Genomic DNA, 72,089 nt, shown 5'->3' with positions numbered 1-72,089 from the left:
CCTCAACCTGCCAATAATCACTCTGTAAATCCAAAGTTGAAAACCCAGAAAAACCTGCGACAGCATCTAAAATGTTATCAATTCGAAGTAAAGGGTAAGAATCTTTCTTAGTTATATTATTAAGTTGACGATAATCAACACAGAATCTTGTCGAACCATCCTTATTTTTTACAAGAACAACGGGTGAAGTCAAAGTACTACATGATCTTTCAATAACTCCCTGATCTTTCATTTCCGTAATTAATTTTCGTACCTCGTCTTTTCGATATATGTATAGGAATTTCGAGGAGTCTGTTTAATAGGGGTATGATCCCCAGTATCAATTTTATGTTTAACGACTTTACAACTCTCTATTTTAGTCTTATCTCTGGCAAAAACATCTTGGGATGAAATTAAAAATTGTTTAAATTCTTTTTCAGCCTAATCTAAATTTGTCGAATTATTTTCAAACATCAATTCTAAAAATTTAGGCAACTCGGACTTTTTACAAGTAATAGCTGTATCATATTCCGTGAGAAAATTATTTCTAATATTTAGGACATTATTTTTGTCGACTTTAATTCCTATATTCTCATCTTTATGAATTTCTATTCCTTCACTTACGTTTTTATCAATTTTAGTTCCTATATTCACGTCTTCATCTCCGGTACTAACGTCAGTTCTCATATACATACTGTATACTATATCTACATTCGCGTCATTACCGACGTTACTAATTTAATTTTCTTCATTGACACTATTATCTTTAATCCCATTCATGTCTATATCCATACCAGGTTAGGTCTCACATTATAAATGTTACCGCTTTTTGAGATACTAATTTTACGAGTTCACTATATCTTGTCTACGAAGTATACATGACTTGATTTTAAATTTCTTTAATATCTGCTACAAAATTGTATAAAAATTATATTCATGAATATTAATGTTATATTACACTGCTCAAAACAATTAGGGAATCGCTATGATAGACAACCCTGTTGCGTCAATTGAGCGAAAGAAATTTTTGAAAAATGCTACAGGTTTGGTAAATTAACATTATTTCTGTGGAATACTACGATCTAGTTTTTTTTTTATAAAAAATCACCCAGGAGTTATACACCTCATTGACAGTTGCGGCGACTGCTGTATATGATCCTCTAACTTCTTTAGCAGTGTATATCTCTTAACTAGACGAACCAAGCAACACACCATTGGTTTCATTTTACGTAAATAATAGGTATGTGTATTGTATACATTAGACTTAACGGATGTGTACGTATAAAAGTACTATTTTCAAAGGTCAAGATGAGACAACAAACAATGAATAGGGCTAACATGTTAACTGCAGATCCACATGTCCCCGTTTTGATTAATAAATAGGTATTGTGTCAACGAACGGTCGTCAAGCGGGGTGGTTTTTGTCAGTTTCATTGAGGAAATAAACTAACGTGTCTATTAGAGAATTGCATAAGAATCTGTAAAATTGGTGCAGCTGGGAACCGAAGAAACGTATCCTCCAATTAGTCAACAGTGCTAAAACTTTGTTTCAATAAGAAGCCGAGCACCACCCTCAGGACTAATAAACCTGAAAAGTTACTGAACATTCTCCACCTTCTCGGAGTTTTCCTTGCCAACGTACGCTCGCCAGTTTCATAAAATCTGTGGCGGAAAAACAGGACGCGATACAATATTATACGTTGTACCAAGTGCAAACGAGATAAACTTCTTTAGCGCAAAATAAGCTTAAATGGAATACTGAAAAATTATTTTACTTTCCTCTACCCTGTTCCTTTTGATAACTTATCTCGTATGTAACTGAACTACCGTACACGTATATGCAATACACATACTGGGTGTTAATAAAAACACTTTCACAGTATGGATTCTAGACGCCAAACTAAGACGGAAATCAAAAATGACAAAATTGCGCTCGAGACTTCGTTTCCGAGTTATTAATTATTGAAAATACGGACGAAATACCTACGTGCAAAACACGTCTGACACAGTGGCTTATTCTACTTAAGTGGTGTGCTCTTCAATTGTTTCACGAGTTGGTTTCATTCAGATGATTGTAGTTTATTCGGATATTTAAATAGGCCATCGATCAATACCGTCTATCAGCTGAGAATTGACTTTTCTAAGTAGCATTACCCGGTGTGTCAGACGTATTTTACGCGTATTTCGCCGGTATTTTCAACAATTAATAACTCGGAAATAAAACCTCAAACGCAATTTCGTCATTCTTAAATAATGTTACCGTAATATACATGTCCCAATAAACACGGGCAACAAGAAATAATCTGAAGAAAATCATGATTGTATAAAAAAACTATCTCGATTATTCACATACACTATACACCAATCGACACACACAAGCGTCGAGAGAGCGGCTTTTCCAAAGTTAGCTTTATTTATGACTGTTATTATTTCAACAATCAGTTTCATTCATTGTGGTACTGATAAAGAATAAGGTAAAATTTTTACTCTGTTGTCCTTAGAATTATTGTAGTTATTGTGTCTATATTTTACTTATATAGCTTAAAAAAGTGATTGTTTTACGATTTTTTTCAAGAAAAGCGCGCGTTAAGAAGTTAATTTTCATCTAACAAGTTCAGCATATAGAATCTACCTTGTGAAAGTATCCCATACTTTTATTAACACCATGTATATATGCTGACCTTAATTTTTATCACAAATGAGACCCGGAAGGTTTCTGGTATACGGTCTTCTGTCCCGACGGACCTTGGTATCAAGGTAATGAAACTCGGGGATTTCTTCTCAATGTCGAGAACACATATTTGACTTTCACGCTAGACTCGGTAACATGTATTTTGAAAAATTTAGAAACAGGTCTGTCATAGTTCACGAGTTTTTAGAAATGAAAAATTGTGTGATTATTATTGAAATAGCGAAAATTATACAAAGACGATCTTCTAAATGGATATTTTTAAAATAGCTTATATAACTTGTCTTTTAACTCGAAACATGTTATTCATTCAATTTGTTAGAGTTGTGTCAGAGTATTGATATATGGTAATTGTTTTAACGATAAGCCAACATACAGGACACGAAAAAGAAACAAAGTATTTGTTACTTTGTAGTTTTTTAAACGGCAATTTATATTTCATACGATGAATAACGTCCCACATAGCACATGACGCCTTGAAGACGGCTTAAAGGCGCCTTAGACCTAAAATAGCCGTAAAATGAATGTCTTCAAGGCGTCATGTGCAATCTGTGGTGTTTCTATACATATATATTATGTAAATATGCGCGTATGATAGTAAATAAGAACTTAAATTCTTTCTCTCTCTCTCTCTCTCTCTCTCTCTCTCTCTCTCTCCCTCTCTCCCTCTGCTATAAATTATTTATCTGATTATAATGAAAGTGCATTTATAGGAAACAATCAATCATTGTTTTAGGATTGAAATAATACCGTTATTACACGTGACGTGACATTTACATTTCTACAGAATCTTGACTTTCATTGTAGTATATTGTTATTGTAACTTCGAATAAATGCAATTCTTATACAAATATTTACACAGAAAGGAATAGCCTAAATAACACAGCAACGCGATATCTACGTCCGGAGAACGTACGTTCCAGACCTTCGATGCATTCTAGGGATGTCCAAAGTGGACGTAGGACATTCGGATATAAACTGGACATGAAACGGACGCCCGTTGTATGTCCGGTGCAATCTGGGTCATTGATTGATTTCTTCGGAAAAATGATCTATACTAAATAAGAAATTAATTCCTTTCCTTTGTCCCTTTTAATTTATCTTCATCGATAATAAATCAATTTTACCGTCAATACAAATTGTTCGTGTGTAGAATAATCTTTACTGGCAATTTGCATTAATAATCTTCCTTCGATAGACCAATTTGCAGAATTCTTCACTTAATTAGCCAGGATCTAATCATTTGTCAAAATATCCAGTATGCTCCATCCTAACTCGTCTACTGTTTGTATTTAACTGTTTAGCAAAGATATATTACCGGTAACACATACAAGTCGTTGGACGCATATGTTGATGAATAAATAACATCAGTTACGTGTGATAAATACTAACAGTGACTGGAATGCATCCACTTGATAATATATTAGTTATTTCGATCCATTGCGTGTGTATGTAAATTTTGTTTAACGATACCATCAAAAACATCGTGTAAACAGTCATATATTAACAAAACGAAAGTGTCGACTTAAAGTAGATTGTACATCATATGGAAAACACTTAGCGCTTTGAAATTATTACAAATACACCTCACTTTAATTATATTCGATTTAGTTTAGCACAGAATCAACTAAACGTAAATGTACTTGATTTAATCTTCGTATTCATTCAAATAAATGACATGCTCTTCTAATATTCTGACTGTCACTCGTTTATAGTCTGAATAATTGCAAACATTTAAGCTATTATTATCACTATAACCATTTCATGGTAGCGTGCATATAAAAGAAGCCTGCAATAAAGCAACAGAACTTTGAAATAGTATTAGCGAAAATTAAGTGTATAGGATAATGTGTCCTTTATCGTCATCTTCCAACGAAAAAACTTTTCTAATGTATCGTAGAAAAAAACGAGTGCCATTTATTCAAGTGATAAGGAATGAGAGACGTAGATATAATGTATCATTCAAAAAAACACATTACGGAGATATTAATTAAAGTGATCTATGTTTTACTTAACGTAGTAGTCTCAGATCCGTTTCTACTTTAAAGGAGCAGTAGATTCTCATATATCACAATCATATGTAACAAAACCAATGCTGCACTTTGTCTACGTTCTACGTGTGTGCCACAAAATTGATAAAATTATAAGACATTCAAAAAGGAAAGATTTCTTCGTACACAACCAGTAGGTATGTAATTTTGAAGTGATACAACAGTAATAACAATTGACAATGCATTTTTGCTGGTTAAATAGCATGATGACATTATCAGATAAATAATAACAATTAAATACATATTTTATAATTTCCTGACAATGTAAGTACAATAAAATTCCATAATCTAGTTATAGTAAATATATAGTATAATAGAAAAAATATTTGATAATAGAAGTTATCTTCTAAGTAGGACAACAGATAATGCATCTTACGTGAACAAACATAAAACTGCATTTCGTTCCCGTCGCTTCACTAGGATTACTATCAGTTGCCGCGTTAAGGCGACAAACAGTTGTATAGCATTTAAGCCTCGTCTTTAAGGGTTTCCAGGTGACTGATTATCGACCTGTGAGTAAACGAGATGTATTTCAGTGAAGTCGCTCTGTCTTAATATGCGCAGCTACCTTTCGTTACTTTGTAAGATGGGTTTGGAAGGGGTTTTACTTCAGAAAAGCTTCGAATACTGCAAATAACTACCTTCAACGACACATACGAGCCGTTTTTTCGAAAGTTGCGTAATATCAATTTTGAAAAAAGTGAGTTACAGCGAGTTTTAACTACAGGTGAATGTCTTTTTTTTTATTTATAACAACAAAGTCAATACGGTACTATATTCTCCTGAATTATGTAGTCAACTTTTGCAGGTTTTCTCCATTTCTAACAATGACTCAATTTATTTATCACTTTTTCAGTCAAATTAATAAAACATAAGTAAGAGTTATTAATATTATCTATTTGTACAATTATACTTTTATTTTATCCGATTGTCCTTTTGTTAAAATTATTACAATAAAATTCGTGAAATTGTACATTAAATGATTATATGTTTACATTCAATATGTACACCTGTATTGTTTTTATTATAATTATTATTATGTACATTTTCGAATTACATTTTAGAAAAATCTACTTCAATTGAAATATAAATTTAAATTACGTATTTATCAGGCTTTTGACAGTAGGTACAGTAATTCCTCGATGAATGCGACACAAACGAGGGGCTGAACACCTTTTTGCCACGAATGCTCCGAAGCGCGCCCGAGTTGGTTGCACTCATGGAGACAGTACTGTATTTATTTTTTAAAAGTGGTATTAGTCCATGCCAGGTTAATAAAGACACTGTTCCAGTTAGAGAATATTTATAAAAATGATCACATAATAAAATTACATATGACTAAGAAGACAATACATTTCTAGTCCTTTATGACCTAGCAGACGATGTGACTTAAACAATTAAATTTACTTGTTCGAACTTTCTAAATTCAAATTTATAGGTACAATTTTCTGTAACGCAGTGAGTATAAAAGTAGCAAATGTCGATGGTTGCTATTATGAAAAATCACACTCCGATGCAATGCCAATTATGAAATCTGTAAAATTGGAAGCATAGTGTTGCCATTTCTAATAGAATATATTAAAATAATAAAATTGGTACCTAAACACAGCTGCTCTACTGCATTAAAAGTAATGTTGATTAGTATATTGACGAGTATATAGACGTTCGGGACCAAAATCATAACTTCTGAACTAATTTATTTTCGACCTAAAAAATTTAGGTGACCTTGATTCAACATTGACTGTTGAAATTTGTTGTGAACTGAATATTGACTAACTTTTGTTAGGAACATTTTTTTATCAAATAACTATAACTACAATAAATATAATACATCATTATCTGATTCAGAATAAGAATCAGCGTTTGTAGCTGACGATTGAATGTATAATTTATCCATTATTATATAATATTTTTTAATCTTTCTATATTTGCTTTTATGATATGGTATGGTTATTGTTTGTATTATAAGTTCATTTAATAAGTAAGCCTATAGAACGTGTTAATAACGATTTTGGCTATATTTTCCATTTTGGGCAAATTTGTGCAATTGTGCTTGATTTTAATGTAAAATTTATTGAGCCCTATATTGTTTTGTACTTTTAATTACACTTAGATCTCTTCAATGTTGATAAACATTTTACATAAAAAATTATTGAATCACTCACTAATATCAAATAGTGTGTAGTAAATAGTACGTGGTTGAAAAGATGCACAGATTTTAGCAGTAAAATTTATGTTTCAGTTTTAACAACCAGTTAGTATATTGAACACCAATTTTAAATAATATTACAAATTACATTTCATTACTAACATTTTGAGATAGAAAAAGTTGTTGATTTTCTTATTTTTGTCCATTAATCGACGCACTGTACGACGTTGTGGAAATAGTGATGGGTAATCGATACGGCTGGAGCCGAGCCGAGTTTTAGAGGGGGAAGCTCGACTCGGCTGGAGCCGTATCGATACCGGTTGACATCATCGTTCCACCCTAAGAAACGCTGGCCACGGGCCTCGGCGAGGTGAGATGTTATTATAAGATAACTCTACGCGCCGAGGCTTCACGTGCCAGAGCCTCGTGTCTTCGCTGTCACCTCATAAAACTGTCATTTCGGCCCGCTTGACCAGCCGAGCCGAGCCGGTGAATTGAAAGCTTCCGATACAGCTCAAGCTGCTCGGCTCGCCTACTACGTGGAAACCATGTAAATTGAAGAATTTCTCTTGATTCTGATAACCGAGAATATTTCCCGACTCTCGTGTCGAAGTCCGAAAAGTTTCGAGAAGATACTTGTGCCGCAACAACCGACGATTAAACCGAAAAGAACAACGAAACAGAAATTAACATTGTCACTCGGAGGGTCATTAAATTTGCCACTGCGTTCTGTCGGCGACAGTTTGCTGCTGCTTCCTCTAAAGTTAGGCCCTCGGCGCTTCAAGGATTAACGCGGCACCGGTTTCGAAAAGTTCCTGCTGGTGTTACTCAAATGTACCGGTGAATCCCCTATAGAACGTAGACGCCAGTACTTTTCAACGAGAATGAGTTCTCGCTATAATTTATTCCTTTCGCATCGATGCGTACTTTTATATGCGTATTCAAACGAACACAGTTTTGCAATGCAATTTCATGTACGTGGGTAATATTATTGATATTCATACTGTAATTAAATTTCGGCCCATTCTGTAACGATGATAATGAAACTAATTGATACTGGCATTCTGATGTAAATCGATGGTCTCAGAGTGAAAGAATACCACGTATTCATTTCTATTTCCCACAGTATTTGTTATCACGTTGGCTATAAGACGAATAGATATAACAATTCTAACGAAATTAACACAGTGTTTTTTTAAATGAATCCAGAACTTTAAGAAATAGATTTGTCACGGTAGATAATTTTTGTTACATTCTTCAATTTCATAGACTTTAATTAAGAGGTTGGGCCACCCCTGAGGCATTAAAATCATTCGTAACTTTGACTATTTATTGTGGGTAAAGAAACGCCTTTATGCAAAATCTCTCTAGAGGATCTTATTGAGGGGGAGACAAATATTTTTGTTTTCTTTTTTATATGTGAAGTGGCGGTATTCTGACCTAATTGTCAAACCATCTTTTTTGCAAATGGTATACAAAATTTTAACCACACGATTTATTCTAGGGCAAAATAAAAAGAACGTCATTACCTACAGACATGTGGCAGATTGTTGAAGTACATAGGGATGTTTTTAAATATTGATTTCTTTCAAAATGGTGAATACTTTTGCAAAACCTAGCATTTTTGCGGTAAAATTTAATTATTAACATGTTAGCTGCAAAAAGAGTTTTCAATATTTTGCAAAAATCCTACGTGGGTCACATCAGAATATATTAAAAAGTACTCTGTGAAAATTTCAAATGAATCGAATAAAAAGTGTAAGAGTTATGTTCCACGCGGATTTTAAGTGGCAAGGCGAGATATTTCACTAAACCAGCTCTAATAGCATAGTAGCGTTGAAATTTTGCTGTAAAACTATTTATATCATACTTCTATGATTAACAACTGATAATTTAAGTAAAAAAATAAACCGAATTTTTCAATCCTCAGGGGTGACCTACCCTTAAATTGGTTTTATTTAGTGTTTTACCATAAAGTTCGGTATTAGTAGTAATTATTGGTAAAATTTTCATTAGAAACTAGTGTCACATCTATTTTTATATACAATAAATTTAATATCTAGAGAATATATGAATAATTATTTTAAAAAATGTTATATACAAATATTAATACGGATGCATTAAGCTTCAACCTGCACAGACATATTACATTTCATGGACATTATTGAATTGCGCCTCTTGTTACATTGTTACGTCGATTATTGTTACTATTGATCACGAGAGACCCATTAGGTCATTCTTAACAAAAGACATATGTAGGATCTTGAAAGCATGGAATTCTCTGAATGCAACACTGTACTAGACCGATATGTATATTGAGTAGGGATACTGTATGAACTGCATAAAGTGAAGACAATAATGCATTGTTCCACTGCATTCCCGAAACAGTCAATATATTAAATGTGTATTGATTTAATATATTATATTAAACGTACCGAACGCGTATCAATTTAATAATGCTAATGGGCCTGATTACTATGTAATGGGTATTGAGTTACATATTTCTTTAATCGTGCCAATCAATTAAAAATATTTAAAAGTCTATCGAATAATTTTGAAGGCATAAGTCTAACACGAAATATTGCTACAAAATTCTTTCCTTGATGTAAAATATGACGTAAATGTAACCAGATATGTATATAATAATAAGTTTTTCCTGCATTTTTACAATATATAATAAAATTGTCATAGTTTTTATAGAATAAAGTATACATATATGAAAAGTCCCTTCGTACCTAAAATTGAACAATATAAAATTAAATAAGCACTTTCTCAATTAACAATTGTTACTTTAATTAATTGATTAATACATTTTATCGAAGAAGGTACGCAAACATGAGGACTTACTGTGATGTTATCACAAGATACTGTATTAACATTGTTCTATTCAACCATGAGTTATGTTTATAAAGTATGGCCCAATAATTATCTGCTTTCTCTGGAAGCCATTATCTATTGTTCCCCACATATGTGCATAAAAATTAAAAGACTTGAAAACACAAAATTTCTATTTACGTACGATTAAATACCCTTAAACAACAGTCTCAGAAAGGTTTACTTTATTCACTGTTACAATTTCATACAAATTCATTATAAAATATATAATATATGTGACAACAAATGGTACGATTCAATCTGGTTTTTCTTCTTTCTGCATTTTTCTATCCTTTTTTTTATACATTTCTGCATCTAATATATTTCATATTACATTTATAGATTTTATATGTGTACAGTCGATTTCTGTACAGTACAGACATTAATTTTATGAAAATGCTTATGATCAAATGTCACTGCCTGTGTCAAAGCTTCTTCGATTATTCGAATCAATTGAGGTGACAGTTGGTTCGTCCAAATAACTCGGAACGATATCAAGTGTAGGCAGCTCGGATTTAAATCAAATAGCTCGAATGTTTCCAGTTATGCAATCATTGCAGTCTACCTCACGTGTGTAATGTCACCAATGTTTATTTCAACGTATTGTTACGTTGTAACGATATTGTTGACGCTGAATCAATGGCAAGTACGCGTACAATCGACATGTCTCTTTCTTTATTATTGTGGTTATTTTCACATAGTAGCTGCAGCATTAAACAATAAATCTTAAATAGTTGTTGCTGCTATAGGAAAACATATTAAAATGCCTTCTAGGTCAAGGAATATTTTCAGCTTAGGTTGTTAAAGAAAAGAGCTTCAGACTTCGCGTCTTACTGATTAAGTTGGACAAAAAATGCTTAATTGATGTAAGCCCTACAATCAATCTTGTCAGTATAAAACTGAAAAACGTAGATCTGTTCGGTAGAGCATTAGTTGAAGACTGCATGACAATAGCAGATTATCATGGATATCAACAAAGATTACTTAATAGAGGAAAATTCAAGTGTATATTTAATGATTTATATGTATTTGTATCATGACTAGTCCAATCACAACTGAATGAATGAATGAGCATTTCTGCATGAAATTTCTCAAAAATTTTCTTGCGTAGCCATTTATAAATAAGAACAACGGAACTTAGCCCATTCAGATTACACTCGAAGCAGAAACGATACAATCTTAAAATTGTAATCACTCCAGGAAACGATAACTTATTCTCGAAATCTTCCTAAGCTCGTCCGTCCCTTCAAATTATTATCTTCCTTCCGCTAATCCCTATTTCACTTGCCTGATAATAAGTTTCTAAACTATCTTCATCTTTTCGCTTTCCAGGTCAGCCAAGGGACGTGAAGAACCTTAAGCGACAAAGAAGGAGTGGGGAGGGTGAGAAAGAAGGTGAAAACTGTTCCAGTGATCCTTCCGAATAGAGGTCAATGGAGCCATCCTGATGCAGGCTGCAAAACTACGTGGGGATTACCCGTCGTGGTCGTTCGGCTGATTTCAACGGTGAGCAGTGGCGATTCCACCCACGGGTGGAAGCGCCGTTTTCTTCACCGCCAACGGCGAAGACTACAGCCACTTCCGCTTCCTCCACCCCACGTGGCCGAACCATTACCTGATAAGGTTAGTCCAATAATTTAATCACATTTCTGGGAGATTTTTAAAAAAATACTTATTTGACCGCAAAATAGACTCAGTGAGACGTATATTTTGGAAATATTATAGATGCACCCTTTCACCACGAACGTGTCCCTTATTAGATGAATAATTCTGTATGAAAAGTTACTTAATGTTGACATGGAATTGTAGTATATTTCTTATCATTCAGTAACAGGATAAAATATAAAGCTAGAAATGTTTTAAAATACACCTTAAGGATAGATTAAGAAGTTACGGTTTTAATTACATTTAATGAGCTTTTTATTTACAACACATCGATTCTGTATTGGCGCACTTGTATTTTTAATATGTTTCCCCTTTCTACGGCAACAGATTAAAATAGGTTGCTGCGAATTCAATTATAAATATGCATCCTGTGATTAATTTTCACTGCGTTATTGAATTACTAAATCTTCAATAACATTCATTTATTTGAATACAAGATACGTAACGTTAAAAGAATTTTATTTTTCACATATTATTCTATTACAGAATTGAACTTTTCGAGACGGATTTGTCTTAATGATGAACTTAATAAAGTAATAGTACGGGGTATAATACACTCAAATGTGAAGAAAACAACAGGTTAAGTATAGTGTTCAAAAGAGGATATGTAGTCTCATGGGTCCGAATAGGTCTCAATGGTCTCAATGAAAAAAGTTTAACTGCGAAATCAGTGTATTCATCGAAATGTTTTACAAAATGGTGATAAAGTATAAAACATTTAATGCACAGTCCAACTTCCATTTCTTCACGCTGGCTGTTGAATATCTAAAGGTGTGTCTCCACAAGGACCTTAATACAACTTTTTCTATGTAAATTTCGTTTGTAGAAATAAACCTTAAATTTCGGGTGCATGTATCCCTACACATATTGTAAAAGTCACCTTTGGACGTATTATCCTGTCAGTCTCGAAATGGTTAAGATGCCTGTTATCATTTATTACTTTTACAAACCTTGATTTACATTAAACATTTTAAGTTACAACTTATCAACTACTTTCTTCATAATGTCTTGTCATTACCCTTTTATATTAACAAAGCGATATTACTTTGTTTTACTAAAAACTGCAGAAATGTTTATGTAATTCATAGACATATACGAGCAGACTATTTATATGTTCACGAGAATATCAACATGTTCTTTATCGCATGTGCACATACATAATTAACGTAAAAACGAGTTCTATTTCTTTGACCACTATTTTTTGTACAATATTTTCTTCCCTTTCATCTACTTTTACACTACAATGTTATTTTTATTATTTTCCTTTTAACTACAGCTTTCGAAGGAAGAACCGTTTCTTTCAACTGTAATAATTGAACGGAGAACAGGTCTTACACCGCCGCTTGTCATAATTTCATTCAGTCGATGCGCATTCGTTCACGGGGACGTAAAAGTAAACGAAATTCATTTCATTCCCAACCAGGCAGCATTTCGATTGAAAAAGTTTGCTTTCCTTCCCCATATCTTGTTTGTGTGACGTCCGCAAAATTCCATCAGGGTGGAAGTTTTCCCGACGCGCGAGCTCGCGATTTCAACTCCACAATACGCCAGATTACCGGATGTTAATCAAGTTTACTCCTATCGATTCAGTTACACTCAATATTTCACCGTTCCACGGACGATGGCGTTGATGTTTTAATGCCGAGTGCATACATATGTAAAGCTACAGGACCCAAAGCCAATTGGATTTAACCATTTTTTTTGCACGATGCACGAGGAATTATAGGTACAAGAATTGGCTTCAGAATCGAGGGGCTCATTGTCAGTGGAAAAGGGACACATGCCGCAATACTTATAAATTTACACGATAACTACTTTTAGGAAAAATAATTTTCCCACGAAATTCGGTATTAACTCATAGTTATTTTAGTTCGTAATGGAAGTAGATAGTAAATGGCAAGTACTATTAAATCTTGACTCGAAAATTCATATTATATGAAATGTTTCTTAATAATCTAAAAAAAAGGTTGCACAATCATTATAATGTATTATTCATGTCTCTTTTATTATTAGTCCTAAAGAAATTAATTAAAACAGGTATTTATTGCAAAAATCTGTACCTCCCTTTCTTGGGCAAAGTACGTTGGATACGAATCATTCTATCAATCATATTGCTACGAAAATTGTGTGCGATACGTAAATTTAAAAACAATTCAATAAATATTTCCAATACTGTATCTATAAAAAAAATATAGTACAAACCAAACATATTAATGCAAGACACTTGGATACCGAAATGAAATGATACAATCTAAAACAACACAACAATGTAACATATTCAGATAATACGTTAGAAACGATTAATATCGAAATGCAGAATAGTCTTAGCAACTTTGTAACTGGACAATGAATATTATTATGTATTGCAATTTCATATGACAAGTTTTACAGATTCTACTGACTTAACTCAATTAGAAAAATAAGTTTCTATTTGATGCTCGACGTTCAAAATGTCTTTGAACATGTACAATTGCATCAACATAGAGTTTGGTTGTAAGCAATATTTTCCGAGCCACTTTGATTTTAAGGATATGTAAAAAACACTGATTATACATGTGAGCACGAATATCATGTGTAAATAAAGAAACTTCATTTCCATCATATAAACGATAAATTATTTTAACATTGAGGGTTTACTTATCGTACTAGCTTAATTTATAAGTACAAGTCATTTACTTATAATACAAGATCAGATCATTAAAGCGACTCGCATAAATTAACGACTTAGCGATTTTGAATGTATGTTTTATAATTGCACAAGCTAAGTTTAATTTTTGTTCTGTATTTTTAATAGAGAATTGTTAATTAAAAACTATCCAGTGTAAAATCTTGATGTTGCGATTTTATTTCTACACAAACACAAAATACATATCTTTCGTACTTTGGCCCTAATAATTTGATCATCGAAGTCAGAATTCTCAGATTAGATTGGTGGTATTATATTCAAGTGTCGACAGCGCGACAATACGAATTGCTTAAATAACAATTCCGGATACGTTGAATTACTCGGAGACTCCTTGTCACCGCACATGGATCCTACTCGCATAATTCCCAAGGTCTCCATGTACAGTATTATGCCCGTCCACGCCTGGTTTAACGAGTCGCGCCAGGCTTAATTATGTTTTATGGAAGTAGGTCAGATTTAAAATTATCGGTGTGCTTCGAGCAACGTGTTAATAAGCACAGTTCCATTCTTTCCCGTAACTGTAATCCCCGAAAGATGGAGTGCAATTATTTTTGCAATTTCAACCATTCCATTTATAATAACCTTAGATGCTTGATAAAGCTGACGATCAAAATTTTTCCTCAATTTCGCACATATAATGTGCTATAATTCTTAACCTTTTGGCTACGAAAGGCGTACATATACGTCCTCACAGCTTTATCAATACACGGGGTGTAACAAAAATGTTGCTCGACCCGGAAATGGGACACTCGGGGGGTGAATTAAAACAACCTTTTCCTTAGCAAAAATGTAATCTGAGGCTTCGTTACCGAGATATTAACGAAAAACCGCGACCAATCAGAGCTCAAGTTTGCCAGCAGAGTTCCCGCGCTAGCGGTGGCTACGCGCTGCGCTTGTACTATGGAGTTCCGAACAAGCAAGTCGGAATGTATCGCAGGAAACTGCGTGTAATAGCAAATAAAAAAAACGTAACAAATAAAATCATACCTTTTATCCTCTGTCGTTTGTTATTTAAAGAGATTAATAAATAAAGCATAAATGTAGGAAAATTATGTGTAATATAAAAAGACGAATGCACATTTACTTTTTTAAACGGAATGGAAACTTATAATTATTTGTAGAGAGGGGATAAGGAATTTGTAAATTTCCTTTTCAAATAACGTATTAACGAAAAGGTAATTTAACAGAGAATGAACGAGAAATGATCGTAGTTCGGTATTGGCATAAAAATTCGTAGTTTAATAACGGGCAACAATGTTACTGATAATGAATAAGTTTCTTCAAAAAAACCCGAAGAAAAATTTAGGTACAGAAACTTGCAGAATTATTGCCGGAAATAAGTCATAGCTTGCGTTAAATAAAAAAAATAATAATCAGCAATAAATTGATTAGAATTCACCCTTTCGGAAATTCACCTGCAGTTTGCAAACCTATGTCACTAGGTCACTGGACCGATCCTGGTCATCGACGGCCGAAACGGTTTATGGCAGGGTATCGCCCAGTTCGCAGGTGATCGCAGGTATACCTCACCAGCCGAAGTTAAGGGTTGTAACGACAAGTGCGTCCGGGTTATTCCACCGAATATGTATTCACTTCACTGCCCGAGCACGAACACTGATCACCGGACACAATCACTTAATGTATTTTTAATCCAACGTGTTGTTCCTACGTTAGGAAAACTCGTGGCCCCGAAAAGGGCCGATTATTTTTCAATTTATCAGATGTTCTACGTATCCAAACACTTGCACAGCAGCAGCCGCATATCCGTTATTCTGTACGTACCACCAGAACATTGCGTAATACTCCCGTGAACTGAACATCTCACTCACCCCATTGCTAATCGACTGACAGATTTTTTCTGTATGGGTACCTCTACCCCTGAGTAGTATCTCATCGTTACATTGTGAGTTCACTCCCACCGCGGCAACAAGATTTAGGTAAAAAGAAACCAACGGTTTTGGAAATACGCGTTTTGCAGAAGTACAATGAACGAACTGTACAACATAATGGGGAATTTGACCCTTTTGACTGTACCCAACATAATGGAGAATTTGACCAGAAAAGCTGGCCAAAACCCCAAATTTTATCTATGTTCAAAATGAATGAAACTTTGTCCCTATGTTCCTAAGAATGTATAAAATTAAACTGCTGTATTGGTTTTTCGAAAACTACAGTATTTAACAACAAATTGAGGCTTAAAAGTCAATTTTTGTGCTCGAAAGAAATGCTAAGAAACCTATATTAAGAAAGTGATTTATTACAACCGTAGTGTTAAGGAAGTGCAATAACAACATATGTATGGTATAGAGGAAGGTATGTAGAATAATTTAGCACCTTGTTTCCTTCACTTTTTTGTGTGGTTATGATAAAATAACATTTTGAAGACAGTATTTTTTTTCGTAAAGTCAAGTATAAAACATTGAATTACTTTTTTGCAACCCAAAGCACCCCTTTACTTTTAATATATTTTTATCCTTGGACATTGCTTTATATATTTCTTGAAAAATTAGGTGCTAAGAGGTGCTAAAACTACAGTTCTGTTCAAAAGTATCTCCTCACTTGTGCACTAGTGAAAAATTATTGAGATTCAATGTTCCATAACTTTGTTAATATTCGTCAGAATTTGTTTAAACGAAAGGAAAATTAAAGCTTAAACCTTCTACTTTTTTATTCTTTCATTCGATTTTATTTGACTCGGTGCCCAAGAGGTAAAATCTGCCCTTATAAAGAGGGCCTTCAAATTGTAAAATTTTGTTCATATTTGAGAACGGATGTTCCTCATAGACAACAGTGTTCGGAATTTTGCATATATTTTAGAAATAATGATTCCTTGCCTTCAAAACAAGCCAAACTGCATCCAAAACGGTTGTTTTTTAACGAAGTTATAGCCATTTACAGAAACGCAAACCATTGAACGGTGCCATGCACGAAAGACATGAAACCATAAAGAGGCAGGCGTTTCTGTAAATGGCCATAACTTCGTTAAAAAACATCCGTTTTGCATGCAGTTTAGCTTGTTATGAAGGCGAAGGATCACACGATAGGCGTATATTGTATGGTTGATCTGATGGTGGGGTAACTGAGGTGTGGATGATAGATCGATGAAGGACAGATGTATCATAAGCAAGAAATACTGTCTGATGAAGAATCTTGCACAGCATTTTCTGACGAAAATTAATTCTATTATATATTGCAAATAAAAAATATTCTTAAAATATATATTATTTTATATATTATATATCTTAAATCAGAATGTATGTGTTCGTAGATACAATCGACCCGCGTGCATCCATCGCTGTCAGTTGATTGTTAACCTATTAAGTAAATTTCGTCTGTCAATTCCTGACGATTGAAGTTTTTAGTATGTTATTAACTTCATTAGGACTAGGGTTCGTTGATAACCTTCTATATATGTATGTACTATTACCATATATATGGATGTATACATATCTTACCGTACACAAACATTTAAAAAATATAGGTTTCCTTTAAAAGGCTGCATCTTCGTTAAACAACATAGTTCTTCGTTGAGGTTCAGTGTATTTTAAAGACAAACAATCATACTTTCCGGTGGTATATATCAAAATTGCAAGAAAATATTGTTTGCACTCCGTACACTTGACGAACATCAAGGAAAAGTACAGTTTGGCACACTCCTATTAAAGGGTAAATTTTACCCTCTTCACAAACATTTTGATAAAATATACTTAAAGAGCCAAGAAACAGAAAGTTCAATCTTTAAAATTGTTTTTGTTTCATCAACTTTGGATGAATAGTAACAAAGTTATGAGATTTTGAAGATTGAGTAAATTTTAAAATAGTTTTGGCTACCTTTTCGGATCAAATACCTCACTGTGCGTCGTGCAGTTTCACCGAAGCGCAGATTTCGTTAATTACTGCTAGGATATCCATTGCTTCGAGACAGAAAGCAGAAACTACGTTTTCCTCAAAGAGCAGGGAAAAAAATTGCACGGACACATGTTGCGTTGACGCTGCTTAGCCTTGTCCGAGCACCTTAGCAGAGGCCGGAGCGGACGTTTCGATTATTTACGATCTAATTGCTTTGGCCTCGTAGCAGACGTGGACTCACAAGGGAACAACATCCCGAATTTTGACAATCGCCGATTTTTATACAACTCAGTGAGATTGTAGTTCTCATCAAAATATTTGATACGTATTTCTTTTTAGCTGCTCTTATCCACGTTGAAGGGGTAATAGCGGAGCGCCCAGTTCTTCTACCTGAATCGGAGCGCACTGCTGTCTTTAACCCCTTGCCGTACTTTGACGAGTCTGACTCATGATGAGAATTTCGGGCCAAATGTAAACATTGGGAGGCAGGCTCGTAGTCGTAATGTCATGTCAAACATAAATATCACGAGTCTGATTCGTATTCAAAAGCTCTAACCATACATGAATGTCACGAGTCGACTTCGTGACTTCGCAGGTAGTCGCAAGATATCATTTGTTTCAAGCCCCAACAACACGTCTCCGCCGCTTCAGCTCCTTTCGCGAACATTTGTGGGCACCGCTTGGACCCGCATTCTTCCGAGTTAAAAGGTACGGCAAGGGGTTAATAGCTTACTGCGACATTAATATGAACCGCGTCACCCTACCGATCGGCTTATTTTATGAAAAACACTTCATCGAATATGGTACTATTTATTTCGGACTTTAAAAATCGCAACCTCGGGGTAAAATGTGCACAATAAGAATTTTGTTAATAATTTTTAGTATTGGAAAAATGATTTTTCGACCTCGAAGAAATTTATTCAGGAAGGCTAATCCTTCTCGATTAAAACAGAAACAGGAGTCAACCGCATATGACAGATAATTTCCGAGATATAAATTCATAAGTACAATATGTACGATAAGTACATTATGTTTTATGTTTCCTTGTATTTTGTATTAGATGGAATACTTCAACGCGTATAATTAAACACATAGAGCACTTTAACGATTCCCAGATATTTCTGTTACGGTATGCGATCCTGGTTGATCCTCAAATGGTTGAAACTCATTCTGCATGTATAAAAGTTGCCTGCATCCTGTAGCGAAACGTCCGCTCCGACATCTGCTAAGGTGCTTGGACAAGGCTAAGGAGCGTCAACTTAACATGTGTCAACAAATTTTTTTTCTTGCTCCTCGAGAAAAACGTAGTTTCTGTGCAATGGGTATCCTGGCAGTAAATTAACGGAGCCCACGCTTCAGTGAAACTGCACGACGGTTCGTTCGTTGCGCTTCTACAAAGCACGTGTTTTCCTAGAGCGCTGGTTTCTTTTTACCTAAATCTTGTTGCCGCGGTGGGAGTGAACTCACAATGTAACGATGGGAAACTGCTTGGGGGTAGAGGAAGCCCTTTCGGAAAAAGTCTGTCAGTCGGTTAGCAATCGGGTGACAGAGATGTTCAGTTCAACGGAGTATTACGCAATGTTGTGGTGGTACGCACAGAATAACGGATATGCACCTGCTGCTGTGCAAGCGTTTGGCTACGTGAAACATTTGATAAATCGACAACAATCGAGGCCACCAATTTTCCTAACGTCGGAACAACACGTTGGATTAAAAATACATTAAGTGATTGTGTCGGATGATCAGTGTTCGTGGTCGTGCAGTCACGTGAATACATATTCGGTGGAATAACCCGCACGCACTTAACGTTACAACCTTTAACTTCGTCTGGTGAGGTATACCTATGATCACCTGCGGACTGGGCGATACCCTGCCATAAACCGTTTCGGCCGTCGATGACCAGGATCGATCCAGTGACCTAGTGCCACAGGTTTGCAAATTGCAGGTGAATTTCCGAAAGGGTGAATTCTAATCGATTTATTGCTGATTATTATTTTTTTTATTTAACGCAAGCTATGACTTGTTTCCGGCGATAATTTGCAAGTTTCTATACCTAAATTTTTCTTCGGGTTTTTTGAAGAAACTTATTCATTATCAGTAACATTGTTGCCCGTTATTAAACTACGAATTTTTATGCCAATACCGAACTACGATTACTTCTCGTTCATTCTCTGTTACATTACCTTTTCGTTAATACGTTATTTGAAAAGGAAATTTACAAATTCCTTAGCCGCTCTCTACAAATAATTATAAGTTTCCATTCCGTTTAAAAAAGTAAATGTGCATTCGTCTTTTTATATTACACATAATTTTCCTACATTTATGCTTTATTTATTAATCTCTTTAAATAACAAACGACAGAGGATAAAAGGTATGATTTTATTTGTTACGTTTTTTTTATTTGCTATTACACGTAGTTTCCTGCGATACATTCCGACTTGCTTGTTCGGAGCTCCATAGTACAAGCGCAGCGCATGGCCACCGCTAGCGCGGGAACTCGGCTGGCAAACGTGGGCTCTGATTGGTCGCGGTTTTTCGTTAATATCTCGGTAACGAAGCCTCAGATTACATTTTTGCTAAGGAAAAGGTTGTTTCAATTCACCCCCGAGTGTCCCTTTCCGGGTCTAGCAAGATTTTTGTTACACCCTGTATACGGAAGACGTACTCTAAATTTTTGTTATTACAACACATTTATTATTTTACTAAACTAATCTATCATAGAATTAACAATTCAACGAACTAACCTGTAAGTGAAGTTCGATCGTGATTATACCAGCTGTCTCGTCCTCTAGAGCCATAAAGTAGTAACGCTAGTTGCACGATCCTATCACAGTATTTTTAAATTTGGCACATAAAAAACAAAGGATGCTCCCAATCGGTACTACTTCATGGCAGGTTGCGCAGCGCTTTGTTTACCATGCTGCGTTGCGTTCCCGCGGTTCTCCATTTATTTTTAAATGTACCAGGAGAAAGACAGGGAAGGGACCAAAAATTAGAAGGGGTCTACAACATACAATAATTTTTAGAGATATATAATGTTTCGAGCTTATACAAGGGATGCGAGGGTTTGATCTATTCGGACGAGACAGCTGGTATAATCACGATCTTCATTCAATGAAATTTACTTACAGGTAAGTTCGTTTAATCGTTAATTATACTTCGCCGTCTCGTCCTCTAGATCAATAGGTAGTTTTTTAAAGTATGTTGTAGTTTTCAATTATGGTCTGTTTTTCTAAAGAAGATGCTTGGGAGGTTGGTCTGCCTCGGCGCGTGGCCTGGTGGGGATCCAACGCGAGCTACGTATTTCGTACGACGTTGTGACTCAATGCCACTATATGTCTCTTTCCATCCTCCGGCACTTCGGCACAAGAGCCTCTCGCTCAGACGCTCGGTAACCAACTTCCTTCTTTACCCTGCGATTTCCACGTGTAGCGTTTAGTAACCTACGTATTAATTTAATCCCCTTATAATATGTTGATCAATATTTGGGTACAATACATTCTTTCAAAAGAAGTAAATTTTTTCTAATTCATGTATTTTAACTCTTGACGTGTGAAAACGTTCAGTGTCTCGTCAACATTCTCCGCCATTTCCAGACAATGGATGATTGACGGGCACGTGCCGAACGCAGTCCCCACTCCTTGAGATTGTAGGTAGGTCCTTCTCGAGAGGTTTGTAATACGTGCGATGGAGACAGACGACCGTAGACGAGGACGCACGTCGACGGTCGAACGTCATTGGCCAAGACGCGAAGAGAGAGAGACACAAGTGCCGTGGATGTCTCGCGATCGCGGCAACACCGCGAAAATTCGAAGCTACCTCCCAGGCACATTCTTTAGAAAAACAGACCATAGTATTTATTTTATAACTGTTAGTCATGAGTCATGACTCATAAACGTGTTGCAGCAAACGTTGCTTCTTCTGTTAAGGGTCTGTTATAGAAACAAACAAATAGCCTCGACCTGTCTGACCACTCCGGCGCTTTGTGTATTGCCTCTATGCTTAGTCCCTTCCGCTGAGCTGCTGATGACGCAGCATGTCGCGTACTATGGGCTGAAAAAATATCGGTAACCACGCTGCTTAGTTTTAGCATATTCTTAATCCATCGGCTAATAGACTGAGCAGTTGCTGCCTTATGCGGGTTCCTATACGTACTTAATAACCTATTCTCATTATCGCGTATATGCTTTGGTCTGTTAACATATTTGTGTAATAATGAGGCTACGCAAATCCTTGGTCTGTCGCGCAAGTAAGCTAAAACTAGGTTTGGTTGCTTATATTTAACTCTGGTCGTTTTTAAATGGTCTGTCATGCGGATTCTTATTTAGGTCTCTACCTTAATGTTACTTAAACGTATTCAGGAGATGGTTTGCACTCGTCCTCCAGTGGCTAACGCAAGTAGAATTGCCAGTTCCTTTGACAATCTCTCCAGGGTTAGTTTCTCACTGGTTTCATCCCTATCTAGATATTCTAGGACTTTTTCTGGATCCCATACCGTTTTGTACTTTATAGTTTGTGGCTTTAATCTAACTAGTCCCTCAAAAAATCTTTTCATGCGTGGGTCTTCCCCAATCTCCTTCTGAGAGACAAAGGATATTGCGGACCTATAGCTATTAAGCATTCCATATGTTTTGACTACGTCTGACAGTGACGACAAAAATTCGAAAACATTCTCAGTGAACGGGTTATAAAATGCTACCTTGATCTTTTGGCAGTATAACCACCATAATCTCAATGGTTTGTCGTACTGCTTTACGGTGGCTTCTGACAATAAGTGCAACATCACTGGGATCGCTGTTTCAGGGACGCCTGTCATTTTAAACGCTTCTCGGATAACTTGCCTACTGTCAGTGTTAGGGTCGCTGGCAGTGGATGGTCTTCCTTGCAAGCGTATTTTAACAAATTACTTTGCGGTTTAAAATACATTGGCTCTGTTATCATTGCCTCTACAAACAACGGATACCACGGCTGAGTCGGCGAATATGGAACCACTACGAGTCCCTCTGCTTTATTATCTATTATCTTTTGTAAAGTTCTTAATACTAGCGAAAAAGGTGGAAACGCATAAAAGTAGAATTCGTCCCATTTTAGTGTACGCGTCAATTTTTAATGCATGGGGATCTCTACGCCAGGATATAAATTGCTTGCACTTATTATTGGCACTTGACGCGAATAAGTCAATGTCAAATTTTCCGAATTTTTCTTCTATCTTATCAAACGCCCAGTCTGCTAATTCCCATTCAGTCTCCTTTGGGAGCACCTCTGACTCTGCGTCCGCTATCGAGTTATCGCTAGAGGCGATATAGGACGCAAAGATCCACAAATCACAGTCCTCACACCACTGCCATATTTGTCTACTTAACTTATTTAATTTAGGGAACTGAATACTACCTCTTCGATTTATATAGAATATAGCAATTGTGTTATCGATTCTCATAAAGATCTCACAACTCCTGAGCTCCATGCAATAACATTTCAGCGCATAATACGCAGCCGTAAGCCGTAGATAGGAATGCATCTGAGTGTAATTCAACTTGGAAATTGCCTTGTCGTATTGAATTTTTTGCCGTCCCTATATTTCTCAACCACCAATTGAGGTCCGGGGTCAGATGCTTTGATACACTCATAAATTTGTTATAATTTCCCTCATTATCGCGTAACGCTAAAAACTTTTCTCTATCCAATGCCTTCGCATATATCGAAGCATACTTTACAGCTGGGCAAGCCGATACCAGTAAACCTACCAAATGTGCCATTTCTCTAATCCTGCACTTCGATTGGTTGTTGAATTTCATCACGAGTCCTTCAATCTTTTGTCTCTTGTCGTTGAGTAGAGAAAGGCAAAACTTCTCTGAGTTAAATAAAAACCCTAGAAATTTACATTCTGTTGACGGTATTAACTGACATTTGTCCGTATTTAGAATAAAGCCTAGTGACTTGAATAATTCTCTCGTTAGATTTACATTTGTTTCACATTCGGTAATACTTCTTCCCATTAGTAATACATCATCTAGGTAGAAGACAAATTTTAATCCCTTCGCCCGTAGAATTTCTGCTACCGATTTTAACAATTTAGTAAATAAGAAGGAAACGGTACATTGCCCGAAAGGTGAGCAATTAAATTAATATAATTTCCCCTTAAATAAAATTCTCAAATATTGTCTATCGTTACTATTAATTGGTATAAGAAAGTCTGCATCTTTCAAATCAATTGACGCCATATAAGAAGTTTTTGTCAGTAACCTGATAACCGGTCTTCTGTCTTGAATATAAAATGTGGTGACTTTATGAATTTATTTAAACTTTTTAGATTCAGAATGAACCTTTTACTGTCAGTTCTAACTAGGAATAAGTAGGTTCTTTTAGTACATTTAGTTGGTAGATTTTTCCTTCAAACGGTAATTTATATCCTTTAATAGTTTGCAAGATATTTTTGTCAGTCTTAATCAATTCCCACTATTTTAGAAAGTGTTCTAGTCTGTCAGCTAATTTACTTATTTCTATTTCCGGCGCCCTACCGTATTCCACGGTTGATAGCCTTTCCGCCCCCCCCCCTGTTGTGGCGCTCAGCATACTCTTACAGGGGGACTCTCGAGTTTAAACGGTTGGTGATATTTTTCACTCGTTCGCCATAGTCCTTCCTACTCGTCGCAGATGATGCCGACTGCCTCGGTACACTCATTTGCTTCTGAATGCCGTCGTGGATTTCTCTATTGCCTTGGCGGAGTTTACTCTTTCAGAAAAGTCCTCACCAAACAATAACGACTGCACCGGACACCCGTCTGCAATCGTTTTTACTACCGGGCTCAATCCGGGTAAAATAAATGCCATTCTCGTCACCGACTTTCTATAGTGGAGATCCGTGAGAATTCTCCCCGCTTCGCTGATCATTGTAATGAGCCTGTTCACCTCTATCCTTTTCCTGGCTTATCACATATCAGGAGCTCTGTCAAGGCCCCACTGACAGCGCTTATAGCTTTGCCTAGATGGTCTTGCTCTAGTCTTTGGTACTCATCCCTCTTGAGCACAGTGCTCGACATTACAGATTTTACCTCGGGATTAAGTATAGGTGCTTTTAATGTTAATCAGTTTGCTGCCGGTGAATACTTTTTTCACAGTTCCTGCTTGGAGTCCTTGGCCAACCCTGATTTTAACATTTTTACCCACCTTTCAGAAACAGTATTATGGAATTCCGGCCCGACAGCCGAATCTTCTATTAAATCATCTCCTAACAGTCGAGAGTTTCTGCAGAAAGACTCTCCTTTTCTCCCACGTCCGCTTCCTCCTGGGGCGTTGGATTCCTTTTTATAACCTCCTCCATTGACCTATTGCGAGAATGGCGTGATATTGTTAATCTTTCTATGTCGCTGCCAGGAGGCGTCATGTTACCGTCTTCCTGTATATCTGAAAACATGGGGAAATTGGCTCGCCAGAATATTAAGAACTGAATTCACGGTCCTTGGTACCTGTCGGGCAAGCTGAACATTCCCTATGTCATATCGCGGTTGCCAACATAAACTCTGGTTTGGTGTATCCCTCGGACGACGCTCGCTGCCATTTTTGTTATGTCGCGATTGACAGTGTATATGGCTTGACATGCCTCTCGGGCGAGAATCGACGTCGTCTTTGTTGGGTTGCAATTGGAATTGCAAATAGCTGACCGTACAGGGTCTTCGCGGTTATTGTCCTGAACTCGGGTCCGCGCCCGGACAATAATCGTGGACTACGCGAAACACTTTTGATCCTCGAGAATACGTTTTTTCCCCGAAGCTCAAGCCTCGGCAACTCGCCTTTGTAGTATTTAAAGGACAAGCGATTGAAAAACAGAGTGAAAGCAGATGAGCACTCGACTGCGTGACCCGCCTGCGACGTTCTCGCCGACCAATGGTTACATTATAGCCGACCACACGTCGGATTCTGTGTGTACCGTTTCGGCCAATAATAAAAATACGTGTGACTGGAGTTGAACCAGCTACATTTAATTCGTTGGCAGTTCTCTGGGCAGTCGCTGATGATTGAACGCTTCGACTAATCGTCATACATTACCCCGCTTCGTCCGTCGAGTCCATCGAGCGCATACATTGTTGCCCGGCGCGCCGAGACGGCTACCCATTCACGAGCCAAAAAAAGATTACATTTTTGGGTATCGGTGAGACAACACTAACGTAACGATGAAACTTTTACTAGTATATTGGAGAAATATTTCTGGTTAAAATGATACCAAATACGACATAATTTGGAACATATCTACTCATGTAGCAAGTGCCAACAGTTCATTTTCGATCATTATCGCTTCTGATAAATCATAAGTAAATATGATCCAAATTGTATCGTGTTTGGTGTCATTTTAATCAGAAAAATCTCACCAATATGTTCATATAAGATTCATCAATAAAGATCCAAAAATAAGAAAGTTTTATCGTTGCATTAGTATTGTCACACCGACACCCGGGAATGGAACCTTTTTGTGTGCTCGTAACGTTCAGTCGTTGGCTCGTGAGTTGAAAGCCGCCTCGGCGCGCCGGGACAGCAAAATATTTGCGTTTGCCGGGTTCCACCCCCTCCCCCCCCCCCCCCCCCCCCCAGTGGTGGGGATAACGCCTAGACAATAATCGTGAATCAACAATCAGTCACTAAACACGAGGTCCCTGTACGTCTCGAGCGACGCTCGACGCCATCTTTGTCGTGTCCCAATTGACATTGCACATGGCTGGACGTGCCTGGTGAGCAACGCTCGACGCCATCTTTATCGTTTCGTGGACTCGAGGATAGACTACGATAAGACGCACCTCGTGGGCTACGCTCTTCATCGTCTTGATCAAACTCGTTACCATATCTTTCTCTTGTAATATCTTCCACAACGGCTTCTCGACCATCCTTGATGCGCAGAAGACCCCGAACGATCTCGAGATCTACTCCGCGATCTTGATAATATAGAATCATATTTACGAATTTTCCTCGCCAGTCGCCTTCTTTTTACCCACAATCGATCTCTTTTTTCTTCTCCAGATCGGTTCTTCCTAATTTCCTCGTTACTCATGGTAGGTTAATCAACACGTGTTATGCGGATCGCACAGTAGAACGTAATGGAGCACCGCAGGAACGCAGCGCAGTATGGTAAACAAAGCGCTGCGCCACCTGCTATGAAGTAGGACCCATGGGGGGCATCATTTATTTTTTATGTGCCAAATGTGAGAATACTGTGATTGGATCGTGCAACCGGCGTTACTACCTATTGATCTAGAGGACAAGACAACGAGCGCCGCTGTCAAAGGGTGAAACAAGTAACTACATTGTCTGGCAAACGTAATGTCAGTGTTGTGACAGCAGTGTAGTAACACTTGATATTGTATTGAACTCGAATAGAATTTTATTAGCCACAGTAAAGCTAAATTAATACAAATACTAATAAGTGGTCATCAGTGGGTGAGCACTATCACACATAAGTATTTCCCCACACATTTACTTTGCTACAACACATGCCCAATTTTTCAAAAGAACAAGTTTTTTTCACAACGAAGGCCATAAAACAAGCAAAATTCATGACCATCTGTGAAAAATTCCCGAAGTAAAATATAAAATGAAACGGGGTAAACTTTTCTTCAAGCTGTGAGATAAAGACACTACCACCCATAAGTAGTATCTGCTTTTCCGAAACACAGTTTTATGGGGGAATAATGAATTATAGATTTGTATAGACTAATAGTTCTGCAAACCACTGTAAATCTTTCCGTAATAAAGACAAGCTTGTGCAGACACACCTTTGAACGTGCAATATTGTTTTTCTATTTGGTCCGTCATTTAGCTCAGTTTGAACGGTTGAAGGGAGAATAGGCTTTTCGCAGAAAGGGATTCAATTCCTTAAAAGCTGGTCACAAGTCTGTTCGTGTTAGTTTTCACATTTTCTTTAATTAGAGCTGGAGAAGCGGCCGCAGCCGCAGCCGCCTCGGAGCTCTGAGGAGCTGGAGGATCTGCACAAGCTGCTGCACTTCCCCGAGGAGGTGGCGCTCAGGTTGACGGAGACCGAGTACCAGCTGTTCTACCAGGTACCACCGCAAGAGTACCTAAGGCACGTGGCGCAAGATCTGAACACGCAGAAACCACCTGCCAGGCCACCCCCGTCGCCGAGTCGCAGCTACAGCAATCCCAGCACCGCCAACAGCTCGACCCAGACCGAGGAAGAGTCTAATTGGCCTGCTCCCAACCTTTCCTCATCCGTTCAAACACTCATCAATCGTTTTAACGAGGTATGTTTACCTTTCCTTCACATTTTAGAAAGTTATTGCAGCTCGTCGCTACAAAACGATAAATATAAAGTTTAATATAGGTATTGACACCGGAAAGTTACATTTGGAAATTTACTGAAACAGACGTATAGTGAATCGTTTAATTACATATTGATATTTAATGCTCGCTATTTCTTGTGACTTCCTTAGGTTTGTTTGTATTTTCGACTTACTCGTCGCCCTTATTTGTAATTCTTAACCCTGCTACGGTTTTTGGGTCTATTTCGATCGAATCACGTTTTCGTTTCTTCAATACTGTTACGACTACGCACTTTTTCCACTTAATCTTAATCTCGTTTCTTCAAAAATCTTCTTAGGTTTGCGAAATATCTAAGGAAATTCTTACTGATTTTCGTGTCTTTCCTTCCTCGTCATTATTTCGAACGTATAGCTGACTAATGATCGTGGCAGGGTTAATGGCAGACAATAGCTACACAATAAATTCGACTTGACATATTCCAATTCAAATTGTAAGTCGCAAGAAAATGACTTTCGATGTTACAGCGAAAATAAATTCATTACTTGGTATACTGTAACAGTGTAACTATAATAACAATTATTTTTTAAAAGTTTATTTTTTATTTAACGAAAGTACCATAGGTTGAGTGTAAATTAGCAAAATGCAGGAGCTATAAATAAAATATGAAAATGAATATAAAGAGATACGTACCTGTTTATGTTGCGAGTTTATTGCGGGCCGAGTCGATCATTGGAATGAAACGACCGCCCTAGGATAGCTAGTTCTATCCTGAAAAGGATACGGAGTGAAGGTGGTGCTGCAGCAAAAAGATACACCGGAGTTTGGCCGGAACAGTTTATTGTTGAGAGTCTTAACAATGTCTCACGAAAACGCGATTACACTCGGTGGGCACTGGAAAGCCGCGAAGTGGTGATCGAGAGTGCCGTACACAAAAAATCTAGGCGATCACGAAAATCGTATATACTAATCGCCCATTTTCGCCTCAATTGTACTCGAGCGTCGAGAACGATAAATATAACACTGGTGGTGTTGCGATAATTAACGAACGAGTTGAAAAATGAGAAGTTTGTTAAGATCTGCGATTACTACAAAGTTTCACGACAGAATGCTCGGCGAGCAGCGAAGTTTCTACTGGTTTTAGTTCCAAATTCGTTAGGATTTTTCAGAGAAGCACCGGATTGGTCCAAGAATATCGATCACCACAAAAATATTGATAGATAATCGATAGTTCGAACAGAGTTGCGCAGATTCCGTAAATACGTTAACGCACGCGCTCTCACGCAACATGGTCGCGAAATCCAGGAACGAAACTAGCAAATCGGCATTGGGCGCACGCAATCGTGAACAGGCTCGCAGTATGGTGCGAGAGCGCTATGTCCTATTTACTTTTGACGAACGCGTCTCTTATATTTTCATTCCGAAACAGTACCTATAACGAAGTAATGATTTTTAACTGTACCATGAATTAAATGCAATTTTCCTTTTAATTCTTTACCATCGAACAAATAAACCGATTATGAAAGTAAAAAGTGAAATGATTTTCACACCTGGTGAAGTTATTTCTAATTATTTTTACATTCTTCTATAATTCTGTTACCAGTATTGGTTATATTCTTTCGCCAATTGGGTTATTTATCTGTTATTGTTTATATAGTAAAAATTTTTCACATCTTCTAATGCTGTTTATGTTCTTTAGAAGTTTATAAAACATTCATGAGGACAACAAATTTTGCTTCGTATCTTATGTTGATGCATAGAACAATGTACAAATTACTTTACTCTGTACTATTTTTACCGTGTTACTCAGGTAAGCTCATGGGCCACACACATCATAGTAAGCGGCGCGACGATAGAAGAAAGACAGGCAGCTCTGTCTTGTCTGCTTCGAGTGGCTCAAACCTGCTGGAACACCGGAAATTTTAATTCAGCCATGGAAATTGTTGCCGGTCTCAAGTAAGCAGCGCTTTCTTATATCGCTAGTATGTATTTTCTGTTTCTATTTTCATAAGTATGAAATAGGCGGTAATTCAACATGGTTTAATATAATGTATAAATTTTAATCATATTATTGTAAAACGTATTTATTTCACACAATAGATGACTAAAAAGTATATGTTATGTACAAATATGTTACGTATATCAGTGTGTAAAAGCAGATTGATTTAAATTTAAGACATTTTTCGGTCGTTTTGATTTGTTGAAGAACAAATTTTATTAAGATACATATACGTACATATATGAAAAAAATATTACAAATTTTCCAAAAATTTACGAAATACTACAAATTTCCCACTCATGATTTTGCAATTTAAAATCATAAACAGTACAATTAACGTTTTGGGATAATCCACATAGCGGTATAATTTTTCGTATAAAAATGTCAAAATAAGTTACATAATACAAGAAAATACAGTACCCCTGTTATTTATAAACGATATTTCACGCTGCTTCTTTTAATAAGATTAATTAGACATATAACTTCTTCAGTAAATGCGTGATAAATAATTAACCCACATTTGTCATCCACGACGTTAAGGTAGATGAACACGGATATTAATCGTCACATTTAGAAACAGTTACCGTCCTTGCACGTATATGGATCCACACAAGGGAACACATAATTTACACTGTCCGAACCAAAGACCGTGTTACATAGAAAGTGTACTTAACTTAATAGATGGTTCTAACGTTACATGAAGAATGTTTTTAACTGACTGTGAATACAAAGACAATTGAGACATCCATGACCACCATTTTCTGGGAATTATCCATTAAATATCATGCAGTGTTTTCAATACTTTAATTTAATAATCGCTCAATGGCACCATGATGCTACAAATACTATTAAACTACATAAAATCAGACTCATATATGCAAGATCTTATTAGAAGAAAGTCAAATAAAATACAGTACTGGACAAATGTTTTCGGACAAAAACCGTTTCCTGTATTATTTGAATTAAGGATACTACTGACGTTGCATTACATAATCAACGCCTGTCTTGTGTAATTGTTATTTTTTTTAGGTCGACCACACTCGATATATTTTCTAAATGTCCTCCTCGAACAAATTGTTTATTTTCTTGAATATACCGTATATTTGGGGGTCCACACATCGAGAAAATATGGATGATGGCGTTCCATTTGAATCGTCTATGATATTTTATTTGAAAATTTTTGCTGAACTTTTACCTCGTACATGGAACGTCCGAATACTTTTGTCCAGCAATATACAGATAAAACTTATTTTATATTTTATGATACGTAGGTGGCTCCGTGTAATTTTTATAAAAGCTTGCGTCGGAATAATAGCAAACACTCTGGAGGGCAGAACTTCAGTAACATCACCATAACAACAAATACAACGAAAAATGTCTTTGTCTGAATTCATTTGTCCGGTGTTAGGGTTTCACGTGAAAGTCCGACGTAAGTAACGATGAAAAATACAGTAGTCTGTAAACCTTCCTATTACGCGAGGGATGCGTTCCATGTTATGTATTGTTACGTTATCCGCGATTTCAGCCGGTCGCGCGGCCGTTACACGGCACGAACAAAGTGCTCCCTCCCGGCCCCTCACCCCCGGTCGCGGCCCCGCGAGTTCCTCCGACTTTTTACCGGGCGCCAGGTACGATTTTACGTACCGACCGATATTCCCCGAATATCGGTCCGAAACCTGCCCCTCCGATGGGGCCGAAATCTACCGTACAACCGGGAAGAAAGCACCCACCGACGGATTTTCGATAAAACCAGGGTTCCCTGGGTTCGCAAATATCGGAACGATAGACTCTCCTCGCGACAGAAGTTCCCGTAGGACGATACAGACAAGTAAGAGAAATCAAAACCACCTCTCGGGATCGGTTAACAGATCGAATAACAATTTATTAGATTTCTCGCGCCGGCCTCTTACGAGACCACGTTACAACACAGGTGTTTCGGTAATTTAACAGCAGAATAAATGGCTCGACGGTCGACTATCGTCGCGACCCGCGCCTTCGATAACACCGGATTCCGGTAAGATACACGATATTTCGCTATTTCGCGGTCCACGACCGCTCGAGATGTTCCATACGAAATTTACATAGGCGCGGTCGGTATTACGCTCCGCCGATTACAGATTTTGGTACAGTGACTTTAGTGACTGGCGCGTTGACTTTGCGTCCTGGAGGAAAGCTGCCCGGAATTCTCGATATTCTGATTCCCGATGAACCCCCGTGGTTCTCCCGCGCGCGTTAGCGAGATGCGATACTAGATTTTCTATCGCGACATAATCGGGACGGACGAGATCTAGATTGCCCTACAGAGATCAGATGAACGAGCTCACTTACAGTTCGACGGTACTCTTCCTCACTGCCTAGCTCCTTTCCGGGGTCCTTGGCACGCGCGATACGCTACCGATTATTCCCTACGATACGGGCCACTCAAGTGACGATTTCGGGGCTCGTTACGCCACGCGAGGATCTAGTGGGCCCCCCACTAGGCGGTCCTATTGCCCCGCGTACCCCCCTTTGACTCAGGGACGACACGCCAAGGAAGGATCCCCTGGCCATGGAGATTCCTTCCCTTGTCTTGAGGAGCCCAGTCTTACACCCTCCTCGGTGGTTGCTGCAACTCCTCACGGGTCCCCTGCCCCCTGCTACCACCATCGTGGGGTCCTTCTTCGGAGGGAGACGTCCGGGTCGCCGATCCTTGTCCGGTGGGTGGTTTCACGTTGCCCCCTCGGCCGACCAAGCTCCTCTCGAAACCTGTGCTCGATGTGAGGGCGGGCCCTTTTCCTCCTGTCCTATCCCCCTGGGATAGGACCCTTATCCGGTCGAGCGGCCACTCGACGGGATTCCGGGGCGGTCCCTGGATCAGAGTCGGTGGGTACGGCCGATACCGCGTCCTCCGTCTTGAATCGACCCCGATCGCCACGGCCCTGTAATCGCGAGCGATAACTCGGCGCGAGATCACCACGTGTTTAGTTCAAATTCTACCGGTAGCATTTCCCTACGAATCCTCCAGGAGCGCTCGGATGTTATTTCGCGCGAGTGAGAAGTTGCGGGGGGCGGTCCGGTTCGCGGTTCTTCCGTGCCCGAGTCGAATTTCGGGCCGGAAGGGGCACGGCGCAAAATGCGTTGTAACCGTATGTATATGAATACATACTATACGACTCACATAGGTTATACATACATACATATGTATATGGATTATGTATGCATATGGAATCACATATTTATAAAAGATGTAAAAGTTTATGTTAGAATGTGTAGATTTGTGGATCAGAGAAAAAAGATAACACTAGTTGATAAACTATATCTATATAATATAAAAGATATTAAAGAACATACAAAAAGAATATATGAACTGTCTAAATAAGTACAATAAACCAATAGTTTTAACTGAGACAATACACTGCGCATTTCGTACTCATTCATACTGTTTTTGTACGACTACATAACAGAAACGATCAGCGCACATTCTACGCACATTACACACAGCGCCACATACTTCCGTTTACAGAAAAATGACAAATTTTAACAGTTTATTATAAAAAATGTAAAATGACTATGTATTAAGGATATCGCGTGTTATAGTTTCAATTAGAGCGTGAAGACGTAAAATAAATATATGCAACACGATGGGTTGCATTTGTTTTTAACATTCAAAATAATTTTCGAGTAACAAAGGTGACCTATTAATTTTTTAATGAAAAGTTGTTTTTCTTCTTACATAAATTCATGTTCTTTGTATTTAAGATCACATAAAGTCAGGAATAAGAGATGTATTATAGCTTTGTAGCACTCTGTTTACTTGCATTTCTTATTGATAAGACTACATAGAGTGTTCAATGTGACTTCCATTAGCAAGAATGAATTTTTCGCTTCTTCTAATATGCTTCGAAATATGATTCTACATCATTGAATTTCTCTTGGTATTCGCTTTCATGTAATATAAAAGAATATCGTCTTCATTATTCGAACATTTTCCTCTTTTCCCTGTACACTTACCATTTACAAGAAAAACGTTGACTAGTAATAATATGAACAACCTGAATAATACTCTGGACCATTTAAAGTTAGTGCATACAATATAATTTTGAAATATAAGGTAATAATAATAAATAATCGAACATTGCCATTGCTAATAACCTTTGGCAGATGACACGACGTAAAAGAAGGAAAGAAAGACAAGAGTAGTGGTTAGAATTATTTAAACGTTACACTTCATATTATATATTTTATACGTTTGTAAGTAGCATCATTATATCGCAAGTCCTTTTAACAAAAGAAATATCAAGCCACGCTAAAAATCGTCTATATTTTTGAGGTCGCATGCATTATTAAACACGGCATGTTCTCCTTCCGTATGTCTTATTTTTGAACATGCATTATTTCGTGGAGATGGAACGTACTCCAAAGAAATTTCTCCACCTGTCGCGTGGCACGGTTTTCTTTAAAACATATTTTCCGTTTGACCACACAATTTCTAAAATCATTTCGCACTCTAACCACGTTTCTTCGCTAACAGTTCCGCAAAACTGTTTCCACTTTACTGGAACGTACTCGGTAAAAGAAGGATAATCTCCGAGAAAATTATCTATGTCATTAACAGTATTTTTTTTTAGAAATTCCCTACCTATGGAGCACTCCTATATGGATCATTCATAACAATAAATTACTGGCTTCACTCAGGATTTACTTTGATTGTTGAAAATATACTTACAAATAATAAATTTATTTGTATCAGCTGTGGTATACTTTGTTCCGTAATTGGAATTTTCTATGAAATTGTAATCTTGTCTCTCGGTGGAAATGAAACATAATGAAATTTATACAAGGTGGGACGGAAATTGTTATACAAACGAAAAGAAGATGTTTATGCATACCAAAACATATTAAAATAAACTCGGAAACAGTTTGTTATATTTAAATAACAAGTAAAATGACGTATTTCAATTTTTTTGTTTTACAATTACTGAAAGCATGGAGATGCCTTTGTTGAAACTTATATTGTTTACTTTTAGTTGATTATACATTTTTCATTATACTACATATGTTATGTTATATTGCATTATATCATATATTATACAATTTAATTGAGTGTGTATTCGACGGTGGTAGTTCTAGTATCAAATATCAATTAGCTCACATGTATGTCCATTATAACTTCACTATAACTTTGTAAAAACTAATAATTCAGAAATAATTTAATAAATCAACAACAAATTATAACACCATACCGTTATAAGCATTAATTATAAATATTATAAAGATAAGAACAAGAGACAGACACATTGGTCACTCATATAAAACAGCAAGTTTAGCAACTTCGATTTTTTAAATCCAACAATCTCCAAAACAATGCTTTGGATGAACAAATTTGAAAATCTGTCTGGATGTAACGTGTATTTCCGCTAAATGCACGTCGTTATGGGATTGGTCCCTCGTCAGAGGTGTAAATGCAAGCTCCGCAATAAACGTTACTAAAAATATTCAACTGGTGCAAATCATTGTTTCCGTAGTTCTGAATTCATCGACCTCCTCTCGTCATTAAAAGTCTCGAGCCTTTTTACGTGTTTGCCAAGGGAGCATGGTTTGCTTTAAGTGGCACCCTGGTGGTCCATTTACGGAAGCATGTAGATATAAAATAGTTTTTATTACCGGCACTGTAAAACCAGTACGAGCCCCTGGTATCGCGAAAAGAAATGACAAAACTTCGTGCTCGAACGTGGTCCTAGAACAGGACAATTGTCCACGATGATCGTCTATATTCTTTACATTTAATCTCGTTGTAAGGTTACTGCTTGAGTTTCGGTTTCGGGAACTATGCGATTAACCCAATAGTTGAAGTGTTACATGTACCATGATACCAAGTGACCTATAATGTCGTGAAACTTCTACCGCGTATCTTAAAATCGTCTATGATACTACTATTTACTGTGTTGATAATATTTTCTTAAAATATTCCACAGTCCATAATTAATTTCTTTGTAGAATATATATTTGCATATTTCATAAAGTTAATGTCGCCTTTAGAACACCCTTTCCGGGGAATAAATGTCACAAGAACTTCTAAAAAGGACTGTAAAGCTTATATTAATAAAATTTCCATAAGAAAGAGAAAAGCGTGTATACAGGGTTGGCAATACCTATTACCACCTCAGACATCTTCGAAACTACAAGGTTCACAGAAATATTTGTTTAACCAAAATTGATATCGCACCATACGTTCACAGACCATTGTCAACCTGCCGCAGCCAATCTGGATTTTCCGCTGTCCATAAGTGCATGTTATGCAAATTAACATTCCCGTGATTTGTGAGTGGTGCCTAATCAGTAAATAATGGTAGTAATATTGGATCCGATGTTTAGTTCATCGACAAAATTCAACGCGATTCATGAAGTCGTTCCCCTGCAATTGTTGGTGAAGTCTGTCATGGTACGGATGAAATTCGTGACGGTGCAAAATGCGAAGTACGCTTCTCCTAGTAATGCCAGATTCGCGAACTAGTGAGGATTTGTAGCCAAACTTGCGAGCACACCGATTTCTTTTTCTTCGTTCGTTACTTGCTTTCGGCCTTTACTTTTACGAACACTTAAACTACCGATTTGCCTAAATTTATCACGCAAATTTTTAAAGGTTCAACGCGACGACTGAGACCGATGTGGATATCGATCAGCACACAAGTTTTGTGCGCTTACAGAATGTTGTTGGCATTCGCCATAAATAAGAAGCATATCGACTTGCTCTTCAAAAGGATACATCGTACCCGGTTGACCGATACAATACTACTCTTATCATGTTTATCTTATCCTGAAAACTTATTAAGGTGTCATTCAAACCGTGTTTATTTTCAGTGAAGAAAACCGTGAGCATTATCGTTTTTCTCATTTTCTGTGACCTTCAATGAACTTATGTAATAGATCGTTGAACTCGTTTGAAGTTCCTCTATCATTCTACGGAAACAAAATATACCGATCCATTTAAAAATATGGAGGTGACCTTGAAATATCCAAAGTACCTCCACCTGCAAAAAAACTGTTAGCGCCATCGGATGGCTCCTTTCGTACTGTGTAATTTTGGTTAAACCAATATTTCTGTGAACCTTATAGTTTCGAAGATATCTGAGGTGGTAATAGTTATTATCCCACCCTGTATACAGCATGTATATCCAAAAAATGCATTGTATTTTACTGTACTTTATAAGTTATATCGCATTTTTGCTGCAACGAAAACATAACTCAAAATTTGCAGTTTTCGAGTTATTACTACAGAAAATTATCAGTTGATTCCTGTGAGTGAACTTCGAAAGCTTACCACGTCAGGGCAGTCACTTTAATATGATGTTCCTATTGGGAAAGTCGGTGTAGGCGTGGCTTAGATTTTGGCCCTCCATTTACAGTTTAAATACTGGTAATACGCAGTGGGTTTTAACAACTATAAAACTGTTTGAATCAGATGTCTGTAATTTGAATTGAAAGAACAATGCGAATTTCCATAAATGAAATTTGTAAGTTCTCGCGTGCAACACCCTAAAGTTAAAATTTTATTGGTGGTAAAAATATAATTAATCTGACCACCTTTTCAATCGTGGAAGGCTAAATGAAAATGACAATAATGTCATTGAAATCATTGCGTTTTTGCATCAGAGATCAAATTTAAAAGACGACCCATATGAAATTAGTGGTGAAATCTCAATAGACGGACGAATTATTGGTGTGACTTATAGTATAACTAGACTGCGAATGTTTATGTATGCAAATATAGAATTCTACATATGTGTTATTTTCTCGAAACTGGACGTAAAGAAAAATTTATTTACCCTGTTAAGGGTTCTAATAGGTTCGAAATAAAAAGACGATTTAAATGAATTTTTGGAAACTTTTAATTGTATTGAATTTCAAACAATTGAATGTTCTATAAATGCATAATATTGACAGTCTACTTATAACTTAGATAAATTTGCGACACGTCTTCCTGAAAATAATAAATTTTATGTCCAACTCTACTTATGTTTATAATAATACTTACTTGTTGGGATAAAATCGTCTTTTGTAAAGTGTAATGAGCATACTCTCATAGACGACGATACATCTTTGCCCATTTTTAAAACTTTCACCCATGCACTGAAGCAATCAATAATGTCTTCCTGATTTAATTTATTTTTTCATTTCATCGAGTTTACTTTTTGCCGGGGAAAATGGCAAAAACAAACAGTATTATTTTTACATGCACATCTGTTACAGCCAGCAATATAATTGTACTTCTATTTATTCTAGGAAAAAATTCCATGGTATACATTTTTTACATCGTTTAAATAATTATGACTGTTATTATACCGATTAATTTAAAAGCATTAAATAGCACAACAAATATAAAAACACTGGTTTTTCTCAATCTATCTATGTAAACATTGTTGATCATGTGGATACTCGACCTACTCTTACAATTAGTAGTATCATTTTCCGTCATTAGTTGGCGTATCGAAATTCTGACTTTCCCAATAAAATTATAGCGATTAAAATATTTAAACTCGTTTTCACTAAAATCGTGACTTTTGAGTTATGTCATTATTGCTAGGGATAAACCGATACCGTCAAGGTATCGATACTTTTAATCAAAGCTTGTATCGATAAAAAGTATCGATATCTACTTATTATTAGTATCGCAACAAAACTATCCATACTTGCTTATATCGAAGGAGAATGAATACAAAGTTCTTTTTTATTAATATAATATATTTTAATCAGAGTTGAGTAGAATTTTGTTCAAATAATACCATAAGAAGAAACTGCAATATCTAAGCAAGTCATCCTAAGTTTTAAACAGTTCATGAGATTAAATAATTGCTTGCCAAATGTCGACTAATTCAGGAAGTATTATTTTGTTATAAAAATTGGAAATTCCACGTTTAAGTGATTGAATGGGACGAAGTACTTTTTTTTTACCTTTTATTCGTTATTCGAAACTCTTTATCTAGATAATGAATTTGCCTATCTCTGATTCTAACCAAGATATATTTTATTAATGAACATTTATTAGCAAAGACATATTTCATTAACGAAAATTTATTAACAAACTAATATATCCAGACGACAACCACCTTCACCTTCATTAGCTTTCTTATCTATTACTCCATCCATTCGATATGAGTATGTACTTTGGTTCGATAACGAGTATACATATATCGCAACTAAAAGTATCGACACTAAAAATGCTCGGTATCGAAACGGGAGTATCGATTACTTATTTGTATTTACTTGGATCGGTTCATCCCTAGTTATTGCAGCAAATAAGCGAATACGTCAATCAACATTAAGAATGTCAGTTTGACCAATTAAAACATTTTTTGCAGATCCAGCAAGCTGAAGCCGTTCTGGCATACCGTAAGCGAGCCAATACCAGTTTTGGAGAGTCTGTCCTCCGCCCTTTTATCCGCCGAATATGAGTTCGCGCTCGCCCGCGCTCTGGCAATGCCAGAATGTCCTGTGGTGCCGTTCTTCGGGGCCTTCCTGCGGGAATTGCGGGAAGTCATCGCTACCGAGTCCAAGGTAAACCATTAAATTCTATTTGCCCGTGCCCGTTAGAACTCATCGTGCGACACCTATTGCACGGGACTGAAAGCTTTGAAAATTTTCGCGTAGATCATTGAGGAAATTCTAACAACGGCTACGAAGCATCGAAGCTAAAACAAAGCCTTGCTTAGCGTTTATTGTGTCGTGCCCATGAATACTAGATTTTGCAGAATTGAAGTTTATGTCGCAGGACGTGAACAAGTCTTTATTTGCTGTTTCGTCTTTCGGAAACTGCCAATTTGAACGTATCGGTTTTATACAATGAGGACACCTCATTCGCAATATAAACCAAAGGTAGGTAACCTCTTCGAGGAAAATAAAATGAAGCACAGATCAATTTTGTTGCACACAAAATATACGTGATATCCATCGCAGTTTAGAAACTCGCCTTAAGCTCTTCGACTACATAGTATTTTCTGTAGACAAATATATTTATTGGAATGTAACTTTGTAGAACTCTGTTTAAGATTTTGAAAGAAAGTATTTCGTAATACAGATATTATTCAGCAAAAAGATTCCAATTAATCCAGCTGTTTCAATATTAGTTTCAGATTTAAAGATTTATTATTAGAAATTCAGGTTTCTTAGTAATAATTCTGTGGACTTTGTTGTGTTTCGTTGAGGTACATAAATAAAAGTCGCTTAAAATTACCGACTTCGTATTAAACACGTTATATGTCCCTTGGATCCTATTTACCTACATGTGAAATGTGACAGTTTAATCGAACAATCCCATTTTTAGATTAACTGATAAATTAAGATATGCATTAGAGGATACGAAGCTACGTACAGAATTCAGTACAACTCGTAGTTTTATGTATTAAAATATGATAAGCCAAATTTTTAGTCACTTTTGAAGTGCAATCAGAAATTTGAAATTCTAAGCGGCCATGTATATCTAATACAGATCCCGTAAAAGTTAAAGTTCCATAGCTCTTAGAACTCAATGTCAGTAGAAAGCATTTCAGATTTGTCACAGTGCTACGTCCTTATAACAAATTATACCAGGGCCACTAATATTTGAAAAAATAAATACTAATTACGATCAATTCTTATCCTGAAATAGAAGTAGAATACCATAAAGGTGATTATGTAGGAACATGTACCTTCTAACTACTAAAGACACATTTATTACATTTCAAAGACTGAAATGAGTAAAGCCCAACACATTAACATATTACGGTGCGTGTGTGCACAAATTTGTTTGGGCACACACGCTTGTTGAAAGATACTTATTATTAGTATTGTTGATTTCTAGATGTAAACAGATTTTTAATCTTTTACGTAATTTCAATGCTCATATGGCCACAGAGAATAGGTTTTCAACGAAAGAGCAGCGGACCGTAATGTACTAAACTTGTGCTTTTTAGGAGTAACAAATATATACAACGCGCAGACTATTAAAAAAGTAGTATATTTTTAACATATTTTACATTTATTTTGTTGCTTATACTTTTAATGCTTAAATCACTATAACGGAAGAATATTACGCTATTTGAAAATTCTATCCGCACTGTCCGTTAGTCTATTGATTTAGAATTCAGAGATTGATGTGACTGCAAATTCTAGTATAGTACATATTTTACATCTTTCTATTATTCGAATTTTAGGTAAAATGCTATGTCACTGTAGAATTTATGGAAATTCAAGGTTTTCTACATTAGAACTGTTACCATTTCAAATATTGAAGTACCTATATACCATTAGTAATTTTTTGTAAATTAGTTCATTTCATGCGTTGCACTCTAAATGAGTGTAGTTCGTAGTCTACAGGAATCAGTATGAAATAGAGGAAGAGGAAGAGTGAAAGTGAGAGGAAAAGAGAAAGAAGAAGAGTACAGAAATAGTAAAACATAGGAAAGAAGAGATGGAAAAGAGCAGAAGCTGTACATTTTTGTGCTTCAACCAAATGTAATGAGCTGTTGTTAAACCTAAATTTAAAGTTACTCTTAAATTCATATTGGGCATCAGATGAAAATAACGCCGGTTAAATGCTTCGAACGATACATTTTGTTCACTATCACAAATGTTAGACGAGCTGCCGTTATCTTATAACTTATTCAAACGTAGACCGAGAAACGGCAAAGGGAAAATAGTGGAAACTAAAATCGAATGATTTTACAGTGAGCTGCACGTACGATTTGGCACCGGGCCAACGGGAGTTCCTCGATAAAATCCGTACATTTTCCGTGTCTCGGCCGAAAAGCGTCGAGCCATGGAATACGAGCAGCGAACGAGGGCAAAGGTTGCCTCGAAGATACGAGAGCTACTCGAATTACCGACCCTTTCCTTTCGTTTGACCACTTTAAAACGGGAAAAAACAGTGATATAAGCTATTAACGTTGAAACGTTGAAACTGAGGAATATGAGTACAGACCGAATCCCTGAGCTCTTTGTGAGTTCTCATATCCTCGTCGGATGATTCGATATTAGCTACAAAATTGGAAGTACTTTTTTTAAAAGACGTGAATTGAAATAATTACTGCCTGTGGAATATAATATTCTTATCGTTCTCGGTGATTCTCCAGGATTCCACGGACTTGAGTTTACGCGTTGTAATTTTTCAACGATAGAGGCGGTTCAAATACAGGCTAGGGTCTAAATATGGGATAGTTAAAAGTATATGGTCATTATTAGGTGCTTCACTATAGCGGGAATAGTGTGAAACTGCGATACAAAAGCAAAAAGAGTTTAATTTAATTCCATGTGATAAAGCAAACATGTTTTGGATACATTGAAATATTACTTAAAAATCTTCAACAGGTTTGTGCAATAAGTCCCTTAAGTAAAAGTACTAGCCCATATTTAGACCACGTCCTCTAGTACTAGCATACACATACAATCCCATCCATAAGTATTAAGACACTTATCGAGTATAGAATAAATATTACAGGGCATTACGAAATTGCTGGAAGTGTGAAACAAATATTGTTATGGGGATGTTAATTAAAGGTCGATAGTCAACGCTCATGCTACTATGAAGTAATAAAAGTGCCCTAAAATATGCAATTTTTACTGAACATCACATTTTCTTCATACAGACCAGGTGTTCTGATACTTATGTGCAGCAGTGTACGTTGAATATTTTTTATAAGTTTATTTAATCCTTTCGTGACCAGCAGGACGCACATGTCCTACTTGAGTACTGGAAGTGTAGGTACTGTGACGTGCCAGTTCGTTTCTTTTATGGCTAGCGCGACAAATATGTGCCACTTGAATGGTCGAACTGTGTGAGACATACCAGATCATAGCTCCCCGTGTAAAACCCTAGTAATGGATTTCTTTGTGTGGGTGTATGTTTTCGTCTTGCTGTTACTGTGAATTTTTACGTTTATTTCTGTTCTTTGTGCGAGATAGTTCAGGTGAAAGGCTACATGTATAAATTCTTGTTTGTTTGAATAATATTTTCGAGTTATTTTGCGTCTCTGCTGCTATAGACGTTGTTTCGTGTTCCGGCCATACTTCAAAAGATTCTATAAGAAGTAATTTTTAACTTGTGTGAAGGACAATTCATAAGAGTATAGTAGTTTCAATAATAATATCAGTTGTAAAAATTTGTTTCTTCCAAAATCCGTTTCCCTATTCACGACAAATGGGGTTCAGCGAGACAAATACGTCTCGCATAAGATTCTTCAAAAAGATACGAAAGCATAAGAGACAGACAGACGCGATGATTGGTAGGTAAACAACCAATTCTTTAAAGAAAAACTGATATGGTCACAAAAGGATTAAATAAAATGATCAGTGCAATAATTGGATTGTTCGAAGTGTATCGAATAACACTTATGTCGAATATTTTTTTGGTTTGAAGACATTTTACAACAGCTTCAACGGGAATATAATGAAAACAATTCGTATAATAATTAGAAAAAAATTATACAGGTGTAAACGGGGTAGGAGAGAGTTGCCTACTTTGGACCACTTTTTTATTTTTCTCTCTTACACAAGCATAGAACATCGCAGGATGCAAAGAGAAACGGAAAAAGACAAGCATTATACGTAGATTGTATGGTGTATTGATCGTTTTGAAAAAATGTGTGATAAGAGTAATATCTTAAACAAAACTAAACTAATGATTTCGGTCCGTTTCAAACAACTGGTTTCGTAATTTAGAACACCGGTTTCCTATATTGGACCGCTCCTAAAAACCAATAAAATTGAATCTACAATTTAAAAAAAACTGTTCAGGACATTGAAAAAAGTAGAAACAGTAAGAAAAAAGTATCGTACGGTGCACGTAGTGCATTAGTACGTTTTGTTAGTGGGTTTCACATTTTCCATATTTTCGTGTTGTCGCCATTTTGAATCTGAATAAAATGAAAAATTTAATAGAAAAAAACCTGTTTAGTATACTTTGAACTATTTTTGAACTATTTTTATATAGGATGTAGATTGTATCCTAGAATACACCAGTCCAATTTAGGCAACTAGCGGTGGACCAATATTAGGCAACTTTGTAGGTTGCACCAGAAAAATATATTTTCATTGTTAAAATTTAAACGAAAATGGGAAAGTATGAATATGAAATTGTAGCTAAGACAGTACACTTTATACTAGTATTATTTAAAATTATGGTACTTACAGGGTGTAAAATGGAATTCACTTGAAATAGCACGAAAAATAATGATCACGCACTACGTATTTCTATATCTCGACGACGTGAAACGACAAACAAATTAATTACCTGTTTCACTGTTCTCGCACATTTTATTTCCGCTACTTAAATCAATATACCCAACAGAAAATCTGTAAATATATTTCTTTATAGAGATACACAAATGGTCCAGTCTAGGAGCCGGTCCAATATAGGCAACTCTCCCCTACTCGAACGGTCTACCTTCGTATTGCCAAATTCGCGCTTTAACCGACTAGGTAGGCAACAGCACTGCTGTTTTCAATATTTCAGATTGTGTCTTATCCTGCAGCCCAAAATCTTTAATCGTGATTTTCTGAAAAATAAAGTTCTATGTGACAGAAAGCCAATAGGATTCATCCGTTTACAGTATACATATACTGTAACTAAAAAAAGTTTGAATCAAATCTGAAACATAACTTTAGGGCACTCTCCTTGTTAATCAAATAATTCTTGAGTCTCATTTTTTCCGTAACTGTTGGCTGGTTACAAAGTTCGAGTGATTTTTCCAGATACATAGTACATTTCAACCAATAAATTTGAAGATTGGGTTTGTCTTATAAGTTTCGCATAATTTTAATGATGAACATCAAAAAAGATGTATTAACGCATATTTTGCTGCTTTATTTCAAAAAAGAAAAAGTGCGGTGCAAACCTGTAAAAAGTTATGCACGGTGTACGAATAGAATGCCGTCAAAGAGCACGTTCGCCAGATGTAGTTTACGAAATTTTGTTCCGGGGATTTTTTGCTCCAAGGTGCACCATGCTCTGACCAGCCACAGGTTATTGACAATGACCATGTGAATTGATGAAAGAAATGAACAAATTTTTCAAGTATAGAAACCAAGCACAGAATACGTTTGAATCAACTTGGCTATATCAGCTAGCTTAAAAACCGCGCGAAATATTCAAAATGTCGTTCGTAAACAGACATTTTAAAAACTTTTAGCCTGCAGCTGGATTGCTGGATATAAATGGTGGCAAATCTGACGGATTCGTTCATTGTTATAAAACGCGTTGGGGTTTATGGCACCTGAGTATACATATACAAGATGGAACAAAAGTGTTGTAGGGCCCTGAAACAGGTATATCGTGAGGTGATTTGGAACAAGTTTCTCCTTAATAAAAATGTTCCAAATCACTTTACGAGTGACCCAGTTCAGAGACCTACAACACTTTTGTTGCACCTTGTATATTTAGTACGAGTGAGGTTACAAAAATACAGAGTAGGGGCGCACATGTTCACCAGAAATATATAGTACTGCGATGATTTCTAATTTCGAAGTTAATTTGTCGCCTACTGACAGTACTGGACTTGAAATATTGCGAAAAGTAACGGACTCGAATACCCTAAAAAGTATTGGTTATATGTAGGTATTTGGTAATAAACGCCCTGTGGAAAAGATGTCTAAGTTGTTAGAGATATCTTAGGAAAGCAATAGAGACGATATTACGCTTGAAACGTTGGTGCCTTCAAGTTATTGAGAAACATAAGATCAGAACTGTGTTTACTAAAAGTATGAGAAGCTACTGCAACGTAATTGTGTCTGAAACGAATCTATAATATAAGGCATTACTATTAAAATTTTCAAATTTCACAGTCCTTAATAATAAATCGTCGTTCTTCAGTTTAAACTGTACCATTCGAGCAATATGCATCGACGGTACAAGCAATTAAATTTGTAGATGGAAATTTTATTGATTACATACAGAATTTACACTGGGTAATGTAAGCTTTTAGTTAAGAGTTCTGTGTGAATACATGAAAAATATTAGAAGCAATTATTGACACGTCGTTATCATAGAATATAGAACACACATTTCTGCCAATCACGTTTTCATGATTTACGTCAACAAAACTCAATGTTGTACATTTAAAATGAAAAATTTATAAAGAGACATTCAGGGAATCCATAGGGCTCGTTTGTCATATTTTCTAAATGAAATTCTATTGAATCAGATATGAACAAAAACAACACAACTGTGAAAACAGTTTCAAAAAACAAAGGACTGTAGCGAATATGTTAAATAACAACCAGAATTTAATGACCATAAAAGATTGAAGAGAATTGATCTAACACATATTTGTAATGAAGTAATTTAATTTATGGAACACGTGGATTCGATTTATTTAAATTCCTTTGTGTCCTTTCCTGATTAATCAGTCTAATTTATACAACTATTCTCATACTCCTTTCCATTTTTGTGAAAAAAAAAAATAACTTTCCGAACGCTTTCCCTGTAGAATCTGTGATTTACGAATAACTTAAACATGTAACTGTTACATGACACAGTATTCCTTCGTAACTGTAAATTTACTGACAAACAGTTGTCAACAAATACACAATTTCCATTCATTACGCACCGTACTCTTCACATTTTCAACTGACATCAACAGCATTATTTAAGTGTTCAATAAGTAAAATAACAAACACTGACATATTAATTTCTATTGCGGAACAAATACAATATGATTTATCTTTTTTTCCAATAACTAATACTCGATAAATAATAACATTTTATAATAACAATTTGAGAAGTCAAACGTTGAATAAGCCTGAATCGCCGTATGATTCATTTTAAATGTCTTTTTTCTTTTAATTAATATAATCACTATTTGCAAGTATTGTCTGTAGGTATGTTAGAGTAATGAAGCTATAAAAATACAAGTCACATACAAGGTGTTTTATTTATCTTGACCATCGCGAGAAATATGGAAGAATATTAATACCAATATATGTATTTGTAGTCAGTGAACAAAAGAAATTGAAGAACCTTAGATCAGCGACCACAGTGACTTTCACAGTAACCAACACATTGAGTACTTCACATAAGGTCAATATAAACGAAACATTGTATATATAATAAACATTGTATATATACTCATTGTTCAAATGTAACTATAACCTGATACACATACGATAATTAATCATAATTATAGTCCGGGCAACATTAGCATCGTTTAACACTAATCAAGAGATGCGACGTGCTTCCTACTTTTGAATTCACATTTTTATTTGTATTGGAATGGACAAATTATAAATTAGGAGAGGTTAATATTTCCTTAGTATTCTCCGTATTAATGGAAAAATTTTTAATCTTTTTATAATAAGAAATATTGTATCTTCGATTTCTTAAAATTTTCGTATACTTGTTCTATTATAATAACAATAATAAGTATAATATTTTTGCTTCCGTAGAAGTTTCGTAAACTTGTACTACTTACAGTGAGTGGTCTAATTATTAGAGCCATCTGCATAAATTGACGATTTTACGACTTCCACTGTCTTTTTCATAAGTACATAAGGTATATATATATATAAGTACCTACAAGTACTAAGTAATTAATTTTATGTGTATTTCTGGTGGACAATTGTTAATTAAAAACTATCTAGTTCAAAAACCTTGATATTGTGATTTTATTTCTACAGAAACAGAAAAAAGAAACATATTTGTAGTACTGTAGCTCTAATAATTTGACGATCCATTGTACCTTATCAATGTTCCCATTAATCCTTTCAGTAAACCGGCGTACGAAAATGTAAAACTGATTTCTGACCCTGATTCTTTACAATATGAAGATGGAATCGACGAAAACGGAAAAGGGAGAAGAAGTACGCACAGCGATAAGGTTAGGGGTTTCTATCGGCCTCCAGCAGCAATGATGGTTGTAGGCCGGCGGAAACTACTTGCTCTTGTTGCTAATGATCGTCGGCCTCAAAGACTCCAAGCGCTACGCGTGTGGCTTCCTTGAATATTTTTAACGAGTGGCATTCAGAAAGGAATAAAGCTTTTTTTCTGTAATTGTGGAATCTTCTACTTCATGCGTGGAATACTTGTTAAACACGTTAATCGTCCGAAACAATTCATTGTGTCGATATACATAAATATTTCTGTGTAATTACAATCCTCCTGTGTAATTTGTGTATAATGACAAAAATAATTGGACTGTGGATTTATGCATGGATTATAACACGATGAAATAAAAGCTCCGATGAAGGTTAACGGACCTTCTATTTTATTCTTTGAAGGATACAATCAATGACAAGGAGAATAATTTCTATTTTAGTAAAATAACATTTACAATTGAAAATTTACATAAATTTCCACAGTCTAATAATAGTACTTGATTGTAATGGTGTATTTAAAGTTGTTAGGTGAAACAAGAAAATGTATATATTTATATACTTAACATAAATAGTTTAACAATAGTTTAATATTTATTGTTATATTTCTGTTACAGCAATAAGTATTGATAAATCGTAATATTTGTGTGAATTGTCATAAACAAAATGTGTGCTGATAACATATTAATCTGTTGTAAACAGAACACACGTGTACATATGGAACAAATTAATAAACTGTGTTTATTCAGTGAGAATATTGTATATTCAACGTCATTTCTTTCTCACCAGAAATACTCAAACAAAATATTACTATGATATCGTCTCATTACTAAACTGCAAATAATTATGCATGTATAACATTTATAAATTTCGTAAATAAATGAAAATAAAAATATGAATCGAATTCAGTCTGTGTTTTGTGTTTGCTTTAACAATTCCCTTAATAACGAGGATAAATTTTTGTTTCATACCTATTCGTCTGAACTAGTCGATAAAAGTGTTTATTTGCATAAATGTCTACAGTTTACTTATTACCTTGTCCCGTTAACCACAGGCCATTCGTCTCACAGGGAATTTGAATTTGTCTTTCACTATCACCACCTAGCCGAGAATTCTGGAGGCTCCAGGCGTTTGACTATTTTCAATTGACAATAGTGGAGCCCACTATTTGCGTAAGAATAACCAAAAATAACATTCAGTTGGTTATTAAAAGTGTTACAAAGTAGTTGTTATCGGATTATTCATCTTTAAGACGAGACGTATCTATGTAGTTAAGGATTGTACATACTTCGTAGTCCGCGGTAGTTTAATTTTTTCTTAAAAGTATAATGTAAATAGCTCCTCTATATTGATAGACTAACTTTCCTCATACATATAACCAGGGCCTCATACATAAAAACAGTATCGCCGCCCTTGTTGATTTAATATTATTTAATCAAGAATTTGATATGCAGTTTTTACGTTTATATCTATAAGTACATATATACATAGTTTTTTAACATTTGTTATTCAGAAAGAATACTTCTTCATTTTTATTTTCATAAAGTGAAACAAGGTCCTGGCAAATAAATGGTTTTATTTAAAATTAATATTTTTTCGACATATAAGTACAAAACGAATGTATAATGTTTGTAATAATGATGTTATGGGTAATAAATAACAACCATTAATTACCTACACGAATTTAATCCATTAAATATGGCTAAATATCTTATGCTATTCTGGGCTGTCCATAAAGATAGTTTATTCTTGTATACGAGTAGTGTTGCAAAGATTACATATAAAATTAGTTTAATTGAATCCTATTTGTCTATAATTTTCATAATCATAGAGACAATCTTAATCACTAACTTCACCAGCCAAAATTTTACACATAATAAACAATCTGCGGCCGCCCCTGGGATTAGCCGCCCAGGTGCGGGGGCACGATTTGCACCCCCGCCAGGATCAGCCCTGCATATAATGCACACGCCATCCCATGATATCGTAGCTTACGCAACGCACACCAAAAACGAACGAAAATGTTCGAAATTCGTACAGTTGTATGTAACGACCAGAACCCGCGAACTATTTTGCCCTGAGAATGATTTCGTTACATTTCTGCGACGCAGCGCACCATAACGTAAAGTAATTAAGCAAAATACTCATAAGTTCCTCCAACAATGAAAGCTATTTAACGATAAAGCAACATCGGTGCTTCCAGCGGGACAAACTTCGAGCTTGCGATTGTTATCTTTCAACCAGTGGACATTTACTAATTAAACCTATTGCCAGTTTCGTAATCTTATTTTGTTGCGCTGGTGTAAACTGTAGTGAACCTCGAGTACTTGAAGTTTAATGTCAGGAGAATATAAAGCTCTTTTAGTCAATTATGTCCTCAATAACAGAAGGAAATAATAGAGTTGCATAAAAATAATCATCGAAAACAGTATAATTATGATTCACTTCAAACCACGAATGACGATAAGCTTAGAAGTATACTTTGATATAACTATACGTAAGAGAGAAATTCATATCATAGTTGCTTGTATTCTAGAGAATGTGGAAGCTTAATTTCAATTTAATTTAATTAATTACGAATTTAAAACGATTACATGTTGTGATTAATACAATATAATTAAGTTTTTCGTATTGAAGGTGCATTGTGTTTTTGTATACTTAATAGAAGTCATTTCTGGGTATAGACTGGATTTTTGTTTAATTCAAGATATTTGGAATTATATTTCCAACATCTTTAAAAATCCAGTTAACGTTAAAACTTTATTTGATTTACTCCTATACATATTGAAATGTTATAATTGTAATATTTAAAGAGCAGAACGAAAACATTAATTAAAACTACGTATATACTTATTATACATATATTTTTTAAATGTGAGAAATGTTCATATATAATAACTGGACTGTGGATTTTATGCATTTATAGCCTATAGGGCTCTATGAAATACACTAAAAAAACAAAACTTTCATCGGACCCAATAAGTTTTCATTTTTATTCTGAACCCAATAAAATAGTTAAGAGAGAAAATAAATTTCTACAATTGCTCCTGTTTTTATAAATTACTTTAGAAACTTTTATCTTGCATAAAAATCCGCAGTCTAATAATAACCTTTAATTAGGAGAAAATGTTAAATAATTAATTTATATTTCACTTTGTTGTAATCTACTACAAATACATGGAACATATTTTAAATCTTCGGCAAAAACGAAATATCAATTTATTTCGATTCAAATTATTTTAGCAGAAGTGGTTTTCGTTGAATTCTTTCATACTTAATTTTTGAAATTTTTGTTTATATAATAGTTCTTCAAAGTTCAATTTCAGTATCTTGCCGTATAAATAAAATGAATAAAAAATTTTGAAACATGTTCGATAATTACTTAAAATTAAATAATACTGTGAAACGTTTCGTCTTTTGCGGTCACACGTAACTAAAAGTCTATAATTCGTAACAATAAAAATCTGCGGATTTATGGTTTTTCTACACTTTTTTAAAATATTTATTCTGATCCAAAGAATAATCAGTATTATTAATTTTTCGTTAAGACTGTAAATTAACTATATAAAACTGTAATAAATTTGAAACAAAATGCGAAGTACGGAAATGCCACAATTAATTTTGAAAATTACAACTTCTTCTGTTAACATATTTAGAATCCCATTTATTATTAATAAACAACATAAATCGTTTGAAAAAAATTTGTTTCATGATATACAGGGTGTTCTACAATTAGTAATAAAGTGGAGAAGAGAAAAAAATTTTGTCATACTCAATTTCATATTCAGGATAATCTAATGTTAAAATTCATTGAACACGTGTATTTTTTAATATACATAGCTCATATCCCTGTCTTTGTTAATTTATATAAAATTATTTCGATGTACCACTAATTATAAGTGAAAAAATTTGTTGCGCTTGATCTTTTAGAAAATGAAGCTTTGTATAAAAGTATTTTATTGTTTTTCTGTGATTTTCCATTGGTGACAAAATTTCTTTCTTCTTGGTTGAACTATTAATTGTGGAATACCATGTAGATATATTCTCCTTCCTTCGTAAATATAAAATTTATCGTGACAGCAGCCAATCCCTAGAAGAGGGATCATCAGTTTCAACGACCTTAATGTCTTCGACAAAGTACTATGTCAACTCGAAAACATACCAGACGAAGGTTGTAAATCTAAAGGATTTAGGAGCAGTTCTAGGGATGCAAAATGTCTTTCATAGTACCCGTTACAACTCGTTACAAACAAGTTTCGTCATCTCATAAATTATCGGCAACACATAATAACATTTCAGCTTCGAATTTCAAAGATTTAATCAAGCATAATATCTCAGCTCAAGCAACTTCAACATTATAATTCTCGAAAAATTTTTTCCTTAGAACTAATTATAAGTAATATATATGCGTAGTTTCATAAAGTAAATTTACGCTGAATATTAAAAATTGGTAATAGTAATATTTTATTGCACAAACATTGTGTTTATCTTACAGCATCTTCTACAATTGTGTTACATGCGTTTAATTGACCGAAGAATTAATTTGTACTGATTTAATCACTTACTTTATGTACGAGAAAACTTTATTTAGGTTGTCAATGTACAGGACGTTTCCAGTTCTTCCCTCTCAATGTGCACGGTCATAATCTGTAAATGAAAATAAGAAAAAAAATTATATGCAGTTTTGTTGTAAACAGACTGTTACAAAATTCTACACAGATATTAAATATAACACAGAATAATTAAGAATGGATTTTGTTACTGTACTGTATCATTTGGAAAGTTCGTAAGATTTCGACAGAAACGGCCCTTCAGGTACACTTTGAACACGTCCTCTGTACAAGGTACCATTAATTTTTGTTTCTTTACGAGAAAAACAAATAAAAGTGTGACTAACCTACCCTATTTCCGCTAGAAAACTTCACAACATTGACCCTATTCACCAAATATTGCTACATCAGATCATCAGATATTTAGAGCCTTAAAACATTTTGCATGAGATAAAATTTTCGAAAACAAATAATTCATTTAAAAGCGTATTGAAGAGTATGACATTATGCAAAACTGGAAAGAAGCTGTACATTATATATATATATATATTAAAAAAATATTAAATTAGATTTACATTTTCCGTGCACAGTGAGCCATTATTGATCCACAACAAACTTTCTATTCTGACCATTGTCGATTTTCGCTACCAACACAATTGAAAAATATTTAAGTAATAAAAGTAATAAGTCTTATTATACGCAGCACTTTATACGTCGTACTTTTTCGTTAACAAAATCTATATTTGCATTCTTATAAATAGATTGTGGATCTACACGTATGCAAATGTAGATTCAAACTGAAATCAGACAGAAATTTGATTACTGTATTATGGATCCTATCACCTTTTAAATAAATTAAGGACATCGTTAAACGTTTTACCATTGAAAGTTGTAGACAATCGTTGTATGACGCTGATATCATATGAACTATAACCGTTTAGAGTATGTTCTGCCGTGGACCATCGATGACCCAAGACGTGTGAACGTCTGGATACGGAAGATGTGTTAAGAGTCATGTTACTTTGACGGCCGAAAAAGTTAAGCTATGTTTAGGGATTTTTTCCTCAGTAAATACACCACGCAATCAAATCCATCGTGTTACTATTTGTTATTAAACTACTTATAAATAATATAAAAAATTGCAAAAACAGTTTTATCTTGTTACGAGTTAGGGCTAAGTAAGCGGCTGCGAAAGCCGAGGAAATGGCGAGTTTGGTTTTTTAGAGTTTGTGATGTGGACGAACCTGTGCCTATTTTATCACAGGGACCCACTGGGATAGGTTGTCGTGGACGAACCTGAGCCTATTTCATCTCAGGGAGCTACTAGGATTGTTAGTATGGTAATTCTTAAGAGTTACGATAGCCTCGTAACTCTTAAGAATTCGGTACACTTCGAGCGGTAAAAGTGTGCCTTTGTGGACGCGCTTCTAGCTGGGAATTTAGATGTTATTCTAGAGTTGAAATGAACAACACTGAATTATAAATATATATAAACGTATAAAAGTATATTCAATAAGTAAAGGTTTTACAAATATTACTGTAAGGTGTAGTCGCGGAAGCTAATTCCAACGTTCTCGGTTTTCACGCACTCAGAAATGCAGGGGCTTGTTGTACAGAGTTTAACTTACTTTTTAAAATGCTTGATAAGGACTTTAATACCCAATCTCACTAACTAGACTTCAGGTATGAGTATGACCGGCGGATGAGCTGTACGCGTCCCTTTTTATACCTCGAAAATCGAGTCTAAAAGTAGTGGGGGACACGCCTGTTCCTCAACGGAAACTGTTTTCGAAGAAAATCTGACCACGCCATAACACCCCATTGGCAATTACGTGATCTGGCCGAAAGCATTCCAACTTCCGATAGGGCTAACAGGTCACGAGAGTGTATTCGTACGTAACAATCTTTTATCATATTTTGCTATAAGTTTTTTCTTGGTATGAAAGTGACGTCTCAAACAGAAGAAGTATCTCTATGGCGCAGATGATTTCTCAGCTCAAACTTATCTGAATCAAAAACTTCAAGAAGATTCCTGATTAGTATAAGTATCGTTATCGTAGGAACCACTATAAATAATCTATCTTAAATAATAACAAAATGGTGCGAGTCCAATAGAAAAATTAAAGAAACGCACACTTTCAGTGTTTTTGTTATATAAAAAGTATAATAAATTAAAGATATAAAAATGATTGTGGTTTGGGAGGCTTCGAAATGGTTAATGGTTGCTTGTGTTTGGCTCGTGATCATCTACCGTTTTTGTCGCTCGTCATTAATTTAAGGAAATACTTCTCTTTATACTGATTGAGCAACTTGGCAGAATGGCATAAAACACAATAAACGCAACTGATGCAGACAACACTTATTTTACGTAGTATGTCAAAATGTCGATTTTAAAATTGTATGTGCACATCTGAATGTATACATATTCAGGTAAAATTATCGTATCAAAAAAAGAAATAATAAAACTTCGATCTTTCTTAATGAACACACTTTTTACATAACATTTTCTTAACGAAATAAGTACTCCAGTACAGTGATTTTAAATCATGGACCCACCTAAAAAATTTATGAATTTAGGGCACTAGTATATTGTACTGTCGTTTATGAGAAAATATATAAATCGATTATAGGTCAACTGATTTTATACTTGAAAAGAGGAACAATAAAATGAATACCGTATAAAATGAGGGAAAAAGAAGGAGTCACCGATTGAAAGGAACCTTTTATTTCTACGGTCGTTTCCTACCTCTCACGTTCCCAAATCGAGATTCTATTTGCTTGAAAGGGAATCGACAGCGTATATTAGCATTAATACTGTACCGAGGACGCCAAGAGCTTTTAGTCGACGACTAAGCAAAGACTCCGCGAGTATCATGAGAACGAACCTTCGCGTGGGCGATAAAATGTTGCCGACTTGACAGAAAAATCCGAAGCATCTTTTACAATTTACTTGATCCTCAATTAAACGTGATCCTCTTAACATACTTTGCCTATAATTATTCAAAATATTTCACAATTGACACTGCTGAATTATCGTAAATTGTAATAAAGGTGGAGATACTAAATTTCTTGCAAAAATTACTCGTCAATATTTATCGCTAAATAGATTAAACCTTTAGACTGTCGGCATTTTTTTTATAACAAGGATGATCTTTTTGGCTCAAACTTTATGTATTGTTACGCTGCCTTTTGCCAGCGTAACGCGACCGCTCGAAATTCGAGCGTGGAGCGTAGTACGAATAGAACCGAACCGCCCTCTGCCGCACAAAACATCGCCCAACACACGCACTCGCAGACACACGAGCGCTCCTAGAGGAATCCAGAGAACTTGCGAACATTTGAATAGCGACTAACCGCGTCTTTTACCACGCCGAGCATCTGCACGCGATTACAGGGCCGTGTCGAGCGTGAGGCGACACCCGACTCCGGAACTGTTTTCCCCCACCCTGACCAGGAGCCACCATTGGGTTATTGGATATTGGCCGATTATTTGGAATATTGGGACAAGGGTCTTCCGCCCTACGAGAGGACCGCACCGCCAAACAACGGTGGAGGAGCCGACCTCGTGAGGCGACCGGTCGACTGCGGAGTCGCCAAACATTTGCACTCACGGAGGGACCATTTGGGCAGTGACCGGCGCCTCCCTCTGCACAGGACTCCCAACGGAGGTGTCTGCGGGAGAGACCCATCATCGGGGAGTACAGGCGCATCCAGGGGACCGAATGCCGTGCTCCAACCCGACTCCAGGGGAGTCGGAATTATTGGCGAAGAAACCCTCAGGGCCCGAGGATTCTCCGGAAACGCGGCGCACCTGCAGACCGGCGAATACTCCAGGGGAGATTCGCGGTGGAGGCACGGGGAACGAAACGGTAGAGCAACGGGAAAAGGGGGGTACCGCCGAACGTTACGGCCGATTACCAAAATCCGCGGTTGATCATTCGGCTGCGAGCGATTATCGAGGGTAGAACGTATTTTCGAATCTCTAGTGCCAAGGTACTTGTATCGCGAGTGCGAGCGGAGGGAGAAACGACAACTCCAAGCTGTATTTCTGTGAGCGGTAAACCATACATTTCATCTCAGGTGCAGCTGTAATTGATTGCAGTAAAGTCAGAATAAAAAAGTAACGTCGGACAGCTTCCCACCTTCTGTGATGAGTTGCGGATTCGCGGGCGCGACCGCGAGTAGCAGACGGGCGAATTTCTTCGGGGTTCCTTAAACCGCGCATACCATCGAGTGGAGGCGCCGTAACCGAATCGTTTGTTATTTAGTTCACATTGCGACGAGAACGGAACTTGCGGACGACACTTGTCATCGAATTTGTTATCGCGTGTCATGTATTGTGAGCGTGACCCTCATGGGTAGACGCGTGGCGTTAATAAATGTTTGGATTAACGCAAGACGACCTCTATTCATTTGCGAACCGCCTCCTGCCGTGAGAAGAATCTCCACATCCTGCTTGCGAACCTCGAACCTTGTGCGTGCTGGCCGGCAACCGCCACTCTCTCGTAGTCTCCACTCTAAGTAAATTACGGAGGTAATTCGGAAGTCCTACCCGATACCGGCATTCGGGAAGTGCCAGGCGTTCAACTGGTGGAGGCGCGAATAGTCGCCAAGAGCGAGAGACGGCCTTTGTTCGTGGCGGACCACATCCACACGGCTGACCGTGGCCCGAATTTAAAATTCTGCGTAACAGTATACAGGGTGAGGCACTAACTATCGCCACCTAGAATAACTCCGAAAGTATGATAGTAGTAGAAAAGTTTTCGAAACAAAAGTTGCATGGGACAACGGGGGCTGTTATATGACGTTAGTTTTTTGTTGCTAAGTGGAGTCGCTTCAGAGATTTGAAGGTCAACTTTGTTTTTCTAGATAGAATGCTATATTTTGGTACTTATTTTCTGATAGCGGCTATCGAGACGAATCCAATGATGTGAAACGTTAAGGTCTTTGAAGGTCAACGAAGGTCATTTAAGGCAAAAAGGTGAAATGAACTTATATTTTTCCGATGGGTTAAGGATCCAGTTGTTCTCAATTTATCGTACAAATATTTAAATGTACGGCGTGTAGGGTGAGAACGTTGAGGATATCTTTCAGCGTATACGTCTCTAGCTCTCACTGAATTTTGCTGGCATTCTCCGTAAATGAGAAGCATATCGGTTTGTTCTTCATTACTTATTACGTTTATTCTTTTATTACTTGTTACGTTCTTCGTACACCATTGTTATTGTTGTCTTGCGATATCGTCCGAACAATGTTTACATTTCCAGGTTTGATAAATACACCGTATTTAGTAAATATTTACTGTATTTGCACGATATGCGAGAGAGAATTGTTAGATCATGTGATTCGATAAGTGCCGAAGTGAAAAGAAATAGTACTCAATCCGTGATAAGGAGATTGCAGCATTGCATTGATACCAATGGTAATCACTTTGAACACCTTCTGTAAATGTAAGTTCATTTCACCTTTTTGCCTTAAATGACCTTCGTTGACCTTCAAAGACCTTACTGTTAGTAGTAGCCAACGGAACGTTACCGCGGTTGCTCGGCCGGCAGCCTCGCGCTCTGACTGGTGGCTGGGGTTTGTTGTTAATATCTCGTTAACAAAACAGGAACTTTTATCGAAACGTAAAATACCGGTATTTTTCGGTTGTACCTTTCTAACTTTTATAGAAACAGAAATAAGAAAATACCGGTATATTTACCGATATTTATCGGTATTTTTTTCGGTTTTCCTATTTTATTAGAATTTTCAAGATATTTGTAAGAAGTTATTTAAAACCGGTATTATTTTGTTACCGGTAGTGTGGTAGCAAAGTTATATCAAAACTGATATAGTATCGAAATCAAAGTAATCATATAGCAGGATTTTTCTGGTAATATGTACATATAGTGTGATCGCGAGTGTAAAAACATACAATGTTAGAAAACTTGCAGTCGTTAAAACAACGCGTCGATCTCAAACGCCAAATATCGCAACATCAACCGGCCGCCCTAAGTATGTCGCCTGTCTTATGTTAAGTTGCAACGAGCGGATATACTCCGGTCTGCCCGTCCGTTCCCCGTCATGTTTCGCTTCGACTTGTCGTCGAGGTAACTCCGAATTAAATTTTAATACGTTTTTATTTAGCTATTATTTACAAGTATGAATACAATTGGACCGAGTGGCGTTGTGCTGTTGCTGAAGTTCAGAAATAGACTATCTCATCCCCTGTTTGGGACCAGTATTTAAGGGGGTTCCGGTTTAGAGGGGGTGGACGCTAAGTTTAAGGAATTTAGAAAAGGATCACCTAGGAAATAGGGATATCATGGGAACACATCTTGGTGACATTAGAAATTTGAAGGACAGTGTGGGAAATCGGGATATTGTGAAAAGACATCATGGCGTCCTTCGGGATTCGGGTGAAAGCTTTCTCGGCGAACGGTCGGGTATTTGAGGAGACCTGTATCGTCGGATCTGTACATGGAAAAACCATCGGGGTAATGAAAGGTTTGTTGGCGACTACCGCGACAGCCCAAGCCCGCCCAAACCCGATGTTGGACCAGCGGGTCTACCTACATTTAGCCGCCCATGCCCGCCCGAAGTTATCGCAGCGTGTGATCTTACCACTCGCGCCTGCGCCGTTACCCATTGACACGAGTGTCTTTAGCTACTTTATTTCACTTTATGAGGGAACAATGTAGCGTGCATTGTTTCGAATTCAAGACATTATGGATACATGCAGAAATTTAATTTAATTTGAAATAAAGAATCGACAAAAATACTTGTAACCTGTAAAACACTACCACAAAAACATCTTTTATATAAAAATTTAATAAAAAGTTGCAATTATTCTCCTTTATTATACAATAGTATCACAGAATATAGGATTGATTTCAATGGTAGAATTTTAATGTAGGTATTGATTAAAATTGCTGTAAAAGTACCTTGAAATATTATTAATAAACAAAAAAAATAAACACAAAATCAATTGAAAAAATGGCATGTACTTGCGTAAAAGTGCATGTTGGAAGAACTGAAGTATATAATGATAAATCGGTTCTCGCGTATGTATGGGCCGAGTGGATCTAACGCGAATTCCACGGGTTGAGCGGGCATAGCACGGATGCAGGCGGGTTTCAGCGGGTTTGCGGCGCGCATCGTCGGGCCTGTGCGGGCCGGGTATCGTTCAGACAGGGCCAATCCGGGTGAAAAAGAAACGGCGGAGTGACGGGCTGACGGGCGGACTCCACCCGCCCGATGCAGACTTATTAAAAAGACTACTTAAATTATCTTGATACACGGTTAAGGTTAGGTTTACCTCGAGGCCTGGCCTCGTGAGGTCGTCTCACGTTAGGAAAGCTGGGTCTCACGAATTCTCCGTGTAATCTGTAGCGGGAGTAGAGGCTATGCCAAACGGATGGGTGAAGGTTCCCGAAGGGACCTTCACGTGATGTGCGTGAGTGAGAAGGCGGAGAAAGAGTCACAGAGGGTGAGGCGTGCGAAGTGCGACAGGAGTGAGAGACAGCAAAATAATGTACATGTATCTACATAGTATTAATTTTCACTGAACTATTTCAGTTTAGTTTAGAATTACCCATAAAAATGAAAACGTTCTTTGAAACCGAATATCCTACATTAGTACGTACAGCTTCCAAGTAATGAAATATCATGTATATGCGAAAAAATGTTGCAATTCTTAGGTATAGCAGTAATTATAACAGATAGGTATAGCAGAAATGTGTATTAAAGACGCAAAACTACTATGTAAAAAAGAAAACGCTCTCAAAGCATTGGCTGACTGGCAGAAATACAGATCCATATAGAATTTCGTCTTTATGTACGAGAAGCATAGGAAATTTCTATACAATATTAAGCAAATCTTTCTGAAAAAGACGATTTCCTTCGGAACTCATTTCGATTTTTACGCATTTTTATTCCGATAGAATTTGTTATGTTTACATAAGTCCACGAGGGGAGATGTTATCTGGCCTCGAGGCCACTTCTGGGCCTCCCATCTCCGGCGGATTTCGTCGGAACCGTTTTGTTTATGTATATCATCTGTCTTCACCGTCACACCTGGAACCAATACCATCCCTTTGTCAGGAATTACCATAACAGACTTGAAGTTAGCTGGAGTGAATCCTTTGCACTAGAAAGAGGGAAAGTTCATTTTCAGACGACTTCATGTATGAGTATAATAATTCCATGCCGAGCAGACCACTTCTGTACACGATGTTTGGAATTTTGGTCAAATTGAAATATAATCCATTTAAAAATAGGAGGAGTTTAAGTTATAATTTCGTTGATTTTAAAATTGTTTAAAAAATGCCGACCTTTTTCAATTATCACTGATTTTTATGAAAACTGGGTTTACAAAAGAATATGTATCTCTGCAATTATTAAAGCTACGAATATGATCGTTATTTCATTTTAATTGTAAAGGATCATTCTTTTTAAGTAATACATAATGGTATGGATAAAATTATTCCAAACAATAAGAGTATGTCAATATTATGAGATCGCATTGAAAACTGTATCGTTTACGTAAGTTAAAAAGATTTTCGCAGAAAGTTCAGTGTTAGAACTTCTTTTTTTACAATTCTTTTTGCTGTTTTCAAACGATTCTCTACACAGTTGAATGATTTTCCTATTCTTCGTTAGTGATGAATTTCAATGTACAGAGACCTCGCGTTTATTGTCCCGAACTCAGGTCCGCACCGGGACAATAATCGTGGAATACGCGAAACGCTTCTGACCCTCGGAAATACGTTTTTTGTCCAATGCTCGAGCCTTGGTAACTCGCCTTTCTAGATTTCGAACATAGAAAAGGACAAGCGAGTGAAAAACAGAGCGTAAGCTGCTGTTTCCACTGGGCTCGACTGCGCGGTCCGCCTGCGATGCTCTCGCCGACCTATGGTTACATTATAGCCGACCACACAATCCGATTGTACGTGTACCGTTTCGGCCGATAATAAAAATACGTGCGACATTGATGCATCGGCAGCTCTCTGGGCATTGGCTGACAGTTGAACGCTTCGACTAATTGTCGTACACGCACGAGCATACTCCGCTTCCGCTAGAGAAAAAAGTAGTGTTGGGAAAGGGCCTTCTACCATGCTCCTACCACTTGGTACTGGGAATTACTGACATGTATGCCAAATTAACATCCGATTCAACATTTATTTCAGTACCTGAAATAAATTTACCAAGTGCTAGAAGACTTTGCTTCTACGCCGCTTTTTCCCCTAATGGAAGTCGAGTTTGCTTGCGAGGGTACATTCCCCTGCTCCGTCCGTCGAGTCCGTCGAACGCATTACATACATTGTTTCCCAGGCGCGCCGAGACGGCTTCCCATTTACGAGCCAAAAAAAATTACATTCCCAGGAATCGGTGAGACAACACTGATGTAACGATGAAACTTTTACTAGTATATTGGTGAAATTTTTCTGATTAAAATGATACCAAATACGACATAATTTGAATCATTATTACTCATGTAGAAAGTCTTAACAGTTCATATTCGTTCATTATCGCTTTTGATAAATTATAAACACGACTTGTTAAATACGTTTAATAATAACAATGTAATTTTTTTAAACGTGACCACATATTTTTATTATTGCTCCATTATTAAGCATTTCTAGACAAATTCATAAATAATTAATAATTTAATTGAATATTGCTGGCAAATATCAAGTCCAGTTAGCTCGTTTCCCTAACGTATGATCCGCGAAAGAATATTGAAATAGTGATCCGAAAAATTATTATTCAAACAGAACTTCCAAATGTGTTGTTCAATTGGTATTGAGCTGCTTAATAACTTAGCAATAATAAAAATATGCAGTTTCGTTTAAAAAAAATTATATTGTTATTAAAAGCTCAGTAAATAACGATTAAAAAACAAATTCAAATATCCTATTAAGTTTGTTCCGTGAAATCAAACAATTTTTGTATGAAACATGTTTTCATATTTTCATTGGTTAGAGCAGTAATAGCGTGTAATGATACAGTTAACCGGAATTCTATGAAAATACTAATGAAATTGGGTATTCTTATCGAGAAATATTGAAGGAACCACATATACTTTTTCCAGATTTTTAAAAACGAGAGCACTGATATGTTTTGGCAAAATAAATATGTAGGTATGCTTTTCATATTGAAAAAGGGTGCGTACACCAAAATAAAAAATATATTTAGAAAGTTAAATCTTTTGCGAAGCGAAAGAAAAAAAATGTTGTGTGCAAGTGTAACGGTACCCGAGATAAAAATTCGTTTGTACAGTCATGTACGTCTTATTATTGTAAATATACAATTACATATACATACATATTGTGCTACGTACTTTACACTACCCTGATACATGTACATACTAAAAGTACTCCCGAACTATTTCGCTTCCCTATTGAAAATAAAACAGTGTTTGTAACTTTCCTTAACACCTTCCTTAGCAGAAAGGTCTTCTATATCGCTTGCTATGGTCAGATTGTATCCTAGACCCCTAGTTTTTAACATAAATTAAAGAATATCGGCGAAAGTTGGTATATTTTCGGTGTCCTTTTCAGTGTGATAATTATTTACATATATGTAGATGTCTATAATGTAATAACAATTTATATCATTTTGTTCGGAAGGGTCCAGAAAACTATTTCCTGCCGAAAGTAACTGAATAATTATCACTGTAAAAGCACAGCACACCTCCAAATTAAAAATTTTCAATTTTTGTTTAAAATTAATTTTTTCAAGAACTGGACGTGCTGTGGAAAAACGTTTTGCAGATTCGTATTCAGCTCAGAAAGATCTCAGAAATGCCTATAAACGGTTATGAGGTATTGTACGCATTTAAAAGTATAATGAAAGAATATGAATTGTTAACACTCTCTACATAAATTGTGTCGTGTTTGGTATTATTTTAATCAGAAAAATCTCACCAATATGTTCATAAAAGTTTTATTAATAAAGGAACCAAAAATAAAACAGTTTTCTCGTTGCATTAGTGTTGTCTCACCGACATCTGGGAATGTAACCTTTTTGTGAACCCCCAAGGTTCAGCCGTCGGTTGTGTAGGGGATGACGTCTGGACAATAATCGTGGATCAACAATCAGTCAATAATCGCGAGGTCCCTGTAATATTATTAATATTGTTTACAGCCAGTGAAATAATTATTTCGCGGTTGTAATTTGATTTTCACATGGTGTTGGTAACGATTAATTAGGAACATGTATTGTCTTTATACAAAGACAAATAAATAACACCACTTAAAGGGAGTATAAGCACTTGCAAAAGAAATTTGGACACAAGAAAATAATAAAAATGCTTATTCTGGGAGCACCAAAAATCTCATTTCATCGACTACAATAATATACGACTTAATTAGTATCGTCCACAGTACAATGGATATTGGGTTTTTTGTGTGTACCGGACCAACCGGGCGGCGCGCTTAAGTACCTGAATCGCCGGACACCTGACATTTGTCGGTCTACTGCGACCACTATTCGAGTGTTGGGGAATTGAACAAATTAATTTTAAAGAGCAATGATCGCAGAATACGGACATATTGTTTTCAAGTTTTTTTCAGACTTCAGCCCAGGCTCAGATTTACCAAAGACGAATATTTTTAATTTTTCTTGCACTGAAAAAGTAATGTTACGTATAAAACAATTCCTATGTTTCTCGGACATAAAGACCAAATTCTACATGAATCTACATGTATTTCAGCCAGTCAGCCGACACTTTGAGAGCGTTTTCTTTTCTACGTGGTAGTTTTGCCTTTTCAATACATATATATATAACTACTGCTATACCTAACAATTGCAACCTTTTTTCGCATATAACTTATATTTCATTGCTTGGAAACTATATGTACTACTGCAGGGTATTCGGTTTCAAAGAACGGTACTTTCAAGCATGTGCGTTGCCAGGTTATTAGTCGGGTGGGGGGGGGGGGCAAAAATATTAACACATCGACTGCCACAGTGAAAAATGATGTACGTAGCCAGACACGCTTTATTTTGTTTTTAAAGTCATAAAGCGTTGAAATTGTATGCGTTTTGTTAATAGAAGCTGTTGGTCGTGTTTCTTTATACTGCAATATTAAATATTACGCAAAAATTTTGTAACTTTGGGAAGGGAGGGGGGAGGCAAAATCCAATTATTTTCTTGTAGGGTGGGGCAAAAGCCACTTTTTTCTGTCCAGGGGGAGGGGCGGGGCGGCGGTGGCGGCGGGGGGGTAAGTGCCCCCTCTGCCCCCCTTGACTACGCCCATGCTTTTATGGATAATTCTAAACTAAACTGAAATAGTTCAATGAAAATTAATACTAGATACAGTGTATACATTTTGCTGTCGCTCGCCGTTTACGTACTCCGCACGCCTCACCCTCTGTGGCTCTTTATCAGCCTTCTCACTCACGCACATCAACCGAAGGTCCCTTCAGGAACCTTCGCCCGTGCGTGAGACCTCATGAGGCCAGGCCTCAAGGTAAACCTCACCGTGTACATGTATCTGTTTTAAGAAAGGGGAAGTAGGAAGGCCCAGCGATATGGTGGATGTGAATTACTCCATGAATTGCTAACCATATTCAATTTTAGTAAACACTTTTTGCTGTATTTAACCGATAGCGTTATTGCTTTAACCAGCAGCAGTTATTCCTAGCGCGCGAAACACAATGGATATTGCCAGGGATGATAAAAGTAACGAAGCGCTCGTTGCGAAGCGGTGTGTAAGCGCTCTTTAAGCGGTAGCGCCACTCAGTTTAGGGTTTGAATCGTGAAATCGCTTCAGTAACAGAAACGCTCGAAGTATCTACCATCGGTTACTTTCTGCGAACCGCTACCCCCTATAAATGGGCATCTGTGAAGCGGTACTACAACCGCTTACTTGGGTTTTAGAAGCGCGTCCCGGTTACCGGTCTGGCGCTTCTCCTAATCCAGGGAGGGAAAAATAAGCAAACCGGCTCGTGCAGGAGCGGTTGTTCACCACTCAGATACCGTTCCGGGTAACGAAAGTGATTTCACAACAGAGTCGCTGTACAACCGCTCCTATTACCGTTTTTAATAATATCTAAAACTTCTAAAAGCGTTTATTTGTCCGAGTTATTGGACGGAATTTACGTTATTTACGGCATGTCCTAGTGATTAACTTAGCTGTCCCAGTGTTGGATATAACGTTCGATATATTATTCATACCTAATTTTTAATAGTAAAACATGATACTTTCCTTTTACGTTATAAAAATTCAAATAAAAGCGTAACACATTTAATGTAATGCAATAAATAAAAGAAACAAAATTAGAAAAAAATAACATGATAAAAATTATGAACTGAATCTATAAATGTATACATTATAAATTAATAAATAAATAACGCTAAGGAAAAACTGCATTGTATTATTATGTATGTTATATATTTGTTAAAAGCTTTTAAACATTTGTCTTTATACAATTAGGAAATTGTGCATTAAAAACAAGTATTAATTATTATTTCTAATTTAAAATTCATTTCTAATAGCACATGGGTTATTTAAATTGTAGATTTCGGGTTACAAACCTAACCCAGACCTCTCCTTCAGAGGGAATGCGTGCACGTGAAAATAATGAAGGTGCGAGGTTAAGATTCGACTTCATCGTGCCGAACTCGCGAACGTTCCATCACAGATACGGGTTTAATTAATTTATTTTTATTAATTGGATTTATATCCCATCATTTGTGTACAGATTCTTAATATTCTGGCAGTATTGTAACTTGCTAACATTCGTACTGCTTCATAGCAGCGGTTATAACTTTCGAACAAAACTACAATTTAGCCATTCAATTTCCCGTAATAATGTACGCGTTTATTTCTTGTCCGTTTGACTTCAATTGTGTACCTTTTTAATCTTTTCGACACAAATTTAATAAATACATATCGAAGATTTATGTTAGTTATATACATACTGACACTTTCATTGAAATCGGTTCATACAGAAACGATCGACAGGCATCAAAAGATCTAAGGATCATTAGATTTACTACATTTGTAGGTCGAAAGTCGGAAACAACTGTGATTTTCAACATTTTGAATTGTTTGTATCTCGTAGCAATGTTAACCGATTTTGATGAAATTTTCCACGTGTATATAACTGGTCGCGCAATGCTCGCGCTTAATCGCCGAACCGTTACACAATCCTTAGAAGTGAAACCAAAAATAAAGCACACTTTGATTGGTTCTTAATGACTGTATTTACAATATTTTGTGTCTGTGTGCGTGTGTGTGTGATGTTCACCGGGTGAGTTCTGGTTTGAGTCTGATGTTTACAAAAGTTCGGGCGCGCTTCTGACGTCACGCTTCACCCTCGTTGGCGATATGCTTTGTCAATACCATTTTCGAAAATCAGGAATTTCTATTGGCAAGGAAAAGGAAAAGGTTCCTTTAGAACAAAACGTACGCCTGCAAATAATTAAAATCACGTGGCCAAGTTTGGCTTGACCGCTCCAAGTTGTTCTTCGCCTCGGTGGTACAACACGACCGGGACCGGCTGCCGACCAAATGTTGGAACCTTCGTCTATTGTAGGGTGTCGAAAAGATTAAAAAGGTACGCTATTGAAATGAAACGGACAAGAAACAAACGCGTACATTATTACGGAAGGTCGAATAGCTAAATTTCAGTTCTGTTGTAAAATAATAGCCGCTGCTATGAAGCACTGTACCTGTATGACGGAACAACTATATAACATAAATCTTCGATATGTATTTATTAAATTTTCATTATAGCCTCAGATTACAAAGTTGTAAAAAACGATCTTTACTATTTTCTTCGCGATTCCGACTAATTGCAACTTTTTCAATTATTTTTACACATCATTTAGTAAACTAACGTCCCTAACTTTTACAAAAGAACTTAAGTTATTTGGACCAATTTTAAAAAAGTTTAGAAGGGTGTTTTAAAGGGTGTAGGAATACATTTGCCCAGTATTCTACATCTTATTATTTGCTACGAATCAATTCACATCAAATTATTCTAAGAAAAAGAAAGATAAAAGATAAAGTAGAAAATACATATAAAGTTCGTTACGGTTGAAGTACAAGTTCTAACAATTTGTTAATCTCAAAGGTTCAGTATGCTCACGGTGAGTGTTGTAACGGTTCTGGTCCGGAAGAAAAACTATATGTATTAGCGTTCTAGTTCTAAATCTTAGGCCTCGCAGGACGCTGCATGAAGGGTCCCTTGTCCCGGGATGTTGATACAAATTCTCGGGATCATCTCTTCGTCGCGTGCGAATTTACGATATTTCCGTTGCTATTGAGAAAAAGTACGACTGGCCTGTTTCCAATCCTAAACAGAAATTGTTATTTTCCAGTCTTACCCAAGTGCTTAAGAAAATTCCGTGTCCCCAATGCGAGCTCATAAATATGTCACAAATAGTAGAATCCATTTCGACCGCAGCGTGTACCCAGACGAATGTTTAGGCAAACCTAAACACGTTAGGTGATTTCGTCCTGAACACGAAACCACAAGCACAATTGCTCTATCACCCTCAGTTTCTGGAAAACACGAATTTTAGTAAAAACACCCGATTTCTGGCAAAAATGGAGTATTACGTGAAAACTAAAAACGCTAGAAAGTTCAGTTTAGTCTGAAACGATAGAGGAGAGTTTCCTAATTATACTAGTATATGTATACATATACATATGTATGTATACAGTGGACTCTAACTATATTGGCATGGTCGGGGCTGTAGGGGAGTAAAATGGGAATGAGTTCAGAGCCTCCTCCATGCTAAGTTCCGTCGTCATAGCCTGGGCCTCAGCGCCTGCGCAAAAGCTGGATCGTGCTGGTGCGCCGGCGTACGCAACGTGGTGAGAGTGCTATTTGTGTACTCGAAAATACGTGTGAAGCGGAAGAGCCTCGCGTGGCAATATACTTAGAGTCCACTGTATATAAAAACAAATACATATTTACTTTTTAATGGTTTCACATTTACAAGTCATACATACTCATATACTGAACACCGAAATTGTTTAAAACTTACAGTGATCAAGAGAAGTTCTTTACAATTTCGTGGTACGTATCTAAGAATGCATGAGAAACATCAAACATTATATGTACAGATAAAAAGTGCGTGCCAATTAGATTGTACATATTATCGGTGTCGATTGCCTGTAGAAGTCTCTATAATAGATACGCTGTACTTGGTGGAATGCTCCCTTTAATGGCTGCGTGGCGGCAAAGCCTGCACAGACATTCCCAACGGATATTTTCTCGACCTCTCCGAATACAAAACGGTCTGATCATTTATCTGGATAGTTACTTCTTCAGAAATGTCTGCAGAATCCGATACTGTATGGCGAATTTATGCAGGATAAAGAACTTTCCTTAAAAATGCGAAAATATTGCGTAGAAAGTACGCGTAGCGACTCTTTTTTAAACTTTGACGTCTATTTATAACTATTCATAATTATAACACAGACACCAGTATAATCAGGAAATTCTCCTCTATCATTTCAGACTAAACTGAACTTTCTAGCATTTTGAGTTTTCACGTAATACTTCATTTTGCCCAAAATCGTGTGTTTTTACAAAAATTCGTGTTTTTCAAAAACTCAAGATGATAGAGCAATTCTGTTTGTGGATTCGTGTTTAGGTCAAGAAAGTCTATAAGGATCACCCAGTGGATATTGCAAAACAGAACAAAGATTAAAATTTGTTGGACAGTGGAATCAAATCAATCAAGTACAGATATTTATCATGTTTCTAATGTCTGGCATTGTTTAATTCCATTTCGTTTCGAGTTCAACATTGTCAAATTTACAATACTATACTTAGTAATATTAAGAAACTACTTTCTAACAAATTATTAGCAGCTAACTAGAACTTTTGCAACACGTTTAAAGCTCTTAAATATTACCTATAGTCCTGTATTGTTTGTAAATTAGAATTCCAAAGAATTCCAATGCAGATGATCATGTGATTCACAAAGGACTATGTACTAGTAGATAATAATACATATAATTTCAGTCCATATTTGACTTAGAGGAGCATAACTTTGATGTTGTAGTCTCTCAGCGCGCTTTAATCAAGTCAAATTTATCACAATGATATGAATAAGTACACCAGTATGAAATCTTTAATTGATATAAATTACTAAAACCATGCCAGACGATACATCCGTTTCTACTTAATAAAAAAAGTAGTAACAATTTCTTACGTGTCATAAAATTTTCCTTCCTAAATAGTGTGCATATTTTATGTATTGGTATGAAAACTTCGAATTTTCAAACGTATCACTTTTCTAAATAAATAATTAAATACAATTTCATTCAACTATAACTAATAAATCTGTTTAATTGTAAAACTACAATTTTATTTAAATTGACTTGCACCACTTATTTTAATCCAAATTGTATAGTTTGGTAACGTAAAACTACGTATCTATGTTAAAAATAAAAATGTTCTCTCAGATTGTATTCTAAATCTCTTTTTTATGTTTTGAAAGTCTGTTGAGTTTTGAAATAGATAAATTAGATGTTTTGTTAATGATCTATACCATTTATAAAATTAATTTGCAGTCTCATAGAGATTAAATATTGTTTATTTATCAAACAAAAAGTCATTAAAATTCTCTATGCTCTTCAATTCTTCAATTGTTTCTTAAATTGTTTCATGTTTCATTGATATAACTCAGATGTAATAATCTTCTATACAAATTTGTTTACAGCCTCAGCATGAACGCAAAGGCAGCCTCGAACCGCCACGTAACAGGAATCCCGTTCCCGAAAACTTGTCGTTCCCGCGGCAAATCGCGAAGATCTCAATCGACACTATTGTAGAGTCGCCATCGGAGTGCAACTCAAGAAATAGTTCCTTGAAGAAACAGGAGAAGACTGCTCCCGTTCGTGATACAAACTCTGTCCTCGAGAAAGTTGCCGAATTCCATAAGGTAAAATCACTCACCGTCGATCATTCACACGTAGCGTCGTAAAATTTTTTCAGAAGAATAACTGATGAAATTATTTTTGATATTCCGCACATTACAATGAAATATAACAATTTAATAAGTTTATTTTAACTCTATAATGTTGAGCGTGACGTTCTCGAAACCAGTGATGCCAGAATCGTGGAACTTGGTTCCCCCACTATGACCTACCGACGTCTCCCCCTTTCTTCCACCATTCTGACACACAAGCATACCTCTAGATCTGTTCGTCGTGTGCGCTGCCCGTTCGGGTCTTTCCGCCGACTACACTGCGTCACCCGGCAACGTAAACAGTGAGGAAACTTTTGAGACCCTGTTCGAGAATCTCACTGGGTCAAAAATCACGTTTCTACGTATTGATGATTTTTTTCTGATTTTTCAGGTTGAGTATTTTAGTTGTGAAAATTCAAAAACGTTCTCAATTTTTTTGAGATTTTTGGTAGGGCGCGCCGTAGTTTTAGAAATCGAAGAATGATATTTTCGACGTTTTATCCGTGAAAAAATAACTTCCAGATATTTTAAATTTTTATATTTCCATTATTAAGTATATCCATAAGTAAGTATATTATACGATTGTAAATATTTTCATATCCAGTAAAACAGTATATAAATTTGTAGAAGTCGAACTATCTCAATTTAAAATGTGTTGTACTTTATTATATAGTAAAATGTTTAATGAATAAATTTTAATATACTTACTTAATAATGGAAATATAAAAATTGTAATACGTAGAAACGTGATTTTCGGCCCAGTGAGATTCTCGAACAGGGTCTCAAAAGTTTCCTTACTGTTACGTTGCCAGGTGACGCAGGGTAGTCGGCAGAAAGACCCGAACGTGCAGCGCACACGGACAAAGCTAGAGGTATGCTTGTGTGTCAGAACGGTGGAAGTAAAGTGGGAGACGCCGGTAGGTCGTAGTGGGGGAATCAAGTTCCACGATTCTGGCATCACTGCTCGTAACGTTTAAAGCCGATGCACGCGAGCGACGCAATGTCAGTGATGCCAGAATCGTGGGATAACCGCGCGAGGGCTTACCCTCTCCATGCCTCCCGTGGGTATTTTACACAAGCATGTTCTACCTTGTCTATGAACTCTGCCCACTTCGTCCTACTCGGCGACTCCCCAACACAAGCGTTTTATACCTCTGTCGTGTGCGCTCTGCTTCGGGTGTTCTCGGCAAAAGTCCTACGTCACACGTTCACGATGCGACGGCCGAGTGATCCAAGCCAGATGAAAAATCCCAAATCCCAAGCAACCTACAGTTTACGTGTTAAACGCCGAAAGCAGCATGATTTCCCTCACGCGTTCCTGATGAAGACCCCAAAGTCGGTTTCCATTGGGGGAAGAGCAGCGTAGGGGAAAGGCCCCCCACCACTTGACCACAAAAGTCACTGAAACTTATGCCACACTTACATGAAAGAACCACATTCGGTTTAACATTTATTTCAGTACTTAACAAGCAACCAAATTTGCGCGTTTGAACGTTTGAGGGTAAAAGCGATGTATTTTAATGCCAGTGAAATGAGTAATAAACACAATTGGTCACCAGTCTGACAACAGCCAGCGTGTATCGGTCATTGTTCAG

At 36.4% G+C, this 72,089-nt stretch overlaps 1 protein-coding gene across 1 annotated transcript; it reads left to right on the top strand.

Annotated features, from left to right (window-relative positions):
- Nucleotides 1-27,028: 27,028 nt before the first annotated feature.
- On the top strand, nt 27,029-70,467 carry LOC107192291 (1-phosphatidylinositol 4,5-bisphosphate phosphodiesterase epsilon-1-like; the record flags this gene model as incomplete). Its single annotated transcript, XM_015581507.1, has 5 exons — nt 27,029-27,059; nt 27,858-28,189; nt 30,016-30,161; nt 39,543-39,738; nt 70,246-70,467. Coding segments are annotated over exons 1-5 (927 nt in total), but the record flags the coding sequence as incomplete, so codon positions are not given.
- Between the last annotated feature and the right edge of the window lie 1,622 nt (nt 70,468-72,089).

The sequence above is a fragment of the Dufourea novaeangliae genome, unplaced genomic scaffold, assembly GCF_001272555.1.
Source record: "Dufourea novaeangliae isolate 0120121106 unplaced genomic scaffold, ASM127255v1 scaffold332, whole genome shotgun sequence".
Classification (NCBI taxonomy): Eukaryota; Metazoa; Arthropoda; class Insecta; order Hymenoptera; family Halictidae; genus Dufourea; species Dufourea novaeangliae.
This window is presented reverse-complemented; position numbering and strand designations above follow the sequence as displayed.